The following is a 72,089-nucleotide window of genomic DNA, read 5'->3' as shown; positions in this document are numbered from 1 at the left end:
TTGAGGATATCTCTTGCATGCAGAAGGAATTCATTCCTTAAGGATTGCGCAATTATTTCTAAGTTTGGTGAGTTGAGTGAGAGGTGAATTCACACAAGTGGCAGCTAGAGGACCCAGGAGAAACTACGCAACGAAATAGGAGGCTTGCAGGACTGAAGGAAGGCATATCTTGTGTCTATTTAGTCTATGAGTAGTATTAAGGGGTTGTACTGAGAGCTAGATAGCTTGTGAGATAAAGCTTTGTGTAATCCAAAGATATTTCCACTTGTATGATAATACAAATAACGAGGTTTTTAGCTGAGGTTTTCCCCAGAGTATTCTTCTGTGTTCATGTGTGATTGATTTCTCATCCTCTGTTATATGTGTTCTATTTGGTGTTGCTCAAAATCGATTAAGCTTCCGCAGGTTTGTTTGTAGAAGTAGATCAAGTATTTTGCTTTAGTATATTGCATTATCAAGTGATTTACAGTGAGAAATTCTACATGGTATCGGAGCCAAGTTGATCAAAGTGGAGAACAATATACAAAGAAGGGATAAGTTCAAAGTTTGAAGTTCCTGATTATAAAAATCGAATTCTTATCACATTTCAGATTTCACCAATGGAATTCAACGGTTTGAGACTCGAGTATGCCCTGGAGGGCAGCTCGAATTATATAGCCTCGAAGGATCGCATGGAAGCAGTATTAGAGGACAACGATTTGAAGGAATTCATTGATCAAGAAGTCCCCAAGCCAGTAGCAGCTAATGCCCAAGAATTGGTGGAATGGAAGAAATTTGTGGCTAGAGCAAGGAGGATCCTTCTGGAGGGAGTTCGAGACCACATTGTCTCAAGTCTCCATGGGAAGGAAACATTGTTTTCAATGAGGAAAACATTGAAGGATCTATATTAGAATAACAACGATCAAAGGAAGATGGCGTTGAAAGACAAGCTTTGGAAAATCAAGTGCGAAAAGGGCGACACGATCTCTACATATCTAAAAAAGCTCACCACCTGCAGGGATGAGCTTGGAAGTGTAGGAATCATGACAACCGATGATGACATGGTGAGTCTTGCTCTCCTCGATCTTCCTGAGAGTTGGCATAGCTACCAAGACTCAGTAAATAGAAGAGAGAAACTGCCAGATTGGGAATGACTGTGGTCAGATCTGATGCAGGAGGAGATAAGGGGAAGCACCAGAGATAGTTCTTCATAAAAGCATGATGATGAAGAAAATCTAGCCTTAGCGAGTAAGGCAAGGAAAGGGAAAGGGAAGGCTTCCCATTCCAGATCGAGTTCTTCCCATGGTGGGAAGAAGATTGACAAATTGAAAGTGTGATGCTTTCATTGTCATGAGGTGGGCCATTATGCTACAAATTTTCCTCAGAAGAAATCCAAGAAGGGATCCTTGAAAGGATCAAATGGTGAGGCACTGGCCTCACAGTTCGAATTGGATTTCACCCTCATCGCATGCATGGTTTCATTGATGGTGGGTTGTGTTTGGTACTTGGACAGTGGAGGCTCATTCCACATGACCGATGACAAGATTTTATTCAGTACGTTGGAGGAGAAGAACCTTCAGATGTGCATAGAGATGGGCAATGATGGAAAGTACCGTGTTTCAGGTGAAGGCACGGATGTGTTTTAGAGGGAGCATGAAGCTCCTCTCACCCTGACTGATGTAAAGTATGTGCCTGGTCTGAAGAAGAGCTTGGTATCTGTCGCTATGTTGGAAGACAAAGGCTATGATGTAGTCTTTAGTAAAGGAAAGGCATTCTCGAGGCATGTCAGCGCTGGACAGACCAAGAGGATTGGGATTCGAGTAAAGAATCTCTACAAGCTGGAGGTAGATGACTGTGCTACATTGAGTTCCAAAGCAGAGTTGGTGCAAAGCCAAGATATTGGCGAGCTATGGCATAGAATATTGGGCCACTTGCACCATGGGGCCTTGAAGATCATGCAGCAGATTTCTACTGGACTTCCCAAGGGTAAACTGGAGCAAGTGGATACATGCAAAGGTTGTACCTTGGGTAAGTATGCAAAATATTCCTTTCAGGATCGAGACAGTCGAGCTGGAGCAATCTTGGAGCGAGTTCATATAGATGTGTGTGGACCATTCTCGATAGCCTCCACCGCTAAACAAAGGTACTATGTTATTTTTATTGATGATTTTTCTCGTAGATGTTGGATCTACTTCATGCAGAAGAAGGATCAAACCTTCTCAAGGTTTTGTGAGTTCAAAGCCTTGGTTGAGAAAGAATCTGGAAAGAAAATAAGGGCCTTGTGAAGCGACAATGGTGGAGAGTATGTCTCTCAACAGTTTAAGGACTTCTATGCAGCAGAAGGAATTAAACGGGAGTTGACGGAACCCCATAACCCACAGCAGAATGGGGTGGCTGAAAGAAAGAACAAAACGATTGTGGGAGCATATTGGGAAATGCTGCATGACCAAGTCCTACCACTTCATGTGTGTACTGAGGCATGCAATACAACAGTATACTTGCAGAATAGAAGCCCGCATCATATACTGGGAATGAAGACACCAGAGGAGGATTTTTAGGGGAAGAGACTAGATGTGAGTCACTTTAGGATCTTTGGCTCATCGATATTTTTCCATGTGACCAAAGATGCCCGGAAGAAGCTAGAGCCAACAGTTGAGTTGAGGATACTTGTGGGGTACATTGATACACCCCACAACTATTGGGTGTTCTTGCCTACTAGTCAGAGGACAGTGGTACGCAGTGATCTGAAGTTCGATGAGTAGAAGGCCATGCAAGTTTCCCTTGAGAGGGAGCTCAAGTTGCATGTAGAGGAGGAACTTTTGGTTCATAAGGAAGAGGAGCCTTAGACTGATGTAGTGCAGCTGCATGCAGAGGATCTAGGAGTGAAGACATCCACTCATGCAGAGTCTTCTAGAGATGGGCGGAAATGCTCAAGGGAAGCTAACAGCTTGATGATGGATGTGAGAGAGAATGTGGGACAACCATCTTCTTAGTGCAGATAGAGGAGGTCACCTGAGCGGTACAATGGTTACATGGCCCTGGTTGGGGAATGTATAGAGACCGAACCATCTTCCTTTGAGGAAGCAGTGCAGCAGCCAGTCTGGGTTGATGTTATGGTGGAGGAGTATGACTCCATAGTTTGGAACAGTGTTTGGGATGTTGTTCTAAGACTGGAGGACAAGTCAGTGGTGAGTTCCCGATGGATTGACAAGGTAAAGCAAGTAGCTGATGGTAGTGTTGAGAAACATAAGGCAAGGTTTGTTGCCCGTGGTTTCTCACAGGTCGAGGGGATCGACTATGATGAGACTTTTTCTCCTGTGGCAAGGTACTCATCTATCAGATCAATGTTGAAACTATTAGCATAGATGGGTTAGAAGATCCATCAGATGGATGTTAAGACTACGTTCCTCAATGACAAGATTGAGGAAGAGGTGTACATAGAGCAGCCAGAAGGATTTGAGACCCTCAATTGTGATTCGCATGTGTGCCGACTCAAGAGAGCTTTGTACAGGTTGATGCAAGCACCTCGTGCTTGGTACACCAAGATCGACAGCTATTTCATTGGGTTGGGCTTCACAAAGAGTGAAGTGGATGTGAACCTATACCACATCATGGTAGAAGGTAAGCCATTGATCATTTTTCTTTATGTTGATGATCTGATATTGATAGGTGATGATCATTTGATCAATTCTTGCAAGGAGGACCTTACAAGAGAGTTCGAGATGAAAGACATGGGTCTCATGCACTACTTTCTAGGCATGGAAGTGTGGCAAAAGGATGGGGAAGTGTTTGTGTCTCAAGGAAAGTATGCCAATGAGATACTCAAGAGATTCCACATGGATAAGTGCAAGCCCATGCAAACTCCTCTAGCAGGTAACTGGAGGAAGGAGGATGCTACTTCAGGTGAGGTAGTAGCTGCTACTGTTTATCGGCATCTTGTGGGTTCATTGATGTATTTAGTGAAAACACGACCAGATTTGTGCTTTGCGGTGAACGAGCTGAGTCAAGCTATGGTTCAGCCTACCAAGCTGTTTTGGAAGGCAGCGAAGCATGTGCTGAGATACCTTAGAGGCACATCTCAGTATGGATTATGGTATAGACGCACAGAGGGACTGAAGCTTCAGGGATTCACAGATGTAGGTTGGGCAGGGAGTCCATCAGATCGGAAGAGCACTTCAGGAGGAATTTTGAACCTTGGTTCAACTACAGTTTCTTGGTATAGCAGGAAATAAAGGTCAATTGCACTTAGCTCAGCAGAGGCTGAATACATGGCTGCCAGTCAAGCAGCATGTGAGGCCATTTGGATGTGAAAAATTCTAATTGGATTATTTGATCAGAGGATGGATCCAACTGTGATCTATTGCGATAATCAAAGTTGTATCAAACTCTCTGAGAATCCAGTATTTCATGATAGGTCCAAGCACATCGATATCCAATATCATCATCTTTGAGACTATGTGGTGAAGAGGATCATGATGTTGCTGTATGTTTCGACCGAGGAGAAAAATGCAAATATTTTGGCTAAGGCAATGTCAAAATGCAAATTTGAGTTCCATAGAGACAGGATTGGGGTGACAGATAATCCCTTTCTTGTTGAGAGGGAGCGTTGAAAATAGCAACAAGAAATGCTAAAAACAGAAGTGCTAAAAATAACATTCCTATAAATAGCATTTCAGGATACATTCCAATTCTAGTTAGTCCCTGAACTAAAATTGAGAATTAAAATTCGAATTTGATCTTAGCAGCTGTTTGAAAAATAATTAATTAATTCATCTTGAGTTAATTAGTTGGAGAAAATCAAACATGAAGTCTATGTGAAGACATGCAACAATTATCCCTTTGATTAAGGAAGTTATCCCTTAATTAAGGAGATCAGGATGAGTTGTAATTATTTAGCTCAGTTAACTGATTTAAGTCTAGTTAGATTAGTTCCAACAGTTTGTGGAACTGATTTTGAGTTTAGTTAGTTAATGCATGCATGCATGTAACTAGTGTACTTTAGATAACTGAATATTCTCTCATAAATAACTCATGCATGTCAGTTCAATCAGAGACCCAGTTGAGATCAGAGGATGGGACAGCGTAATATCAGTTGCAAGAATATTCCCTTGAGGATATCTCTTGCATGTAGAAGGAATTTATTCCTTGAGGATTGTGCGGTTATTTTTGAGTTTGGTGAGTTGAGTGAGAGGTGAATTCACACAAGTGGCAGACAGAGGACCCAGGAGAAACTGCAGAAGGAAAAAGGAGGCTTGGAGGACTGAAGGAAGGCATATGTTGTGTCTATTCAGTCTATGAGCAGTATTGAGGGATTGTATTGAGAGCTGGATAGCTTGTGAGCTAAAGCTTTGTGTAATCCAGAGATATTTCCACTTGTATGATAATACGGATAGTGGGGTTTTTAGCTGAGGCTTTCCCCAGAGTATCCTTTTGTGTTCATGTGTGATTGATTTCTCATTCTCTGTTATATATGTTCTATTTGATCTTGCTCAAAATCGATTAAGCTTCTGAAAGTTTGTTTTTAGAAGTAGATCAAGTATTTTTCTTTAGTATATTGCATTATTAGGTGATCTACAGTGAGAAATTCTACATGGAAAAGAGGGGAAAGGCAGTTGCATCTGAAAAATCAGAAATGATCCTTGTGTTATCTGACACTACATGCAGCAAAAATGGAGGAACCTCAACATGGGAGGCCATGTATGATTTATTAGAAGAGGAGAAGCCAAGACCTCTGGTAACAAAGGCCACAACCAATGGTCATGTTTCCTTCAACGCCTCCTTCTTCCAGACAACATGCTCATTTCTACATCGCATAGCTGCAAGGCCTAAGATAATTCCATATACATATATGGTTAAGTGGATAATTGATCACGTGGATGTCTTGGACAGAGAATTCAAGAAGAAAAGGTAGGAGGTTATGGGATCTTTTTCACCAGACAACCTGCACTTATGTATAATCTACCAGAGCCACATAATCTCTACAATAAAGAATTCCTTGAGAAATTTACTAAGGAGAATGAAGACCCAGCAGATGTCACATGGACCTAGAAAGAAAATGAAGGTAAGATAAAAAAGGATAAAACTGGTATGTATTCTACAACATTTACCTCTCGCCCTCATAGTTTTGCAGCAGCCATGCTATGTAGAATGTTTGGCAAGCCCGATAGTACCAAATTTTCCCCAGAATGGCTACCATTAATAGATGCAGCCATAAATGCAACAATAATGAATTGGGCCCAATTTTTTTTTGATAATTTGGTGAAAGCCATAATGGAGTATAGGAGAAAGAGGAGTATCTCTTCAAGGGTTTACCCTCCATTTTTCATGAGTGCCTATGTAATGGACACTATCTGTTTTGGCTCCAAATTTCTTATCATGGGATGGAAGTATATTGTGCAAGACCCACTTCCTATCCATATATATCATAAGAGTATGTCGGAGTCTCAGTTTCACCCCCATTTTTACAAAATTTGTCAAGGAGTTATGCTGCCTATTCATAAACAAGTCTACAACAGAAATGCCCCTAGGTTTTCTAGAGAAGCTGAAGTAGATATCCTACCTATAGCCAGATGGTTTAGGGAGGAGACATTTACATATATAAGAGTATTTGGGAGAATTGCTTCACCACATGTCCTCGACAAGTTAATGGGTAGGGAGATAGCCCACAAAATAGCAGGGAAGGGTGGGCTGAGCAAAGGATTGAAGGAATAGATGTGGAGTACTGAAGAAGGTATATTTTTATTGATTATTTTGTCATCTTTTCTCTGGAACTCGTAACCTCTTTGCATCATGAACTAGGTAGATAATAAGAAATCATGAAAAAATCTATAGGATTTATACGCAACACGAAAACACTAATAATTTCTATTTCTTATGCAGGAAAAGGGAAAAATGAAAGATTGCCATTCCAAAGAAAAAGACAGGGCCAAGTTAACTGCTGTCCCTTTGGCGGGGAACCAGATGCAAACAAGGTGATCTAAATTAAAACATATCAGCCAAGGAAAGGAAAAGGAGATATCGACTCGGCGCAAGAAAACAAACAGATAACTGAGAATTAACAGTTTGACGAATCCCTCAGGATCCTTTGATCTTGAGGGATCGCTACCTTAACTATTTTTGCATCCTTGATATCTCCGCTTTAGTTGTTATAAAAAGGGGCAACACTGCTAGCCCGGGTGAGGATCTGCTATTATTTTTTCTATGTAACATTTCTCTGTATTTGAGACTTTGATCATCGACTCTCGTTGAGGAGTGATCCGCTGTAACTCTGTTTTGAAGCTTTAATATAAATCTGGTTGTTGTTCCATCTTTGATCCTGGAATAATCTCAAGCGGTGTGTCCCTGGAGTCTAAGGGCCCGGCCCTGGTGGAACACTTGCTCTTGTACCATTATATTTAGTTCGTGTGTGGTTTTCATTATCAGCTTTTTTCGGTAATCTATTGTGTTTTATTATTTTACATCACGGTTCTATGATATTTGATCTATGATTCAATTGAGCAATATCGTTCTCTGTGACAGGAATGTCGTATTGTTCATTATGACTTTGTAACACATTGTTTCTCCTTTAATCATTGATATAACGCTGCTAGCCCTTATACAATGCTATTGTTGTTCAATTACGGAGTACCCGTGTTGTAACATTCATAAATTGGTATTAGTGCATTCATCTATGGTTTACACTTAATTGCGATTGTTGTTCAATTGACACTGCTGTTCCATTACAAATTACAATCGTTATTCTTTATAACTAAAGACTAATATTTCTAGTATCGAAATCAGATTACTATTTTTCTCAATACTAAGGTGTGCCGTGTGTGTTATTTATCTTAGTTTATTGTGCATTTACATTTGGCTCTAAGTGCTGTTCTATATTTCATTACTAATCAGTTGCCATTCTATTTCCATGTGTTATCCGATTTATTCTTAGAGTAAAGATTGCCATCTGATTTCTGTAGGATACGCTTGCTGCACTTGTTTCTGTAGATTAAGGTGTTGCTATTTATAAGAACTGGTTGCTGTTACATTTTCCTAGTTGTCGTTCCATTTCTTAGTTGCTGTTCCATTTCCTAGTTGCTGTTCCATTTCCTTTTATTTGTGTTATCATTGCTTTAGTGTGCAGAACGATCTGAGACTGTAGTGAGCGTTGACATCTGTTGTCTAGTTCCTAGGTTGATGGTCTATTTATCTTCAGTTACATCAGTTTACAGAGGGATGAGTTACTGTTACTGGACCCTTGACTGATAAATTGCTTAGTTTTCTGAATGCATGATTTAGGTTTTAAAGTGCTTTGCTGTAAGTAGATCTTGTTTTAAGCATCCGTTTACTCTTGTATTTTGAGCACTGTACTACTAGCATTACTTTGACAAATGACAACCTCAAACTGAGTACACTCTTTGAAACAACAAATCGTTCCTGGATTGACAAGTTAATGTGAGGTAATTAGAGGTGAAAAAGACCCTTTTTACGGCTCGACATTTTGGCACTGTTGCCGGGGAAGAGTGTAACCATTTGTCTCTTTTCAGAGTAGTGTAAGATCCTGTTAGGAAAGGATTGGGTTTTAAAAACGGAAGGTAAGAACTTGTGTGTGTAGTATGTAATAGCCTTGCTCCCTTGCCCGCTTTCTTGCAGATTTATTGCTATTCTATTTGGGTAGAACCTAGTAGTTGATTTGTGTGCATGACTAAGTAGAAAAAGCCTGAAAAGAACCCTAAACCTCTACCCAAGCCTGATAAAGCTAAGGGGCCGGTGACCCTTGGCCAATCGACCTTTATAGACGAAATCCTTAAGAAAGTAGAATCTCAGCCTTCAGTAGGACCTAGAAAAGTTACTTCTAGACAGCCTACTAGTTCCCTTCAGGCCACAGGATCACCATCTGTAGCCTTTGCTGAGGTGCATAGTCAAACCGAAGAGCAAGATTTTCAAGAAATTGAAAATTCTAGCCCAAAACCAATACAAGAAGGGAACCTTAGCAACCTCTGTGAAGGAAGAGGAGAAACCGGAGAGGTTGAAGAACCAAGATCTCCCCTTGGGATAATTCAGCCATTAAGCAGTCTAGATAAGGGAAGTGCTGCAAAAATCATTTATAACAAAATTCAAGAACCTGAATCCCCCCAGACGTTAGGCACTCTCATTATCCCAGATAAAGGAAGTGTTGTCAAGACCATTCTTGTTAGAGCCATTCCCCCTCGACAACCTAGGAATACCCTCCTAGATATCCCAGAAGGTTATTGGCATATATTTGACCAAATGGCCCAAAACCAGCCAAACACCCAAACCTCTACACTGCAATACCCCATTGTGGATACTGCAGCTAATGCACCTATGAAAGAAATTCCTCTTCAGCACATCCCTACATTCCATGGCCTTACATCAGAAGATCCAGATGCATTCCTGTTTGAATTTGATGTGCTGTGTAGAGGATATGACTATACCACCGATCCCCAGAAACTGAAATTATTTCCCTCTACATTAAAAGGGGCTGCTTTAAGATGGTTTATGGGATTGGGTGGTGGTGTTCTAAATAATTGGGATCAAACGAAAGAATCTTTTCTAAAAAATACCAAGATTATTGTAGGTCTAGAGAGTTAAAAGATGAAATATTTTAGATAGTAGCTAGACCAAATGAAACATTAGAAGAGTATGTTGAACGTTTCTAGTATAATATTCAAAGATCTCCTTATGCATCATTACCCTTACTTGATAATGTGTTAAAAACAACATTAATTAGGGGAATGAAGGAACAATGGATTGAAACACTGAATATTATGGGAAAAGGAGATATTTATCAGGAAAATTTTGCTGACATTATTAATCTATGTATCAGGAGCTCGAGAGGTAGCACAAGACTAAAACCAGCAGAACATGATCGGTTTGCAAGAGATAACAGAATTTCGGCAGAAGGAGTAACTCGTGCAGAAATTGGAAATTTATTAGAAAATTTTAAAACTAACATATTGGGGACACTGACAACACAACTTGATATTATGCAGGCCAAACAAAAGCAAGCAGAGGCAGAATAAAATTTGGCAATCTTCTATCCTCGATGCAGAAAGAAACATAGCCATAAGGAGTGTCCATTAGATGCAGTCCAAGTTTGCGCCATCTATACAAAAGACCATTCTACAAAGAGCTGCTGCTCACTTCCTGGATTGAAAGCAGTATACAAGGAAGCAGAAGAAGAACCAGAACCAGTGTATCTACTCAATCAATGCTGTCAATGGCAGCCATGACAATCAGGTATGTTTTCAGACCCAGGTTCTTCTTTTCAGCCTCCACAATATCATGTTCAACAATATAATACAATGTGGCAAAATCAACCTCCCTTCCCAAATTGGTCACAATAATCATTTCCTTCATCATCTCCATGGCCAAATCAAGCAAACCAACCCAATTGCCCAAATTTTCCCTATACCCCACCATATTGGCAAAACGACATATATCCAGCACAATGGACCCCTCCTACCTCACAGAGTCAAGCCTGGCAGACAAACTGGCAAAGACCGATGAATCAGCCAGTAGGAACCATCCCACTCCCTCAACCTACACTGCCAGCCTTACAACAAAACCCCCAGTTTAATTTAAGACCGCAACTCCCAGCCCAACCTAACCCTAATCCGAATAACATACCTGTCCAATCTATTCAAATAGTGGAAACACCAGAAATAGGAACCGATCTAAGGGAGTGTAATGACCTTCAATTAAGATCTGGGCGTATCATCGAAATAGAGGGAGATAAAACAACTCAAGTTGAAAATTAGTTACCTACAGAACAACTGCTACAAGAAGAGGACGTGACCAGACAACAAATTCATGACCCAACAACCACATCCTCTCCCCCATTCCCAGAGTGATTAATTATACCTTGACATATACAACACCCTAATTTTGATATTCTGGGAGAACTAAAAAATCTATACATAAAAATCCCATTCCTCCAAGCCATTCAAGACATCCACATATGTGTAAGGACTATCAAAGAATTATGTATAAAGAAACCAAGGAGGAAAATAACAAATAACCCAAAAGTCCAAGTAGTTGGCACTCTATCCGACTTATTATCAGGAAAAAAAACACCTGTTAAATACGAAGACCCAAGAAATCCAATAGTAACCGTACAAATCTATGGTCAAACCTTCTCAAATGCCTTAGTTGATCTAGGAGCTGCAATTAATATCTTAACAACCACCACTTGCCAAAACCTGGGCATTACATCAGTAGAACCAACCTCTACTTTACTAGAACTGGCTGACCGATCTGTGGTTAGGCCAGATGGCACAGTACATGATGTCATGGTATCCGTTGACTCCTGGGAGTATCTGGCCGATTTTCTGATAATAAACCCCAAAAATCGACTTGATGGACATCCATTGATTTTAGGCAAACCTTGGCTTGCAACTGCCGATGCTTATATTGGCTGCCGACAAGGCAATATGACCATAACTAGAGGGGCAGATATCAAGAACCTAGCTTTATATCCTCCAGCACAGCCAAGTGTCACAATAATAAAAACTAACAAGCATCTTGTATCATACCTCACTGAAAATATTAGATCTCCATTAACCATAGAAGAGGCCCTTGATTTCAAAGACCAAACAGAAGATGATGCCATTAATAATTTTATTAGCCAAGCTAAACCCAGATCCCACATACAATGTCACATGATAGAAGCAGCATTTGATAATGAATTAGAAGAATATCCTCTTAAAGATACACACGATCAAACAATACCTACTACCTCTGTTTCAAATAGTAAAATTGTAGAAATTGAGCCAGGAAAGACTTTAAACATCAATACCAACCTGACTTCGAAAAAAGAAAAGAAGCTCATCCAACTATTGAGGAAATATACAGAAGCATTTGCATGGGACTACCCTGATATGAAAGGAATTGATCCCCAATTATGTACACACCACATTTACATAGAAAAGGATGCGAGACCTGTTCAGCAACCACAAAGGAGACTTAATCCTCATCTAAAATATGTTGTAAAAGTTGAACTTCAAAAGCTTTTAGATGTCAACTTCATCTACCCTATCTCCGATAGTAAATGGGTCTCTCCACTTGTTGTGGTACCAAAGAAGAATGGAAAGTGGAGGATTTGTGTAGATTATAGAGAGCTAAATAAAGCAACACAAAAAGAGCACTTTCCCCTTCCATTCATTGACCAAGTATTAGACACTTTGGTAGGGAAGAAATTATTTTCTTTCTTAGACAGCCTCAGTGGATACAATCAGATTCAGATTGCCCCTGAAGACCAAGACAAATCCACTTTTACTTGTCCTTGGGGAACATTTTCCTATAGAGTTCTACCTTTTGGCTTATGCAATGCTCCTGCCACATTTCAAAGGGCGATCCTCAGCATATTTTCAGACTTAATAAATGAAGGGCTTGAAGTATACATGAATGAATTTACACCATACGGAGATGATTTTGACCCAGCATTGGACACACTGGAAAAAGTCCTGCAGCACTGCATTGCCACCAGGATTTGTTTGAGCCATGAAAATGCTATATGATGATGACTAAAGGACTTATTCTAGGCCATTATATCTCAACAGCTGGCATATAGGTAGACCCAACCAAAATTCAAATAATTTTGCTAATTCCCACTCCTACCACTCAAACAGAGGTACGCAGTTTTCCTGGATTCTCTAGTTATTATAGAAGGTTTATAGAACATTTTTCGCATATTGCTGCACCTCTATATGCATTGACAGGTAATGTTGACTTTCTTTGGATAGAAAAATGTGACCGTGCTTTTCAGGATCTGAAGAAGCTTATGTCCACAGCCCCAATCCTTTGAGGACCAAATTGGGACCTGCCATTCAAAATTTCATCAGATGCCTCAGATACAGAGATTGGAGCAGTCCTTGGGTAGGAAGAAGATAAAAAGCCATATGCAATTTATTATATTAGCAAGAATTTATCCCCTGCTGAATTGAATTATACTGTTACTAAAAAGGAATTTCTAGCTATAATACATGTTGTTAATAAGTTCAGGCATTACATTACTAGATATCCTATTATCTTGTATACAGATCACTCTGCCATAAAATATTTGGAAAATAAACCAATTACAAATGGTAGAATAACTAGATGGCTGATTTTATTGCAGGAATTTGATATTACAATCAAGGACAGACCTGGAAAAGAAAATCCTGTAGCTGACTTTCTCTCGCGAATGCCAAAACTAGTGGATGCAGCAATAGTTGAAGATCAATTTCCAGATGAGCATTTGTTTGTTGTCACTGTTAAAACACCATGGTATGCTGATGTTGCGAATTACTTAGTAGTAGGTAAATTACCAAAACATCTGACCCCCAATGAACGAAAACAGATTGTCCAACGAAGTGCTCGATTTTCTTGGATTGGGGGCTACCTGTTCCATACAGGGGCAGATATGCACATCAGGAGATGCATCCGCGAGGATGAAATTTTTGACATTTTGAAAGCTTGTCATGACGGACCATGTGGTGGACATTTCGCCGATTGGAGAACTAGACATAAGGTGCTGCAAACAGGGTATTATTGGCCCACAATCTTCAAAGATGCAAAGAAGTTCGTTCAAGCTTGTGACAGTTGCCAAAGAGCAGGACGCCCTGGTTAGTTTGACGAAATGCCCCTGAATCCACAGCTAGTTATTGAACCATTCGAGCGATGGGCCCTCGATTTTGTTGGTCCAATTAACCCATCCTCGAACCAGAAAACATATATTTTGGTAGCAACAGAATATGTCACCAAATGGGTTGAAGCAGAGGCACTACTGAGAGCTACAAAGGATTCTGTCATACAGTTCCTATTTCACATATTCGTGCGATATGGGCTTCCAAGAGACATAATTACAGACGGTGGACCATAGTTTGCTGGTAACAAGATTGCTGCAACACTTAAAAACTATCATATCTAGCACAAAATCACCACTCCATACCACCCACAGGCAAATGGTCAAGTAGAAAGCAACAATAAAATAATAGAAGCAATCTTAACAAAAACCATTGCGTCACATAGATACGATTGGGCTGCAAGACTACCAGAAGCCTTGTGGGCCTACAGAACAACATGGAGAAGCACTACCAGCTATTCACCATACCAATTGGTGTTTGGAAAGCAACCCATTTTTCCCATAGAATTCGAAATCCAAACACTACGAACAACACAAGAAGTCGGCCTAGATCTAAACGAGGCATAGATTAATAGATTACAGTAGATCAATGAGCTAGATGAAATTAGGCTCTTTTCCCTCCAACACACTGCATTGATCCAACAGTAGCGAGCTAAATGGCATGACGCTCTCATTAAAAATAAAGTCTTCCGCGAGGGAGATTGGGTGCTCTTATACGATTCCAGGTTTCAAGATTTTCTCGGGAAGCTTCAGACTCGCTGGCTGGGGCCATATGAAATCCAGAAGGTACATGATAATGGCACCCTTACTCTAGTCACTATTGACGGATCTAGACATACCTTTAAAGTAAATGGCCACCGAGTTCGATTATACCGCAAACCACTTACTCGGGAATCCTTCTACCAGCAACTCCGCGAAGATTCCGATATGCAAATTTTACAGGAGGAAGAGAAATCTTCCTCACCTGTGATTCATTAAGTGATTCACCTGTTTTTACACTTTGTACATAATTTCTTTGTTTTGTTAAATCATTCTCTGTACATATTTTTGTATTTGCACTTTGCTGTTCCTTTTCGAAGCAACAACAATTCCATCATTTTTGTTGTTCCTTTTTTTTCAAAAGAACAACACTTGCATTTTTTTCTGCTGTTCCTTTTTCAGAGGAAACAACATTGTCGTTTTTGCTGTTCCTTTTTCCGAAAGAACAACATTTGTGTGCACTTTTGTTTTTCTTCTGTTCCTTTTCCAAAGGAACAACACTTTCGTTTTGTTGTTCCTTTTTCGAAGGAACAACACTTTTTACTTTAATCGTTCCCTTTTTCACTTTCATTTTGTTGTTCCTTTTCCAAAAGAACGACGCTTGCATCTTTGCTGTTCCTTTTCCAAAATAATGGCACTTCCGTCTTTGCTGTTTCTTTTCCAAAAGAATGACACTTACGTCTTTGCTGTTCCTTTTCCAAAAGAACGGCACTTGCGTCTTTGCTGTTCCTTTTCCAAAAGAAAGACACTCACGTCTTTGCTGTTCCTTTTCCAAACGAATGGCACTCGTGTTTTCTGTTGTTTCTTTTTCAAAAGAACAACATTTTTGTGATTTCACTGTTCCTTTTCTAAAGAAACGACACTTTTGGTTTTTGTTGTTCCTTTTCCAAAGGAACGGCATTTTCGGTTTTTGCTATTCCTTTTCCAAAGGAGCAACACTTTTAGTTTCTACTGTTCATTTTCCAAAGGAACAACATTTGCGTTTTCTGCTGTTCCTTTTCCAAAGGAACAACACTTTCGGTTTTTGCTGTTCCTTTTTCAAAGGAACAACACTTGTAATTTTTTTTCCCTTCCTTTTTCAAATGATAACATTCTCATATTCCTTTTACTTATGCTTGTTCTCCTTGTTCTTCCAATGTAAAGAGACCTGCTGTTCCTCCTGTTTCAGGTCTTTTAGAGCACAACTATAAACTTATGCAATGGCTACAAAGCTAGAGCATACTGAAATCAACAAATTATATAAAATCGCTACTTTTACAAGAAATCATTGTGAATTGATAGGATGAAAGAGGAAAGGACAAAATTATCCATCACTTTTGCTGTCATTGTACTACTAATACTGATATGATTGGTTATCTTTATCATGCTGGTTCTTTTTAAATTCCCATAATCTTCTTTGATCATTATTAAGGAATAAGAACAAAGGGTCTATATTTTCTATTGAGATGTTAAGACTTCTTCCACCATTCCTACTCTTAAGGAGTGTTGAACCACCCTTTGTGTATAAATAGGAAAATACTTTATTAAATAGAAAAAGAAGAAAACTATTTATATGACTTGTTATATGAATTTTCAAATGCAGGATAGGGGGTCTCATCAGGAGCCAGCCTACCATGATCATAAGGAAGAAAGTGAAGTGGCATTCCCACTATGGCCACCACACCAGGGATATGATCCAAGAGGCACATCAGAAAAACAAAGAGCCCTTGGAACAGGAGGTCTCATTATGAGCCGGCCTGCCCACCTTTCACTCCTTCCCGGTGAATGGAATTATGGTTTAACTGGTTACCATGCCAGCATAATGACCTCCATTTTGACATTGTACAACACTTCCTAAGCATACACAAAGGATCATGGTTCCATGTGTGAAACAAACAAATTTGTCAAGGTTATGGACACCTGTCAGCAGTAGAGCTCTGTTAATGGTATTGAAGTCACATTCTTTATACACCAATAGCAATCATTAACACCCTTTTCTGTCTTATACCTTTGTAATTCGTCAAATAAGATTATGTATATCACTTCCCCGAACCATTAAACACATGAAAAATCTATCATAACCAATCACGACGGAAAAGTCGATAATGACCGCATTAGACTAGTTGTGCACGTCAGTTGTCCTATTGGTGGGCTCCAGTATTGCAGCAATAATGCTGCAACTCCTGGGACTCCCGTATTTACTTTTATCAACCCGGTAGTTCGTAACAAACTTGGAAGCGATGGTGCTGTATGCACAAGTACTAGCTCTTGCCGCAACTGTCACTTGGTCAGCTGGCACAAGTTCGCTAGGGGCTTAAGCCAACTTCTATGAGCTCTTAGAAGAAGATTTTTAACTGATGGATGAAAGCTAACTCAAAGGAAGCTAATCTACTTGCGGAAAGAAACTGAAAGCCAAAAAGTAACGCAAACCCTAGCAAACCCTAATTCTACGAGCTAGTCCTATTGATGCAAAGGAGAGAATGCAAACTACTGGAAGGGATGCCATTACTTCTATGAAGGTAAAATACATGTGTCTAGACTACCTCTACCTGAAGAAAACATCTTTTTGTATTTTTGAATAAGTTATTAGAATTATCATGCATGTGCTTTTAACTGTTTGTGACTGTGCAGAGGTGGATTGGCGAGAGGAAATGCTTGGAAGAGGTCGGGAAGGTTCAGAGAGGGCCTAAGGGGTCCCTAACACCCTTCCAGAGAGTTTCACAGAGTTTGGCTATCAAGAAACCTCATTCGTGAGCTTCTACAGGAAGTCTACAGGGGTTCTACAGGATGTTTCAGGAATTTCTACAGGATGTTCAGAAATTTCTACAGGATGTTTTAAAATTGGATTTTGGACGATGGGTGAGTGAGGGAAGATGCATGAATGGATATGGAGGTAGGATAGGGGTCTGAAGTGGCCCAGGGACTGGAGGATGGAGTGGTGAGAAGGTGTAGATAGCTAAGTTGGCTCAAAGAAGGCTTAACCAATGATGTACAAAAACTAGAGTTATGTGAGCAAATGTGGCAATCGTGAGGTAAGGATTCTAAGTAGAGGGTGGAGTGGATGGTGCTGATGGAGAATAAGCAGATGAAAGAGTGGTACAGGTGCTATGCAATTCGTTTTTCCAATCTGAACCAACAAAGACTTGTAAATTCAAAGACCTAGTTACGTTGACCTAATTTGCTAGCTGTCAGTAAAGAGAATGAACAAAAGTGTTGTTAACGGGAAAAGTGTCTATTCAAAACGACCCTATCCCACTAAGGTGTGACAGTGATGTTATTCCGATTAAAATAAATTTTAGACGCTTTGAAACAACTTGTTTTTTCAGTTTTTAAGAGTCGAGAAAAAACAAAAGATGACTCTAGTCTCCTTCGATTTTTAATGAGCCTGAAGTGACAAGTGCTCAGATGGACCTTTTCCATTAAGGAGTCTGAAAAGGAACGAAAGGGACTGCTCTAGAGATCTAGGTAGAGGGAGTACCAAACCAATCGCAAAACTGCAGAATACTTTTTACGGTACGGCAGTCAATTTTCCCGAATGCTGTGTTCGGTGCATTGCGATCAGCAGGGCGGCCGACACGGCTTCCTATGGATAAAAGGTTTTAAGCCTATAGGGGTCTCCCAATATATACTCAACGGTACGTGGGAGCACAATTCCGTACTGGCACTTATCGTCTCAAAGTGGAGGAATCACCCAACCATCAGTGAGGACAACAGTTACCAGGCTTTACGACGCCGGAATACGTCTCTAGCCTAGACCTCTAAATGTTGTGCGTTAAGTTTCAAAGCGTTGTTAAGTTCATTGAATTTATTTTAAGTTGATCTTTCTTATGAAGTTTGCCTTTTGGGTTCACCACGAGATGTATATTTAATTCCTAAAATGCAATCTAAAGATGATAAGCAAGCTTTTATCTCTTTTCAGCAATGAAAATCCTAGCTACAAGGGGAAAAGAAAGACACAATCTTTTCACAAAGAGCAAAGAGCACACTGTAAATGCACTTTCCTAAATCAAGCCAAACAGACTGTCAATATGCAAATGCACATGTGCATGTATTTGTTTTTCACTTTCTTAATATTGATGCCTAAAAAGAAAGTTGATGTACAAATCTGAATTTGCTTTCAAGTGACCAACACAAACAAGCTTCTTTTCGAAATCAAAAGGTAGAGATGATTACGACACTTTATGATTTTGAAATAAATACTCGTTTCGACACTAGAAAGTCACAAATTCAAACCAAAGGCAAAAGTAAAAGCATAATCGACTGTCAACAGCAAATAAACTTTCTCCTATGATCAAAATCGACACTTGCGACAGATCTAAATCAAAGGACGACAGTATGACTATTCTACTTTTGCAATGGAAAACTGTAAATGACGTAACAAACACACAAAAAACATATACAGTTCTTTTGTACAAAGGAGGTGGAATTACTGCAAGGAAAAGGGGTTTTTAAACAGACACATACACTGATCACAGGCTGCAAAAAACAGAGACAAAACTGGAAAGAATGAAGCACAAGAACCTCAGCTGCACAGGGCTAGGCTGATCAGCGCACCTGTTACACAGAGAAACTGCATTGCAACACAGGTAGCCCTCTCGGGAAGTGCGTTGAAGTGCAGAACCTCTTCACAGAGCCTGCGCTGGGGCACAAACGAGAATTCTATCCGGGTTTTGGGTCACGGTTTGTAGTTTAATCTATGGTTTTTGGCCGAGTAAAAGCAATCAGTAATGCACAATCAGAGGGTAGATTTAAAGAAGGTCTAAGAGCTATCACAAAGGGCAATAAGATCATTTGTGAATCAGCTGTTCAAATCATAAACAGATCCAGTGAATGGATTGAAGTAGCAGATGTCTACTTTGCATTTGTTAATGGCAAATGCAGTTCGATTGCTACTTCTAAGTTTATGAAACAAAAAACAAGAGAAACAAAAACAAACTAATTAGACAATCGTCCCCAGTGGAGTTGCCATTTTGTTAATGGGAAAAGTGTCTATTCAGAATGACCCTATCCCACTAAGGTGTGACAGTGACCTAAGAAACAAACAGAGAAAAGTACTTTTGTATTCTTCTTTATGAACTATAAACAAAGAGGAATAGGATGAACCAACCTGTGTCTTGCGCTAGTCCTTTGATCCAATCTCTCTCCTCTTTGACAGCTTCCAACTACCTGCTCCCTTACTTGCCCGACTTCACCAAATACCTGCAATATCACAGAAGAAGGAAACTATACAAAGACATGGGTTTATATTCATAAAAAGCTTAGGATAAGATTTAAGCTAAACATACAAATGTAACAGACATCAATGATACACAAGCATGTAGGAGAAACTCAAATAGTTTTATTGATATAACAAGAAGATCCAGGAGGAGTTACAACCGATGATTCCTGATCCAGCATCAACCTCCCAGCAAAGAAGCCCCTCTTCACCTCCAACAAAGCATAAATCACCCAATACTCTGATATCTATCTCAAAACCAACAACAATTCTTTGCAATGTACAAAATTCCAGCCTCTGGATCTCTGGGATGAGGGATCCATATATAGATGTATGCAAGGAGGATGAGTCAGCTTATGATTTGACTAGTGGCTTCTCTCTGTCAGTTCTTGCTTCCACTTGGAGACTGAGAGCCTCTTACTCATCCTTGGTCGAACTTAGTGAGGCAAGTGTCATTGGAGAAGATTCTGGAAGCTTCCATTGTCTTTCCACCTCGCGGAATGGCACTGCCATTTGTCATTTCCCGCTCAACGCACCCTGGTAGTGCATTTAGGTGCGTTGCAACGCACTTAGTTAGTGTATTTGGGTGCTATGCAACGCAGCTAGCCAGTGGAGCAGCTCAAATGATCCTGATTTGACTGATTCTGAGCAGTTTCTGGTGGAGAACTTCTGGGAGAAGCTGTAATTTGTTGACCTTGTTCCTTTGGGGGTCGGAACAACACTTTTAGGGACTTAGGATCCTTTGGTTTATGAACATTTCATGCTTAGAGCTGTAAGGCACAAAAATGTCTATAACAAGTGTGACCTGCAATGAAACCATGTATTTTAACTCATGCAACTAAGCAAATGAAAGTCTGAACTTGTAGCCAACTTCTACACATGAAGATCAAACACTAGTGATTGCATGGCAAAGCAAAATTAGTGTTTTTGTGGGCAGCAAAGTCATCCTAGTCACAACTCCTGATCCCACCGAGGGAGAGGTGAAACCACAGATGTTTGTTGGCCCTTTTTCTTGAAGCTTTTTCTGTTAACAACCTATCAACTAAATCTGAGCATGAAAAGCTATTTTACTCATCAAAAACAACCTAAATAATAAAACAAGGTTTAAATCTAAATAATAGATTTTATTCTAAGAATGCAGCAAAGACACATGAAAGTAAACAAAGGAGGTACTGGGCACTTGAGATGGGCCCAACCCCAAGGCTACAGCCTCCTAAGAGAGATTTAGAGCTGGTACAAAGCTGGATTCATCTTTATTGAGCAAGAAATGTTACATTCCAAAAACTGTCCACAAGGAGAACTTGAAAATGTGCTGAAAGCAAAGCTAATCTATTGCCTAAAAAAAGAACTACAAAATGACTACAAAATGAATACAAAAAATGACTAACTGAAATGAGGCCCTAAGCCCTCTTATTTATACAAATTGAGGACCCCAACAGTCCTCCTAAAATTTAGGGACTCGGCTGCCCAAAACTTGCCGTTATCAGCAGTCCTACTTGACTTGCTTGGCTGCCCTTGTGATAATTGATTTGGTGGCCCTTGAACGCCAAGTTGATGGTGGAGAATTCGAGGTAAGGGCCCATAAATGAAGGGGACACCTTCCTACAAATTCTCTCCCTTGTTCTCCCACGAATTTGGCTGCCAAGTGCTCATTAAAACCTTCAATTTTGTCTCCAAATTGACCAAAAAGGCTACACAAAGCACACATTAGACTTGTTGGCATAATGACTAACCCAATTCACTCTATTAGCATAAATATAGTAAAAAACATGCAATAAACTAATGAGAATGGTGGATTAAGTCAAATTAGGAGGTTGAATGAGCCCATATAATTATCCATTTTTGGGGCTCATCATCACCCCCTACTGGAAGTGTTACTAATCCTCTGAGAAACCAATCTATCTCATCATCTTTGATGGCCCTGGTGGCCTCCCTGTCATGCTAAGCTTCTGAAGTGATGTCCTCTTCTCGGTCATGAAATCATGCTTTTCTCTCTGCTTCTTCCCACTGCCTGCTCCTTTTCGTAGAGAATTCTCAGCTTTGGTATGTTTGTGCAAGTATATTCAATCAGATGGTGGCAATGGTGGTGAAAAGAGATGAAACCAGTGGAGGATGGAAGAAAAGAGTGGTTGCATGCCTCCTCAACAGAATTCAAGCTTCAAATCCCTCTCCATAATCGATTCTGGCCTGCCCAAAGGCTCTACAGGATGTTTATGGTAGAAATACAGAACTTCCTGTAGAAAGTCCTGTAGCTTCCTGTAGAAGGTTGAACCATGACTAGAATGTGTCCGAACCCTGAAAAATGAGTGTTCATGGAGGGGATGGATGTGAGGATGCCTAGGAACTTGGTAGGGACCCTTCTGCTTGTGTTGGGAGGCCCCCTTTCCGCATTGTGTCCCTGCAACCTGCAACAATTTCCAGGGATTAAACTTGTTTTTTTTCTCTCTGTTTCTTCCTTCTTTTTCTTTCTTGCTTTTCCTCTTGCTTTTCCTGTGGCTTTTCCTGTGATGGTTTGCCCTAGGTTTTCTTTCCCTTAGCTTCCTTACCCTTAGTTTTCTTCTCTGCCTCAATATCTTGCTTCCTCACGCTCTGTTTTGGCTTGTGCACTGATCAGAATGGGAATTCTGTATATGGTTTCCTCCCCAGAACGTGGAGGATAGTATCCCTCAAGTGTTTGTTCTTTGCAAACCATTCAACCAGTCCTGTCATGTTTTTCACTCTATCGAGTCTTGCCATAGAAAAGATAATGGGCTTTTTACGGTCATTCAAAATACACATGTGTTCAGCTATATGTTCAGGTTTGAACAAGAGTTCCTCAATTGAACCATGTAAAGCAGTAAGACGATGTTGCTTCTTTGTATAAGGGAAATAAATCTGCATGTCTACTCTAGGAGAAACAATGTTGAATTTGGGATCAAAAACATCAATTCCATGAACCACATGATAAAGACCAAGGAAGGGTGAAAGCAGTGTGGCTCTCATACTGTCCAACAATATCCTTGCTTCCAGCAATCTCTTGATATGTGCTAGTGATAATAAAATCTGCATGATTCATTGCAATTAGATCTGCAGTAAACTGGCAAGAGAAATGTATTTTTCTTCATATTTTTTCCAGTATATGTCTGAATCTGGGTAGTTGGTCTTCTCCACAGCATGGGCTATGTTGCACTGAGTGATTCCTTGTCTATGTGAAATCAGAGATGCAACTAAATTTCCATCACTGTAATTGCCAATGATCAGATCAAGTTGACCTTTTAGCTCTGCCATTACTTCATTTAATACATCCTCTGAAAATCTTTCCAAGTAAGGCCACACATCAAATCGAGAAACCCATTTCTGCAGAACTCCTTTTTCTATTCTAAAGGGTACCCGGAGTATCCTTGAATGTTGTGTTCCACCAATTCTTTCAATTTGTTGATTGCATGTTGTACCATAAGCCTCAAGAATCAACCGAGTCACCATAATAATTTCAGGTTTAATGTCCAATCCTTGATGTTTTATTCTCAGCAACATTTCATTCTCCAATGCACGAACTTGATCAAGTATATACACAACCTGTCCACTAGTATCTGGAATTCCTAAAACATTTTCTTGGCCAAAATAACCCTGAGGTGAAAGAATCACAACATTAAAGACCATAGGAATCCTTCCTAGAAATGTTTCTAAAGTTGATGGATCAGGGGCCTGCAGAGTCTCCAAGAGCAAATGAATCATATCCAAGACATGTTCTGCATTGTCTCCCCATCCTTTTTCCAATCCCATTTCTTGTAATTTGTATTCAAACTCTGTATGTGGTGTATTCTTGGGGAACTTTTTAAGATATTCCTCTGCCTTTACCAAGACTGAGCATAGCTTGGACAAACTTTGTATTCTCTCATTCAGCATCAGCTTCTAGCCTCTGTAGCTGTGTGCTCGAAGGAAATCCAACAAGGGTTGCATGCTTTCTCTATCATGGAATAATCTTGAGGACAAATGCTGATTGAGAAATTGAACTCCACTACCAATGGAAGATGGCCGTGTTGGGCGAGGAAAAGATTCATTGAAGGGCTCAAGGTCTAGCTTCAATGCATATTTATCCTTGACACTTTCATCCACAAGGTGCTCCTTGAATTCCAAATATTCAGCCACAGAAAGCTGTTCAGCAGCAAGTTCATCAACATTGACACGGACATAATCCCACACACCAGGCCTTGGCCATACTGCAAGAACAATCCATGGTGGAAGAATGATGGCCTCCTGTGTGGACCTTAACACATCTCCAAATAGCCCATCTTTGAGCGTTTGAAGTTCATCATTCTCTCCCAGTACCTCTGTTAGTCCATCTAATAAATGATGAGGCTGCAAAATCTTCTTCCCTTGTGATACATATCTCTCTTCAGGCTCCAAATTTGATGAAGAAAAACTCGGGCTTTTCTGCTCTAGAAGGCTTTGCTGTACTTTCCTGTAGAACGTCTTCCTGTAGAAATGCCTGTAGAGCGCCCCTGTGCCTCTGAGCGAGCCTGATACGTAGCAGAATCTCGAAGACAGGTAGAAAAACTCAGTGGAGGACGATAGGTTAACCGATTGTGCACACTTCAGTTGAGGATGTGGAAAGTGCAGATGAACAGCAGTTCGTGAGTTTCAGCCGAGCCATCTTTAATTGCTGCGTGATTTGTGGTGAGGTGGCAAAAACATGTGCTGGCCATGCAGACAGAAGTGCTGTCACGAATCATCATGTTTCCTACCTGTGATCACTCCATCAATCACGTTGAAGGTCAAACAGTCACCATTACTTGTTTCCCAATTTCCTCCTGAGATGGCTGAGCGCACGTGTCTTATTCACCCACCGAGCACTGTTGAACTGGATGAGGGTGGCCAGTTAGCTGGCCACCGATTGTTTTAATCCCAACCATCTCATTGCTCATGCTGTTTCCGAATTACATTCATGCAATCAGAGGAATGAGTTTTAGTCACGTACCTGAAGTCAAATGGTTGCTGTGAGGTGCTTTTTGCTGCTGCATGCTCATATTCTGCTGCTGCATGCCTGGATCCTTTGTGCTATAAGCTCTTTTCTGTCTGATGTGTGGTTATTTTGCTTGTGCAGGTATCCTCTAGCTGGATCTAAGCTGCAGGAGTTCGTTTCCACGTTCAGATCTGCACCCTCAAGCTGCTGCTGCTGAATTTTCACAGGACCAAAACTTGTTTTCACCATTGCTCCCGAACGATAGATCAGATCGATCTGAAACTTTCTGAGCATGTTCCTATCATCATGATGCACCTCCCATAGCAAAATTGAGATCAATGGATGCACATATTTTGAGAAAAATGGAAAATGGCTAAAGATTTCAGAGATCAATTTCTCGGAAACCGTGCATCAGAATTGGCTGAAACTACTTGGGTAGGTTACTGTCACCCACATGCATCTCCCCATGAAACAAGTTTTGAAACGGATGCACAGATATGGAGAAAATGCAAAAATGGCTGAAGGTGATGAAGGCTGATTTCTTGGAAACCGTGCACCGGAATTGGATGAAACTACTCAGGCATGTTGCCATCACCCCTATACAATTCCCCATAAAACGGTTTTTCAAATGGATGCATGGTTTTCAAGTTAGGGCAAAAAAATAATTCTGTTCTATGTATTTTTTTCTTCAAAGCATTCTGCAAGTTTTTGCATGGTGAAAAAGAATGAGCTTGAGCTGTGATGCAGGCATGGAGATGATGGAGGAGGAGTTTGAATATTGCAGGAGGACTTCTGAACCCTTGAGGAAGCTACCATGTTCGCCAAACTACTTGTTTTAATCCATTTTTAACTTCTTGTAATTTCTATAGGAACTTCCTGTAGAAAACACAGTTTTGAGGAAAGAAGCACAATGACATGGAAAAAATGATGGAAAAGGGTGAGGGATGGAAAAATGGATGTGTACAGGCCTCATGGACATATTCCCAGCCTTCGGGTCCTCTTCGGAGATCAATTTGGCTTTTTTGTAAGCTTCCTGTAGAAGACACAGAACTTCCTGTAGAAAACACAGTTTTCATAAAAGAAGCACAATGAGGTGGAAAAAATGATGGAAAAGGGTGAGGAATGGAAAAATGGATGCTTGCAGGCATAACCAATAGCTTCCAGGCTTTAGATTCCCTTCCAAAATCGAATCTGGCTCGCTTGAAGGTTCTACAGGATGTTTCCTGTAGAAATACAGAACTTCCTGTAGAAGGCACAAAAATTCCTTTGTCTTTGTTTTGAGTGATCCTCCTGACCTGCAATGTCCTTCTTGCAACCTGAAATTATCCAATGGAAATTAGGTTTATTTTTATTTCTCTTTTTCTCCTTTTTTTTTGAAAACAACTAGGGCGCCTCATGGAGGTTTTCACCCTAATTGCCTGCCCTGGGCGCCTCCAAGGGAGGTTTTCACCCAGAGATCTTATTCTCTTTTCTCTTTTTTCCCAACCCATTGACCACCTCATGGAGGTTTTCAATCAATGAGCCAATCTAAGGCACCTCTGAGGAGGTTTTCACCTTATATTTTTATTTTTCTTCTTATTTTCATTTTTTTCTTTTTTCTACCCTACCCTACTTGAAAAACAAAATCATTTTCAAGTATAAGAATACTTCCAATGGAGCCATGTGCACATCGAGATTAGAGACAAGATGATGTGAAGGCTCGAAATGCATGCTTTGACAGGTATCCGGATTCCAGAGACCAAATGATCTGACTTTGAAGGGATCAAACATAGCTGAGGAAGAGAGTACCGCTGCAACTTAGTGACCGTCTGAAACCATATCTCAATATAGCTTTGATATCCTTGGTCCTTTTGCTGATCTGGATCATTCTTCATGTCACCTTCTATCATGACCTTCTCATCTTCCTCTTTTTGCTGATCTTTCTCTTGAGTACATGGAGGATTTGATGGTAACCATGAGGGAACTCTCTCGATCTCTGATTCTGATCTCTTCTCTTCATCAAGTGCAGCCCATGGTTCTTTGATCTCCTCTTTTGAATCTTCTTTTGCCGGATGTGGTCCTTCAATGCTTTCAATATAGTCTCTTTTTTGCAATACTCTTCCTGAGCTATGGTGAAGATCATTGAGCTCAAGAGGAGTCATTTGGACATGTTGTGTCCCAGCATTGCAATTGTGTTGAGCTACTCCAATGGACAGGTTTGGAAATGGTGGTATGGGTAGCTGAGTGGGGGCGTAGATTTGAGATGGATGTGGATGGGGTTGTGGTTGGGCAGGCATTTGGGGTTGCCTTGGTGGAGCAGGAGGCGATGGTTGTGGACGAGCAGGTGGTGGAGGAAAAGAAGCGAGAGGAATGTTGTATTGGGGCCTCCACCCCTGGGGAGGTGCATTCCACTGAGGCTGTGGCTGAGCATAAGAGTGAAACGAATGAGCAGCTGGTTGGGCATAATATGGATCTATGAAGGAACAAGGAGGAGGTGTGAACCAGGAAGGATGAGCAGGGGGACCCCAAGAAGGCATGAAAGTGGCTTGATAGGGGTCATAATAGGTCTCGGATGTCCCTTGCAGTTCCTGCTAATAAGATCTAGGTTCATGTGGCCTCCTTTGGTTCATATAGTAGAGTGATTCAGTGGCTCCTTTTGCCCTCTGATATGCAGCTTTGATTCCAGGCAAGGAAGGGCACTGATTCGTAGGATGGTATTCTTCACAGACGAAACACACTTCAAGGGGGTGCATTGGACATTCGTCCCTAGGATTCTTTCTAGTGCACCTAGGACAAAAGATGGCCAAATCCCTCTTGGCTTCCTCTTGCTTCTTTTGGATCCACAGGGTATCCAATTGCATGGCAAGAAACTGCCTCATATCACTCATGAAAAATTCCATCTGATCTTCGAATTCATCTTTGGACAAGGTGCTGCTCCCAACATTTCTGCTTGTAGCCATTTTCTCCAGAGGAATGGTTTCTTCTTCTTCTTCCCTTGAGGTTCTTCAAATATGTCTTGCTGTCCACCTAAGGGTTCTTTAATCACAGCCATTGAAGAATAGAGAATGTTAGCTGTGTGAAGCAGTGGGGGTGTTGTGCAATCATTTTTCTAACTTATCTCTACTCCTACAAGGCATGAAATGGAATCTTTTTGGTTGATTTTTGTTTTTTTCTACTTCTACCTGCAAAACTGAAATAGATTGAACTGCAACTAACTATCTTGCTAAAATGAAAATGCGGAATTGAAATGAAACCAGGAAAGGACTAATCTATTTTGCTCAAATGAAATTGCAGGAATGAAATGCTAGTCTACGCTTGCGGAATTGAAATGCTAATCTACGCTTGCAAAAATGAAATTGCGGAATTGAAATGCTAATCTATGAAAGCAGGAAATGCTAATCTACTTTTGCATAAACGAAATTGCATAATGGAAATGAAATAAACTACTTAGCAGAAGATTGTAGTGGAAAATAGAAGAAAAGCGGAAATCACCAATACTTTGACGCTTCCCCGGCAACGGCGCCAAAAATATGGTGGGCTCCAGTATTGCAGCAATAATGCTGCAACTCCTAGGACTCCCGTCTTTACTTTTATCAACCCGGTAGTTCGTAACAAACTTGGAAGCGACGGTGTTGTATGCATAAGTACTAGCTCTTGCCGCAGCTGTCACTTGGTCAGCTGGCACAAGTCCATTAGGGGCTTAAGCCAACTTCTATGATCTCTTAGAAGAAGCTTTTTAACTGATGGATGAAAGCTAACTCAAAGGAAGCTAATCTACTCGCGGAAAGAAACTGAAAGCCAAAAAGTAACGCAAACCCTAGCAAACCCTAATTCTACCAGCTAGTCCTACTGATGCAAAGGAGAGAATGAAAACTACTAGAAGGGATTCCATTACTTCTATGAAGGTAAAATACATGTGTCTAGACTACCTCTACCTGAAGAAAACATCTTTTTGTATTTTTGAATAAGTTATTAGAATTATCATGCATGTGCTTTTAACTATTTGTGACTGTGCAGAGGTGGATTGGCGAGAGGAAATGCTTGGAAGAGGTCGGGAAGGTTCAGAGAGGGCCTAAGGGGTCCCTAACACCCTTCCAGAGAGTTTCACAGAGTTTGGCTATCAAGAAACCTCATTCGTGAGCTTCTACAAGAAGTCTGCAGGGGTTCTACAGGATGTTTCAGGAATTTCTACAGGATGTTCAGAAACTTCTACAGGATGTTTTAAAAATTGGATTTTGGACGATGGGTGAGTGAGGGAAGATGCATGAATGGATATGGAGGTAGGATAGGGGTCTGAAGTGGCCCAGGGACTGGTGGATGGAGTGGTGAGAAGGTGTAGATAGCTAAGTTGGCTCAAAGAAGGCTTAACCAATGATGTACAAAAACTAGGGTTATGTGAGCAAATGTGGCAATCGTGAGGTAAGGATTCTAAGTAGAGGGTGGAGTGGATGGTGCTGATGGAGAATAAGCAGATGAAGGAGTGGTACAGGTGCTCTGCAATTCCTTTTTCCAATCTGAACCAACAAAGACTTGTAAATTCAAAGACCTAGTTACGTTGACCTAATTTGCTAGCTGTCAGTAAAGAGAATGAACAGAAGTGTGACCTGCAACGAAACCATGTATTTTAACTCATGCAACTAAGCAAACGAAAGTCTGAACTTGTAACCAACTTCTACACATGAAGATCAAACACTAGTGATTGCATGGCAAAGCAAAATCAGTGTTTTTGTGGGCAGCAAAGTCATCCTAGTCACAGCTCCTGATCCCACTGAGGGAGAGGTGAAACCACAGATGTTTGTTGGCCCTTTTTCTTGAAACTTTTTCTGTTAACAACCTATCAACTAAATCTGAGCATGAAAAGCTATTTTACTCATAAAAAACAACCTAAATAATAAAACAATGTTTAAATCTAAATAACTGATTTTATTCTAAGAATGCAGCAAAGACACATGAAAGTAAACAAAGGAGGTACTGGGCACTTGAGATGGGCCCAACCCCAAGAGCTACAGCCTCCTAAGAGAGATTTAGAGCTAGTGCAAAGCTGGATTCATCTTTATTGAGCAAGAAATGTTACATTCCAAAAACTGTCCACAAGGAGAACTTGAAAATGTGCTGAAAGCAAAGCTAATCTACTGCCTAAAAGTCGAACTACAAAATGACTACAAAATGAATACAAAAAATTACTAACTGAAATGAGGCCCTAAGCCCTCTTATTTATACAAATTGAGGACCCCAACAGTCCTCCTAAAATTTAGGGACTCGGCTGCCCAAAACTTGCAGTTAACAGCAGTCCTACTTGACTTGCTTGGCTGCCCTTGTGATAATTGATTTGGTGGCCCTTGAACTCTGAGCTGATGGTGGAGAATTCGAGGTAAGGGCCCATAAATGAAGGGGACACCTTCCTACAAATCCTCTCCCTTGTTCTCCCACGAATTTGGCTGCCAAGTGCTCATTAAAACCTTCAATTTTGTCTCCAAATTGACCAAAAAGGCTACACAAAGCACACATTAGACTTGTTGGCATAATGACTAACCCAATTCACTCTATTAGCATAAATATAATAAAAAACATGCAATAAACTAATGAGAATGGTGGATTAAGTCAAATTAGGAGGTTGAATGAGCCCATATAATTATCCATTTTTGGGGCTCATCACCTATCCTCCCGGCCTTGCATCATATCACAACATTCTCTTATTTGTTAAGCGATCCTATTATACGCCTCGATTTCGGCAACCTTCTCCTTTTGTAAACATGGCATGTTCGCATACGCTGTTCCTTTATGACTCTGTACCATGGCAGATCGGCACGCCGCTCCCTCATTTGACGGCTGAGGACGGCCTATCACATTGCAGGGGGGAGGCTGACCTCATAATTTGTTGGCATACGTGTCAGACTATTATTCGGCAAACTTTTACTTGGGAATAGCAAGGCTTAACGGTATATTGTTTTTCAATTTGCATGCCTTGCTATTCCTAAGCTATTTTTGTATTATACTCTACAACAATTAGTAAGATTTGAACGAGCCTTGTTGTTTCGTTATTTTCTCTGTGTTTCTAACAGTTTGAACAGCTTGCTGTTCCATTGCTGTCTCTGCGTTTTTACAGTGAGCTAAAGCATGGGAGGAAGGTCAATTCAAAGAGAACCACAGGTATTGATAGTTTCTGACACTGCATGGGAAATCCTGGCAAGGGCAGGATGGTTAGTCTATCTTAATCGTTTACAGGAATCCAACGAGACCGTAGCAATAGAATTCTTGTAGAACTTGCAAGAATATCACTCCACAGTAAGGGGAAGACACATAGCAATCACCGATGACATAATTGCAGAAGTCTCGGGACTGCCAGCCACTGGACCTGTGTGGACTCTAAAGAAGGAGAGACTGCGAAAGATTATAAAAATCTTCTGAGATGAAGGCCAGAACCTGACAGTCAAAGGAAAGGGAATTCTACCAGCAGCATTAGGAGAGTCATGGGCAGACTAGAGCTACATCACCTGTGAAGGCAGGAAAGACGTGGTAAGACCATGACACCTTAAACTCTTAGCCATATTAAAAAAGAAATGCTCTGTGAACTTACCTGCATTTTTAAATTCATTACTTCATGATGTTGCCCGAAGCATGAAAAAGTCACAACATGTAGAATCGGTAGTAAGTCACCATGGGCTGATACGGCTGATAGTTAGCCACAGTCTTGCTCAGCAACAGAGCAGCTGGGAAGAGCTAATTGCCATAATAGATGGGGGACTGACTTTGCCAGCCCCGAAACGCAAACATGCTACTAGTACACTGGATAGACCATCGAAACGGAGAAAATCAGTTAGATTGGCACATATTAGAGGGAGGTTGGAAAATCTCCAAAGGAATACCATCCAACCCGTGGAGATAGATGATTCCGGGGACGAGCAAACCTCGTAATTGGAAGGAGGAGAGAATGAGAAAGAATTGGAAGGAAATGAGGAAGAAGAAATAGAGGAAGAGACCAAGCAGCTTGGGAAGGCGGAGGCAGAGACATAACAACGTGAAGAAAGCCCATTGCAAAATCCATTGCAAGAGGACGAATTGGCCCAAATTCTAGCCAATATGGGCGAATATGCCCAACCTCTCAGCCCGCTAGGTCTCTATATTGAAGAAGATTCAAAGGAGCATTCTGCTCGGGAAAAAAATGCACCCAAAGAATTGCGTGATGAGGAATAAAACGAAGAGAATCATTCTGTCCATGATGTAAGTATGACAGGAGAGAAAAGTGATGAAGATACAGAAGAGGAACAATTTGTTCCCAACCAGAGTGCACCAAAAGAATTTCATGGAGAAGAAGGAGTGGAAAAAGAAGTTACCCAGGAAATAATAGAGCCAGCTAGGGTTTCTACTCCTGAGAAACCCGAACAGAAAAACGAATGAGCACCCCAAGAAGAAAACCAGGGAATTGGCTAAGATAACAGTCCAGGCCCAAGTAAACAGACAACTATTCCTTCTAAGAAAATAGAAGAAATTAGAAGATTACAAAAATAACAGCAAAGATTACTGAATGTGATGGCTCGACTTCGACAACAAATCAGGGTTTTGAAAATTAGAAAGAGAGTAAAAAGGACTTCGGGGGTAAGACATGCAACCACTCCGGCAAGACCCCTCAAGAAAAAGGTAAGGAGGACTCAAGTCCAGCCTACCATTCACAACCAAAAGGAACAGCATTCAGCTGTTACCCATGTTGAAGTACAAATAGATGATATGTCAGCCTGTGACAAAGAAGTTCAGATAGAGGCACAACCCTCTGAAGAATTATGAACCATGAACACAAGACAATGCAATAAGAAGATTCAAGTGAATCTTCTGCTTACCACTACCATGTGGGACAGTGATCCGATGACAGTAACCCTATGAGAGGGTTTGGTACAAGCTCAGAAAGTAGTAGAAAAATTCACAGAACAAATAGTTTCTCGAGAAAAAGTATGAAGAATTACAACAACAGCTAAGGAATGTCAATTTATCCGAAATCCAAGCCTTTTAAAGATGGCGAAAGGATGAAGAAAAAGTCACAAAGGTAACTCATAGGTTAGATGTAGTTATCAAGCAAATGGATACCTTATGCTCTTTGTACACTGACATCCTAGCATGTAGAGCCCCTGCTAAGAATTATGCCTTGTTTTTAATGGAACGATATTTGCAATTGAAAATTAAGGTTATCAAAGTAGGAGCCCCTATACAAATTAATACTATTGATCATTTTATAAATTGTTGTAATCACTATGGAGTAAAGGTTCAAAGATTATTGTGTGAATTCTCACTGCATAACCTTGTTTTAGGTCAAGAGACAGAGCAGAACCCTGGCCCTTTCGTTGGGGATATCCAACTGCAGGCATTTATTTCGTTTGGGGTTAATCAAATTAAATGGCTTAAAGCCTATAATGCCTTCCAAAGACAAGAAAATGGATTAGATTTATGGGTAAAAGATGAGCCTAGAAATCCAGTGCAGTTATGGAGGAAACATAGGAATCTCATGAGGACTCCAGGTGTGATTGAAGCATTAGGACCCATTCATATAGCAATCAATCAACAAGGAATAGAATACTTTTTCACTATTAAAGACCTTGCCATTGATGCTGCTAAATTTCGATATCAGATTTCTAATCCGAATATTCAACTCAGGGAACCATTTAATTATGAGAACTTTAAATTAGCTGCCGATTGCTTGAACCTCTATGGCGAAATTATCTTGAGGGCAGGGCCATCTTGGTTAGGATATGGGTTTCGGAGTCCGATTATTTGGTACCCTGTACCTAGATACCAAGCTCTGTATGAGATGCCTAAGGGTCAGACAGGCCATCTTTTTGAACACCTAGTTAAGCATCATGGCTGTAGACCACCACATGAGATCCCATCTCCAACCTACTCTCTCACTGCCTTACATGTCAACTACAATGTTTTCATGAGGGCATGAAAAAGGGTAAGCAGGGTGGTGTGTGGAGTATTGAAGAAGGTATGCTTTTATTGATTATTTTGTCATGTTTTCTTTAGAACTCGTAACCTCTTTGCATCATGAACTAGGTAGATAATAAGAAATCATGTCAAAATTTATAGGATTTATACGCAACACGAAAACACTAATAATTGCTATTTCTTATGCAGGAAAAGGGAAAAACGAAAGATTTCCGTTCCAAAGAAAAAGACAGGGCCAAGTTAACTGCTGTCCCTTTGGCGGGGAACCATATGCAAACAAGGCGATATAAATTAAAACATATCAGCCAAGGAAAGGAAAATGAGATATCGACTCAGCGTAAGAAAACAAACGGATAATTGGGAATTAATAGTTTGGCGAATCCCTCAGGATCCTTTGATCTTGAGGGATCGCTACCTTAACTATTTTTGCATCCTTGATATCTCCGCTTTAGCCGTTATAAAAAGGGGCAACACTGCTAGCCTGGGCGAGGATCTGCTGTTATTTTTTCTATGTAACTTTTCTCTGTATTTGAGACTTTGATCATCGACTCTCGTCGAGGAGTGATCCACTGTAACTCTGTTTTGATGCTTTAATATAAATCTGGTTGTTGTTCCATCTTTGATCCTAGAATAATCTCAAGCGGTGTGTCCCTGGAGGCTAAGGGCCCGGCCCTGGTGGAACACTTGCTCCTGTACCATTATCTTTAGTTCGTGTGTGGTTTTCATTATCAGCTTTGTTCGGTAATCTGTTGTGTTTTATTATTTTACATCACGGTTCTATGATATTTGATCTATGATTCAACTGAGCAATATCGTTCTCTGTGACAGGAATGTCGTATTGTTCATTATGACTTTGTAACACATTGTTGTTCCTTTAATCATTGATATAACGCTGCTAGCCCTTATAGAATGCTATTGCTGTTCAATTACAGAGTACCCGTGTTGTAACATTCATAAATTGGTATTACTGCATTCATCTATGGTTTACACTTAATTGCGATTGCTGTTCAATTGACACTGTTGTTCCATTACGAATTACAATCGTTATTCTTTATAACTAAAGATTAATATTTGTAGTATCGAAATCAGATTACTATTTTTCTCAATACTAAGGCGTGCCGTGTGTGTTATTTATCTTAGTTTATTGTGCATTTACATTTGGCTCTAAGTGTTGTTCTATATTTCATTACTAATCAGTTGCCGTTCTATTTCCGTGTGCTATCCGATTTATTCTTAGAGTAAAGATTACCATCTGATTTCTGTAGGATACGCTTGCTGCACTTGTTTCTGTAGATTAAGGTGTTGTTGTTTATAAGAACTGGTTGCTGTTACATTTTCCTAGTTGTCGTTCCATTTCTTAGTTGCTATTCCATTTCCTAGTTGTTGTTCCATTTCTTGTTATTTGCATTATCATTGCTTTGGTGTGCAGAACAATCTGAGACTGTAGCGAGCGTTGACATTTGTTGTCTAGTTCCCAGGTTGATGATCTGTTTATCTTCAGTTACATCAGTTTACAGAGGGATGAGTTACTGTTACTGGACCCTTGACTGATAAATTGCTTAGTTTTCTGAATGCATGATTTAGGTTTTAAAGTGCTTTGCTGTAAGTAGATCTTGTTTTAAGCATCCGTTTACTCTTGTGTTTTGAGCACTGTACTACTAGCATTACTCTGACAAATGACAGCCTCAAGCTGAGTACACTCTTTGAAACAAAAAATCGTTCCTAGATTGACAAGTTAATGTGAGGTAATTAGAGGTGAAAAAGACCATTTTTACAGCTCGACAACAGAAAAAGGCCATTTGGCCTACATTTCCATTGCAATGTGGTGCGTTTGCATTGCACGATTTTGGACATGCATGTAAGGAAGCAGAGATTATGAAATCTCTGAAATTGACTACATTCCCAGGAAGATAGTATGACCCAAATGGCACCGCCAAAGACTTCACTACTATGGTGAAAGTCAAACCATTTACCCATGAGGAATATGCCTTCAATGACCTCTTCCTACAAAAGGAAACATTTTCAGAAGTGACACATATGGCATCACTACTTTTTTCCCCAGATGATCTTGAAGCCTTCTGTGAATATAGGGAGAGGAGATTATTAAAGGTCCCATTAGACTTGCTACAGATTGAACCAATAAGGGAGCCAACTCCCAGTGTAAGCTTAGAGGAAATCTCCAGAGAAAATTCCAAAGAAAATTCTGAAGTAGAGTCCTAGGAGAAGTCTACTTGTGAGTCAGAGCAGTCATAACTATAGTCTCAAAATGGGGGCGATAAAAATAGAGTCCTAAAGGGACACAGCTAGAACCACAGAGAAAGCAGCTGAGCAAACCTTGACAAAGAAACATACTGAAATTCACTCTACTTCCACTCAATCGGCGAAACCCCCAGTTGTTGATTTAGAAAAAGAATGGGAGAATTTTAATAAGAAGCTCCATACAGAGGAACAAACATCTGAGATATAGACTCCACAACACAAATCAACTCAAGAAATTATAGTGGAGAAAACTGTAGGCACTTAGGATGTGGAGCTCATTCCTGCCACCCCCACTTCTGAAATTATTTTGAGAATTGAGGAAATTCCTCCATTAGATGTGTTTTATAGCCCTACCCACAAAGCTGTCATCAAAAGGCAGAGGAAGAAAATAAAGTTAGATGCTGCAACTATTACCACTCCCGACAATGAACCAATGGACATTGTTTGGAAAGATTCACCCATGGACCCATCTGAGAACCTTACGAGATTGTCACAATTTGTAGGAGCCTATGCTATGACAACTATTGATAAAGTGATAGAGGTCCAAATGTTGTTGAGAGAAAAGGAACAAAAGATCATGCTATTGGAACAACAATTAGAGCAAGAAAAATCTAACCAACAAGCAGAGTTACAAATAGCCAAGCTTCAGCAGGAGTTTGAACAGATGCAAATACAACATCAAGCCAGCCTAGTAGAAAAAGATGTGCGGATTCAAGCTATGACAGAGAAGTATAAAGACAGTCCGCAAATCGATCAGTTCGTAAAAGAATCACTCAGCCTTAACTCCCAACTAATGCAACAAAAGGAAGTTCTATGCCAAAAAATCTCTCAAATAAGTCCTTTTTGTGATATCAGTGATAAGTTAACAAGCCAAGTCATTGAAATGAGACTTGAGAATGACGAAGTCAATCAAAGGATTTCTGAATTTATCACCTGGAAAGAATCAAAAGATGGGAGGAAGGCTGATTTGCCAAAACTAGAGGAATTACATAAAGAAATTTTATTTGCAGATTGGGATTCTTGGCTCAAGCAAGTAGAAAGGGAAATGATGGTCACAACACCAGCAACAAACAACATCATTGAACCCATTAACGAAAATCTACATGGCGCCAACTTGGTTGCAGAATCTATACTAGGATTTCTTCCAAATGCTAATCAACTATAGAAGTAATGGAGATAGGCAACAAAGGAAAGGGAGGAGGTGATCAGATAAATGAACAAGCTAAACTGGGAAGCATATTGGAAATTCTTAGTCAAACCATACAAGCATTGGATGACCTCGTGATGCCTAAATACCTCCACACAAAAAATGGTGCCAACATTGACGGATGCTATATTTACTGGACAGTTGAAATCTACGATCGACTAACCGACACAACTGAAACCAATGGCAAATTTCTGCGATCTTAAGGATCGAATTCAAAGGAGTTAGTCACTTTGTTTTATTTTAATTTTAGTTTTATTTAGCATAATTTGAGGAAGGTCATTTAAAGATGCTCAGCTATTTTTATAATAATCTATTTTAGGACCTATAGTTTTAATATTTAAACACCTTTCATGCATTTAGAGAGGGGTCCAAAATTTTTATCAGAAACATTTTTCAAAACATGCAATTTTGTACCTTTGAGGAGGTTCTAGTGGAATGAATGGAACAAGATCTATTTTATTTTGAATATTTGGCATGCTCTACTGAAATTGCACTTTTGCACTCTTAGATGATGTTGGATTGATTCAAATTAGGTCAATATTGCTGAAACACATGAGTAGAACTTATCATATATGGTACTTTTATCTTGCAATTCTATTTTATTTATGTATCAGGCAATAACTTGTCTTCAATTGTTTTATGTATGAAAGTTTGAATTTCGGTTAGCATTATTGCACTTTTGTATGGTGTTGGCTTTAATTTTATGTTGAATATATGAACGATTCTATATGCGATATATCTTTCACAATCGTTTTGGCTAACTATTTATCCAAAATGATTATTTTTAAATTATTTCACTTCTTATTGCAGTTGAATGATCTTTATTACCAATTGCTATAGGACATTATTGTAGATCGCATACTTTACTTTATTCCCGGGCATAGTTATAGTTTAATAGTGTTCAAACTAGGATATATGCATGTGTTTAAATAGTTTAGATTAGATTACACTTAGCTTAATCATTCCCCTGTTACATCATATATCACCCCATCAACACTATCAAAATCTCTTTTGGGAAACTGGTCCCATTATCCCCAGTCGGAGCCACTACACCAAATGGAAAAGGAGCTGCCAACCAAGGTCTGGACCAGGTGGTTTTCCCCCATGTTGTAGCAACGATTTTCGAGGCTTCAATGTTTTGGCGCTAGAAGGAGGGCATAACTATGAATGGCAAGTAAATTCAAACCAACAGGCGATTCTAAGAGTAAAACTCCCTCACCTTGACCTCCAACTTCTTGATCACATTCCAAATATCTGAATCCTAAGCGAGGAGTTGTAAAGACACCCTTAGAATCCACAACCAAAATTCCAAAGAAGCCAGATCGTTCTTCTTATATAGAAACCTCTGAAGTCCAATATTTGATTCAGAAGTTGCAGGGGATTTCGATATCTCAAGAATAATTTGAGTTATCCCAAGATAACGTTACTTCTTAGTTTCCCTCATCTTAAATATTGACTAGAGCACAGAGTGAAAAGTTTGGGATCCCCCCATTTGAATTCAATCTACCAAGCCATAAGAGAGTTAAGAAGACACCATCATAATCCCATAGTGAGGTTCTATCATCATCACCTCAATCATCCTCATTCATTCCATCCATCTCATCACAAGATCAATCACCCACCTCACAACTCTAGATCATGATTTACACAGGTACTGGAGCACAAGCCTCCTCTACCCAATCACATTCAACCACTGGAACATCATCCTCTACGCAGACACCAACGATGGCTCAAAACCCTCCAAGGCCATGGAAAAATCTAGGAGCTATACAGATGGTAGGGCCTTTACATCAATTGCCATCCCATCCCAAAAAGTGGCTACCAAAGTTCAATCCTAATAATGGCCTGCCAACAGAGGATCACATAAATAATTTTATGTTGTACATTCACCTAAATGAAGTAGTAGAAGAAGATGTAGTTGTAATATTATTCCCTTATACCTTACAAGGATCAACAAGATCATGGTACTCTTCATTACCATCAGGTTCTATTAATAGTTAGGATGCCTTTCAAGAGTAGTTCCTAACCAAATTTGGAGATGACAGATCCATGGCTACCCTTCTTAATGATCTCTCCAATTTGAAATCCAAACCTAAAGAATTGATCAAAGACTTCAATTTTGGTTTCAACAAGTTATTGAATAAAATACCAACGACATCCAAGCCCAATGATGAAATCCAAAATGAATGGTACATTTTTGCTCTCCCTTCAAATGCAACTATTTGCATCGATAGAGCTGCCAAACAAACTTTGGAAGAAAACATGAAAGAATCAATAGCTGTAGAAAAATGAATTCTAGCCTTAGATAATAAAAATGCTTTAGAAGAACGAAAATTCAAGAAAGTGACTTTTAGGGATGAATCCAAGAAAAAACCACGTAAAGATCCTTTTGATCTTGAAGGTTTACAAAAAGTCCTTAAAACCATGTCTAATGAAATGGTTGATATCAAGAAACAAGTAGCAAAGACTTCCTCAAAGAAATCTTTTAGACCATATAAAAGGAATCCCTCCACTGATCCTAAGTCTCCAAGAACTATATCAAATACTAAATCAGATATGGAGGAAGATGAAGTCTCAACAACTAAAGAACAAATAGATGATGAAGAAGTGGTCGAATTACAATGAATGTGGGATTTTATCCTTCCCAATGAAGATACACAAGAAGCACTACCTATTGCAACCTGGAGTAGAAGCCCTGTTGATTTACCACAAACAAATCCAAAGAAAAAGGTATCAACTTCGTCTCCCAAGGACAAAACAACAAGTAAGAAATATCCATCTAAATCTACCCAAACCACTCCTCTTCAATCAAATTCTTCACCTCCAGCTAAAACCCTGATAGTATCCAATGAAATGGAATATAACATTGTGGATGATATGAAAAAGACTAGGGAAAACATTACTTTTCATGAGCTTAGCAAGTTGAAACATCAATAGAAGTTGCTGCTCAAAGAACTCAAAGAAGTCCCTACTTTGCCTCTTCCTACTGTTGTAGTCTCACAAGCTACCTAAGAAATGGGAAGGCCCCCTAACACTTCACTAGACATAATCGATCCTACCGATATTTCTGTAATGGAGGATGATCTAAACCCCATACTCCTCCATTTCGGTTGACTTTTGAAATTTTCAACAAAAATCTACACCATTGTTTAGTTGACTTTAGAGCTTCATCTAATATTTTACCAAGAACAATTTGTATGGAATTGAATGTTTAGCCTCAAAAATTTGTTGTGCGCATTGTGAAGTTAGATTGAACCCAAGTCGAAGTTATAGGGAACTTAATCAAGTTACCATAAGACTTTCATCAAACCCTAAAGTGTGTCAAGTCATTGACATTCTTGTAGCTGATATTCCCAAGTTCTACGACTTAATCCTTAGTAGAGACTGGTCAGAAAAGCTCCATGGTTATTTTGCAACTGACTGGTCTCACATGTGGCTTCCCTATAATGGAAAGCCAAATCAAATAAGGGTTGATCATGAAAACATCAAAAGTATATTATTACAGAACTAGAAGGAGAGAATGAACCAATCACGTATAGCAGCAACGTCATCGGAAACTACTCAGTCGAATCATTTCTAGGAAATTTCAATGCAAATACCTCACATTTCTTGGAAAATTATGTTATATCGCAAGTTGAAAACTTTTCCCAAACAGATAGTTCTAAGTGTATAAATTTTGTAGATAAAACTGTAGTTAGCTCTTTATTTTGGAAATTATTTTTTGACGGATCTAAATCAAATGGTGGAGCAGGAGCACGATGCATATTAGTTAGCCCAGAAGGGGAAAAACTATGTTAACATGAAGACTTGAATTTAATTTCAAAAACAATACTGCTGAATATGAATCATTAGTTCAAGGTCAGTATAAAGCCATCGGCCTTAACATCAAACACCTTCAAGTGTTCGGAGATTCAGAAATTGTGATAAAACATGTAAGAATTATTATACATTGTTTTTCTGGACATTTGAAACATTATCAATCGTTAGTCCAAGACCTTACTTCTCACTTTACAACGTTTAATATTTCCCCTATCCCAAGGCTCCAAAATGCAAGCGCCAATATTTTGGCTAATGTGGCCTCCAAGCTCATTCCACTAGGAGATTACAGTCCTGATTACTTTTCTATTGAATTGATTTTTAGGCCTTCTATTCCTGACAATGTCACCAATTGGCGAGTCTTTAATAAGGATTCAAATATCATAAGTTTTTTGACATCAGAAGGTTCTTATGATGACTAGATAATTGATGAAGATCAACATGACAACCATCTTAAGCAAGAAGAAACTATGAATGATATACCTAAGTCTGGGGTTAAGCTGGAAGATTTATATGACATTAAGGATAGATTCAAAATACCCACCAACTCAAAACTTCAGAGTTCAACTTTGAGGTTTGAATTAGTTAATCTTGGAAATGACCTTAAATGTCAAAATATCAATCTAGGACTTAGTCTTACATTAGATGAAAAATCAACCTTCATACATTTGTTGAAGAAATATAAGAATGTCTTTGCTTGGAACTATGAAGATCTTAAAACAAACGACACTTTTATAATTTCAACATATTATCCCCATGACATCTGATGAAAAACATGTGCAATAAAAATTAAGGAAGATTCATCCCAATTTAGAAAATCAGATTAAATCTGAATTGAATAAACTGCTGAAAGCCAAGATTATTTTCCCTGTCAGACATTCTAGGTGGGTCTCCAGCCTTGTCCCAGTCAGAAAAAAAAAATCGTGATATTCGAATATGTATAGACTTCTGCAATCTCAACAAATCTTGTCAGAAGGGCGACTTTCCGTTGCCTCCTATGGAACAGATATTGTAATCAGTTGTAGGCTCAGAACTAATGTCTTTCCTAGATGGATTTTCAGGTTATAATCAGATTCTAGTACATCTAGATGGCTGGCTAAAGACTACATTTAGAACCAAATGGGGCACCTACGCTTATCAGAAGATGTCATTTGGATTAATCAATGTTGGTGCAACGTTTCAAAGAGCCATGGACATAGATTTCAAAGGTTTGGTAAACAAATCAGTGGTAATCTATTTAGATGATATAACTGTATACTCCAAAAAGCGTAGTAATCATCTGAAAGATTTAAAACAAATCTTTGAACGTTGTTAGAGTTACAAAATTTCTCTTAATCCCAAGAAATATTTCTTTTCATTAAGTGAAGGAAGACTCCTTGTGTTGTGTTAGGCCCCTATACTACTAGTGTAACCCCTTATTATTATCAGTACAACCCCCTTATTCTATTGGTGTACCCATGTAGTCCCCATATTGTTATTATTGTACCTCATAGAAGCCCACTATTGTTATTATTGTGCCCTTACATTGTTATTGTTATGTCGGCTCTGATTATATTATGACCCCTTAGACTCCTATATATAGAAAGGATGTCTTGTCATTTGTATCATCCAAGAATTGTTCATTTGTGTAATGTAAAGGAGGTTTCCCCCTCGAAGAGGCTTATTTCTAAGGCATTGATCTATCGTTTCTATCTTTTTGTAAGATGGTTTCATAACATTTGGTACCAGAGCTGTGGATGCTAGGGTTTTGCTGCTCCAAACAGGTCATTGTGGAATTTTCGCTATAATTTATTTATTTTTAATATTTTACGACATTTCAGAAGCAAAAAAAAAACCCATTTGAGAAGAAATTGTGCAGAACTTCAAATCCGAATTTTAGATATTTTTCTTGCTATATTTTCGAAGATATGATCTGAGGAAGTTAGGGTTTTGGCAAGCTCTAGAATTTCATCTAAAACAGGTCATCGTGGAAGTTGCACTATACCATTTTTAGAAGCTAAAAAAAAATCCATTTGAGAAGAAATTGGTCTAAACCTCGGCTCCGAATTTCAAATCCTGTCTTGCTATATTTGGGAGATATAATCTAAGGAAGTTAGGGTTTTTCCAGAACCTTGAATTACATTCCAAATAGGCCACCTTGGGAAAATTGTCATAACGTTCTCTCTGAGCATTAGATTGAATTTTTGTAAGAAGTTACAGAAAGAGGATGGACTTTAGTTTTTTGGATACCAGTTTCAGAAGCTAAGGTTGAAACAGTGACCCGCGACACATCGTACAAGTTCGCTCTACTGAACAAGTCTATAATTAGGCCATTGCGGGGATTGGGAATAAATATTTCTCCAGGAATCCAATTGTGATTAGACGTGCGGATTTAGAAGGATGACTCAAAGGGCTATTACAGGCAGAAATTTCAGAACTTAAAGATTTGAAACTACAGAGTTGCAATCGTTCAAAGATCAAGCTCCTAAAGTCAAGAAAAGGTGATATGAGGAAGATTGATGGCAAGGACCTAGTAAATTGGATACTACAAATGGAGCAATATTTTGATCTACATGAGGTGCAACTATTACAAATGGTACATATTGCATCTTCATATTTAGAACCCGATCAATTTTTATGGTATAAAGGGCTTTGATCTCGTAAACCACTTGTTATGTGGTTAGTTTTCACGGAGGAAATGATAGCACATTATGAGGATACAAAGAGAAACACCTTCTTTAGCCAATTGATAAATCTCAAACAAAAGTGTTCAATGGTAGAGCACATTGAGGACTTTCAAAAATTGAATATAAGGGTAAATGATATTCCAGAGAAGCAAAGGATTGATGTCTTCATAGGTACTTTAAAGGATAACATTCAACATGAGGTTCATCTTTGGGAACCTGATTCATTGGAGAAGGCATTCAGGTGGGCAAGAAAAATTGAAAGCGAAATTATGGAAACAAGGAATCCCATCACTCATGACTATAATTATGGAAGTGTTTTTTCTCCTAGCCTTCCACAACCTACAAGGTTTACAACACAACAATTGGAAGAAAAAAGAGAAAAAGGGATTTGTTACAATTGTGATAGAAAATGCACTAAAGGTCATAAGTGTGCTGAGAAGAAATTATTTTACATAGATTATTAAAAAGGAGGAAGAAAAGGATCAAGAAACATCAAAATAAGAGGATATACACCAGGAACCAATCCCAGAGAAAGAAGAAATGAATCCGACCATATCTTGTAAAGCATTGGCAAGAATTACCACTCCTCAAACTCTCAAGATAGAAGGACATATCGAGAAGAAGAAGGTTCAAGAAGTGAAAGATCACATCGAGAAAGAAGAAATGAATCCAACCATATCTTGTAATGCATTGGCCAGAATTAGCACTCCTCAAACTATCAAAATAGAAGGACATATCAAGAAGAAAAATGTTCAAGAAGTGAAATATCACATCGAGCATCAAGAAATGAATCCAACCATATCTTGTACATCATTGGAAGAAATTACCACTCAAAATATCAAGATAGAAGGACATATCAAGAAGAAAAAGGTTCATGCAGTGAAATATCACATCGAGCATCAACAACAAGTTCTCCAACTTTTAAAGGATAACGCCACTTTGGTGCAGAATTGAATGAAACAACAGGTAGATCAATATCGTAGTGAAAAAAGTTTTAATGTAGGTGATTGGGTATTTTTACGGCTACCTCTCAAGCAAGCTATTTATGAGAAGGAAATGTTGGCAATAATACAAGCACTTAAGAAATGATGACTTTACCCAATGCGAAGACAATTCAAGGTAAAAATGGATCATGATAGTCTTAAATACTTTTTAGAACAAATATTAGCTTTAGAAGAATAGAAAAAATGGGTCACAAATATGTTGGGTTATGAATTTGACATCATCTACAGAAAAGGGAAGCAAAATTTTGTTGCAGATGCACTCTCCAGAAAGGATGAGGATGTGGAAGCATGGTTTGTGCTATTTCTATTATCCAACTAGATTGGATCAATGAAGCAAGGGATGAATGGAAGGAGGATGAAGAAGTGTGTCCACTCATTCAAAATTTGCAAAAGATCCCAATTCAAACAATATTTCTAGAAATTGAAGAGGAAGGAAAAATCATATTGGAACCTGGAGCAGTCACAAAAACAAGAACTCGACAACTATGAAATCGATCAATTTCAAAGTATCTCATCAAGTGGAAGAACTTACTCGCTGAAGATTCCACATGGGAGGACAAGAATTTTATACAGAAGCATCAAGAACTACTCAAGCATTGAGGACAACAATTTTTGAAGGAGAGGGACATGTTAGGCCCCTATACTACTAGTGTAACCCCTTATTGTTATTAGTACAACCCTATTATTTTATTGGTGTACCCATTTAGTCCCCATATTGTTATTATTGTGCCCCATAGAAGCCCACTATTATTATTATTGTGCCCTTACATTATTATTGTTATGTTGGATATGATTATATTATGACCCCTTAGACTCCTATATATAGAAAGGAGGTCTTGTCATTTGTATCATCCAAGAATTGTTCATTTGTGTAATGTAAAGGAGGTTTCCCCCTCGAAGAGGCTGATTTCTAAGGCATTGATCTATCTGTTGTATCTTTTTGTGAGATGATAACATGTTGGGCATGGAATCTCCCCCAAGGCATGTTTTGGGGCTTAAAGCCAGAGTTATGATCGAATCTTGTTGTAAAAGCTCCGCGGGCGCGGCGCGCGAAAGTATGATAGACTCAAAGGGTTGTACGCCTTATTTTTGTAATGTCAGCTAGATAGACCTACCAGACCATGGGATTGTATAAATAGAGCAAGGCTCTAAGTGTAAAAGAAGGATAAGAGGGAAGTAAGGAAAGTCTAAGTGATTGAGTCGCAAGGCGAAGTGTGTCTTTGGGTCATAGAGTAGGAGAAGGCTCTGCAGCTGAGGGCGCAGAGGCCTAATAGTTCGCAGTTGAGTGCGTGGACCCCTCCAACTGAGTGCATAGGGCGAAATTGAGTTTGCAACCAAGGAAGGAATTAATAAAGAGAAGTTTTGTTATAATTTTGTGTATCCGTTCTTGGGTTAATGAATGATTGATATAATTTGCAAACATACTGTTTATTTACTGTGCGCACCTGTATGAATGTTTTATATCGTTAAGTATACCTTAATGCACTCAAGTAGGCAAAGCTAATTAACTAACATTGGAATACCAGTAAGGTCTTGGGTACTAACGTAGAGCGCGACGTTCAACCCCTGGGTAGGGCTATGCAAAGGCAGTATAGTAGGCTGCAAAGTACAGGAAAGTGCACGGAGTAACCTGCGTACAGGTTCAAACCGCGAACCCGTTGAACTCATCAGACATCTCCAGGGTTTGGAAACCTGGTTCTAGTACCCTCCCATACTACTTTGGGTGAGACCTCAGTCCGCGCTCCGCGGACTGTTGCCAAAAGGGCCAGTAGTACCGGGATTTGTTTGGCTAAATGAACTCTGAACCTAGGTCAGGCCCCAAACAGCCAACAAATGGTTTCGTTGCCGTGACTGGGATCTGCATAGAGATGTCTGATGTCGTATCACTGGAATTTGACAAAGAAAGGAATTGAAGAGTGGTTGGACAGAAATATTCATGATTTTGCAGCACAGGAAAATAGGAATTTGCGATTATCGAAGGAAGAGTGGTTAGATTGCTACTTAGGTACCGAAATCCACGAAATTTTATTTGCATCCTTCCCTACTGAGTTGTACGAGTGGATCGCGAGCTAGCAGACAGTCAAGGAAGGTTCAGACTTGACAAACCTATTGTGTGGCCTCCAGAGTTGGTGTGTAGACTAGAAGCATCGGAAGATAAGATCGCGCGTGTTGTGGATCACTGGCTCGATCGAATTATCAGAGGATTTATCACAGAATTCGTGGTAGATACTTCAGTCAGCCATAACAAGGCAGAATGACGTTTCCTTAAAGGACCGCAAGGTAAGTATGTTAAATCTTCGAACACTTGGATTAAAATGATACTATGTGAAAAACAGGTTATGCGAATAAATTGACGTTTGGGGCTACACGGAGTGGGAGGATCTACAAAAACGACGATAGCAAAAAACTAGAAGCTAGCCCCTTGATTTCACCTCGACAAGAAAGCGAGGAAGAGCTCGCAAAGGTTTCACAAAGAAGTGCGATTAGTTTGATAAAGCAATGAATTCCGCGCATACCACTCCCACCTACACCACTGCCAGTTTCACCATCTTCATCTCTGTCTTTGCCCACCCCACCTCCACCACCACCACCACAATTTAATATGGAAAGTGCGATAAAGTTGTCGGTGTTCAAGGGAGTAGGGAATGAAGATCTAGACCAATTTTGGTTCATGGTAAAGGCTGTATGGGAAGTGTAGGGGGTCACGGATGAAAATATAAAGAAAGCAACGTTGGTTAGCGCTCTTCAGGATCGCGCATTGACTTCGTACATTAAGAATTCCAATGACAATCCGAATGTAGGGATCACAGATATTCAAGCTGTGATGAACAAAGAACTTAGCAGACCAAAATCAGAGACACAGTCGATCATAGGATTTGAGGAAATTGCGATGCTTCCAGGCGAGACCCCCTGGGAGCTTGATCAGAGACTGAAGTGTACAATTCATGAAGCCAATATGACCTTGATGGATGGGAAACACCACGCATGGTTTGTAGCATCGCTAACACTGCATCTAAGGAACACGTTGTCACAACAGAAGCTAACTACTCAAGTTGAAGCCTTGGAGATCGCGATGAGACTACACGAGACCCCGATACAAGACCCTAACCGAGTTGTTCAACAGATCCACGCGTAGTTGAAAAACTTGTGCCTTGAGATGCAGAGTTTGAAACAAGACAGGACAGCTCACCTAGAAGCACGTGAGGAGGTATGGTGCGTAAATTGTAAAGGCCAGGGACATGACAAGGACCATTGTCCAGTCTTTGTGAACTACCTGGTGGGAGGAGGACCAATGCCATTGAGACCGGAGGCACAAGTAAGACCCAGCGTGGTGCCTGCATTATGGTGTGTGATTTCTCAGATAGGAGGGAAGCATGCTACAGATAATTGCCATCTACTATAGAAGTACACGCAAAATTCCCAGCAGTTGTTCTGTAATTTTTGCAAGTCACTAGGCCACGATGAGCGAACCTGTAGAAGTTATGAATTGATGATGGACTGGAATCCTACCTACAGAGTTTAGCTCGAAACACGAGCCCTCGATCAAAATGCAGGTATGGCGCATATTGGATTTCAGGGACGTGGACAAGGCCGAGGTGGAATGGGACCAGGAAGAGGTCACGGATAACTGATATGTTACAGTTGGGAGGATCGAGACATTATGCCCGCGATTGTACAAATCCAACGAGACCATCATGCTTATGTTGTACTTAGTTTGATCATGAGACGGAGGACTGTCCCACGCTGATAGCAAGGTTGCGTGATAAAGGAGAACTCCAACCTCCCCCAACTCAGAACCTGCAAATGATGAGGTTTGAGTTGTGTGAGGAAGACCTGAATGTAAATATCGTGCTCCGAAGTGGTATCACGACAGGAGATAACAAAGGCAAGAAACCTGAAGAGAGCACTTGGGTTTGCAAGGCTCCAACAAAGGAACCATAATTTGATTTGGAGTGCGCTAAGGAGACATTCATGGAAGCTAAGAAGAGCTTCGCAGATGCCTCCCCTTCAGGAAGTAAAGACAAACTGGAACCGGAAATGGACCCATCCATGCTCACTACATTTTTGGAGACATGCATGAAACTGCTGCGCGACAACAAAGCTGTGAAGGGGCTGCAAGAACTCATTAGTAGATGTGTTGGAACCACGCCAGGAGAACCGCGTGTAGTCTAGAAGCTCGAGAAGCACACAACGCGAATAGGAAGAGATATGAGATTGATTGCGCAGATTGGGGAATATGAAATGGATCAAGTGATTTTGGATCTAGGATCAAACACGAACGCTCTGCCAAAGTAGACATGGGAGTGCATGGGTAGGCCTATGCTGCAATGGTCTCCTATTCAATTGCGAATGGTGAACTAGCAAAAGATCCTACCTATGGGAAGATTGCAGGGAATAACGACAGATATCCAAGGTGCGAGCGTGCTAGCAGATTTTGAAGTGATAGATATTGTTGATGACAATAATCCCTATCTCGTGCTACCAGGAATAGATTGGGCCACTGACATGAATGGAGTGATAAATATAAAGAAACACAAGATGATTTTTGAGAAGTCACTATGTGTAGTGGTACCTTTAGACCCTGCGGAAGGATCACACTACATAGAGCTAGTGCATGACTACGATAGTGATGATGATCTAGATTTTATCTACAAGATAATTGTGTAGGAGCAGGACTAGGTAAATCCAATTGCGGATGGTAGAATCTCATGGGAGCGCGAACGCTCCTGCACCTCAGATTCAAATGAGGAAATAGAATGATGGCAGAACCGGTTACGCGAGGTAACCACGCTCAAGTGTAACATGATGACAAGGTCGTTGCACTGCGTGGAAACAGAGGTAAGAGATCTACCTATGTATGACAGGTTGAGCGAGGTGGATGATTTCCTGAACAAGTTTGAAAAGGAAGTATCGGAACAGTAGTGTTTCAATGCTCTCAATTGGGTACTATGTGCTATGCCTGTAATATGGTGGGATACACACCAAAGAAGTTTTGAGGACTGGCACGAATGTATAAGGATGATGCACAAGTGGTTTGGAAAGCCTCAGATGTGGATGGAAGTTGAGTACGATGGATGAAACAGCCTGCACACCCACCTTTCCAGATGGGTACAGGCGTATGGTGCGCAACCTGCACGAAGACACACCATCCTTGCGATAGGAAACACAACTGCTAAGCAGGAGCGGAAAAGACTATGGCGCAAACGACCCCTTCAGTTGGGACTAGGAAGTATGGTAAGACCAAGCACGCAGAAGCATATTCACATAGAAAATTTTGACAAAGTACGTGAAGCAATGGACACGGTCCACCATATGAAATGAACTGACTGGGACCTTCGCATACCAGCAGTTCTTTGGGCTTGTAGGGCCATGTGAAAAACCCTGACCGCGTGGGAACTTTCAAAGTTGAAGTACGAAGCGAATGCTGTAATCCCCATGGAGCATGCAAAGCCTAGTCTGCGCATAGTAGCACCAGTAGATACGATGGTTCACGAAGCCCAGAAAGAAGGGATCACACAGCTGTAAGAAACAGAAAGCATGGGACTTGAGGAAGAAATCTAACAGGGAAAACTTAGACTCCACGAACTTGAAAAAGAAAGGGTACGGTTAAGGAAGAAAAGCGCTTTGATGGACACAGAAGTCAAGAAGATGGAGGACGAAATAAAGAAAAACTTTCTCGGCAAAAAGCCCAGAATGGTAAGATAGGGTGCATGAAATCACGATGATACGGTTAGGGCCTATTGCTGCGAATTGATCAATCTGATGCCTTGGCTTGGACCGCATATTGCTATGCATAATGACTAGGGTAGCACGTTGTAAGTAATAAAGTACACGATGCCGACCATAATAGTAAAATGTAGAGATTCTCTAAGCAACATGATGAATGATCGGATGAAACTTTTCATGGGTGGTGTGACCACCTGACTAGCCAAGGGAAGGACAGTCTTAGCATTCTAGGCAGTTGGAAGGGAGCGTGGGACTATAAACTATTCTGCCCGGGAGCTGCACGATATTGGAGATGTGCGCAGAAGCAGAGAGTCACTATTGAAGTTACTATTCGTGATAGGATGCTCGACTTGAGGCCAAATGGAGCAGGTGACAGGCATTTAAGACACGATTTATGGGAAAAATCTGGGAAAATCTGCCTCCAAGGGAGCATTAATGAACCAGATTTGGGGGGAACGGTCGAATTCAAATTCCAAAAGCGCTATAAAATACAAAGGGCTACCCAGCAAAAAATGCTTGGTCATTTGCAAATTGAGCGGTCGAGCAGAACCCTGATTGTTGAGAGCTAACCGTTGATTAAGCCCCTGAATTCGTGAGTGATAGATTGCTACAAATATACAATGGCAACAACTAAGGATGGTATGGAGATAGCAGAAGTTACTACCGAGGAGGCCGCGTAAGCCCTAACTGTAGGGGATGTTCCAGAAGGTTCCGGGATTGTGGCAGAAATCTCGAAATCACCGCGCACGCCAAGACCCAAGAAGGACAAACAAGAAATGGCTCTCATATGCGTGTCCCTGCGGAACCCACTGTGTAGCAAACTATTGATGGAGGAGAAGGGGAAAGTTGTCATTATAGAAATATATGAAGAAGAAGAAGATCTGCAGGCTCTGATCATTGCAGAAGAAGAGGATGAAGGCATGGAGGTAGATACTCAACCTCCACACTCTGCGACAAAATTGCCCGCCTATGTCCCCCCATGAAAAGGGAAGGCTTAAGTGCCCAAGGACCTAGATGAGACCAAGAGATTTCTCTAGACCCCGCTCCTCCTAGATGGCATTATGTTTGAAGGCACACACTTGGGCTGCGTGCTCAGCCTGAATTCGAAAATTGGGACCCTGCTGACTATGAGAAGTTCCCTTACCTTGAGACTAGAAATCTCATGAAGCAGAAAACCGCGGGTGGGGGGTGACATCATTAGAGCTGCGAAAGTGGTTGCACGGAGTGGAAAAGGCCGAGCTACTGAACCTACTCTGGGTGCCGCATTTCCACCGCACCCCAATAACCATTTTCATCATTAGGCATCTGCTCTGCCTGGTGCATGATGGGTGTTTATAGTTGGAGGAGCCCATCCCATCACAGAAAACTTGATTCATCGCGCCTCCTGACTTTCATACAAAGGAGAGTACCCCGCAGCCATATCAGAAGGGAAGGGCAGTGATATGGCCATCACGGAGGACATGAAGAAAAAGTACAAGCTAGAAAAGAAGAAGAGGGGCTACACCATCTTCAACATCAAGGACAAAGCAGTACACGTGGCAACCCAAATCATGGCAGGAAAAGTTATGCGCAAGTGCCGCATAAATGAGGTACCTGCGCCGGTGGTTGCACTGGTCGAGCAGTGCATGGAAGGGGTCCAGTTCAACTGGTATGAATTCCTCTGTATGAAATTCTTAGAGAATTGCTGTGGAGCCCAGGAACAGGGAAAAATGTTTCACTATGCATGGCTATTGCTGTCCATAGTACTCATAGCTGGGGAATTGCCAGAGGATAGTCAATTCCCCATAATTGAGAGAGATTTACTGGAGGCTGTGAAGTACGCTTTGCTCTGGGCCACGAAGGATGCTCAAAGGATACGCGACAGAAAGATCTTTTCGGTGTTCATGGAGATGAACCTCAGAATGTGGATCAACTGTAAGTCACATTTGTCACCCATGGTTTACAACAGCCTGTAGAGTTTTGCAGAATTTAAGGCAGACATGCATAACATATATATCAAGGTGCACAACGACTCGACTAAATAGTGGACAAAGCTACTCTTTGTAGCCACTGGTGATGCCATTTTCAATGTCCTGAAGGCATGGCCGCTGGAGTGGCGCGCCCTAGACATCGCAAAGATTGAGAAGTCGGTGGCGCAATGTAAGAAAGACGAAGCCAAGCTGCGCCTCACACAATTGGCCGAAGAACAAAGGAAGGATGCAGTGGTAGTAGAAGTGTGGGTAGCGTGAGATGCAACACAGAAAGCAGGCAAGCAGGAGAAGGCTGCAGTAGTAGTAGCAACATAGGAGGCAGCTGCGAAGGTGGGCAAGGACCAAACAACACAGGGGCAGGAAGCAAAGGAAGCAGAGACCAAAGACGTCGACGCACCTAAAGCGCCAACACCCAACCGAGTGGGTAGGGGTGCATAAGAAGAGCAAGGAATCAAAATTGTCTATTGAACCGATCACCCTAACCGAGGGTGATCTACATGACATCAGTGAGATAGTGCACAATGTCACCTCTAAGGCTCTCCAAGATTTCATGCAGGAGAACCAGATTGTGTTGGGGGCCCTTAGAGTGCAGCTACAGGAATTACAGGTGTGCCCTCCTTAGGTTGGTACCCTCTCGACTAGCCTCGCAGTCGGCTCAATGGCAGCAGAGCAGATGTTGCGCGCATAGATGATGAACACCATAGTGCTGCTGGAAGGAGCGCTAGTGCCCTCAAATGAGGCCGATAGGCCTTCGGTTAGTGCGCTGAAAGGTCTTGGTATCAATCTAGTTGCACTCCTGCGCGAGACCTTATATGTGCTATAGGATGGGATAACTGTAGTGAGGAGAGCTAGGGAGAGTTGCGCGCTCCAATTCCTTAGTGAGCAGAAAATAAATATCAAATAACTAAGCCTACAACGCGACGAAATGGTGTCGCAGAATCAACAACTGGTACAGGTGATAGATGACACTTGCCAAAGCGTCTCGGAGCTAGCCATCCCAGCAGACATACCAGCAGAGGCACGGATCCACAGGTTAGTAGCAGGGGTCTGCAAGGCAAGGAAGAAATGACAAAGGTTTAGTTGGAGCTGAACCTTCAGATCGCCGAGTTGCGGTTAAAGGTGCAGCCATCCACTCCCCAGGAGGTCAGAGAACATCGCACTAGCACTATCACAGTGGGATTGGAGGAAATCAGAGGTGCAGTGCGAGACTATACCAACATGTTGGAAGAATCACTTGAGGCCCTCACAACTTTGCAGGAGGACCCCAATATCCAGCGCTTAGAGACAGAGGCACGAAAACTCCAACAACAGTATGACAGTGTCTGAGGAACTGTGCAGACGATGGTCCTCACTCAGAGGCTTTCACGGATGCAGTAGGCTAAAGCACCGAAGGAGCACGTGGATGTGGCATGACATAGGGAATCACTCCTAAAAGTGCACATCCAGCCCTGGATCGACGAGGCCTTCACCATCACAATAGACATCGAAGGCAAGCTCACAAACATGCAGGGGATGCACACATTGATGCAGAGAAACACTCCCGACACAGAGGCCTAGGAACAACGTATGTAGCAGATCCATCAAGCAATAGCTCAGTGCATTACTGACCTCCACGCAGTTCGAGAATAGTTGGCGAGACTCCGCACAAAGATTGTTGCACCGATAGAATGACTCAAGGGCGAGTCACGATGTTTGTATTGGGGCCCTGTTGGGCATGGAATCCCCCCCAAGGCATGTTTTGGGGCTCAAAGCCCAAGTTTTGACTGAATCTTGTTGTAAAAGCTCTACGCATTGCAGGCGCGGGGCGCAAAAGTATGATAGAGTCACAGGGTTGTCTGCCCTAGTTTTGTAATGTAATGTCGGCTGGATAGACCTACCCATAGTCTGCTGACCATGGGAATGTATAAATAGAGTGAGGCTCTAAGTGTTAAAGAAAGATAAGAGGTAGGTAAGGAAAGTCTAAGTGATTGAATCGCAAGGTGAAGTGTGTCTTTGGGTCGTAGAGTAGGAGAAGGCTCTGCAACTGAATGCATAGAGGCCTAGTAGTCTGCAGCTGAGTGCGCGGACCCCTATAGCTGAGTGCGTATGGTGAAGTTGAGTCTGTAACCGAGGAAGGAATTAATAAAGAGAAGTTTTGTTATAATTCTATGTATCCGTTCTTGGGTTAATGAATGATTGATATAATTTTCAAATATGCTATTTATTTATTGCGCGCACCTGTATGAATGGTTTATATTGTTAAGTATACCTTAATGCACTCAAGGTTTTTGTAGAATGTTAGCAGGAGTATACAAGGCAAGTCTTAGTGATACTGAATCCAGATATGTTGATATCATCTTTTATTTAAGAAATGGGTATACCTCTACACAACTAAGTTACCAAAGAAAATGGGCTTTGAGGCTAAAATCTAGATAATACCAAATCATCAAAAAAAATTTATTTAGAATAAATTATTATTCTGTTTTGCTTAGATGTCTTGAAAAATATGAGGCATAAAAGGTTTTGCAGGAACACCATGATGGACCAACTAGTGGACATTTTGGAAGGGACACAACTGCACATAAAATCCTGCATGTTGGCTATTATTGGCCAGCCTTATTTAAGGATACACACAATTATGTAATGAAATGTAAAGTTTTTCAAACAGCTGCTGGAAGATAGAGGAAACCCACATTTCCATTGCAACCAATCAACATTGAACAACCATTTGAACAATGGGGACTAGACATAATCGCTGAGATCATTCCTCACTCCTCTAAGCAGCACCAATACATCCTTACAACAACTGATTACTTCACAAAATGGGTGAAATAAATTCCTCTTAAGGTAGCCAATTTTGAAAACATCATTGAATTCATCGATCAGTTTATTATTACCAGATTTGGTTTGCCATCTTCCCTTATGTTTGATAATGCATCTTATTTTTCAGGCAATGCTATGACATAATTTTCTCTTAAAAGAGGTTTTAAACTTAAATAATCTGCTAACTATTATCCTCAAGGAAATGGCTTAGCCGAATCTACAAACAAAAATCTCATAAGGATTATTAAACAAACCATTGATCAAAGTGAGAAAAACTGGCATAAGTCTTTAATATTTTCTCTATAGCTAGATCGAATAACACAAAAGGCCTCCATAGGCACTTCTCCTTTTAATTTGGTCTATGTGTTGGGAGCGGGATCCCCCAACGGCAGTTTTGTGGCTAAAAGCCCATGTTTAAGTCAAATTTTGTAATATAATTGTAAATACTCTGCATTTTGTGGTCGTGGAGCACGAAGGTGTTATGTGTCAAAAAGGGTAGTCTGCCCTTAGTTTTGTAAAGTAAAGTCGGCTGTAAGAGACCTACCCATGGTCCACGGACCATGGGATTGTATAAAAAGAGCTAAGCTATAAGTAGTTTAGGCATCGAAAAATATAATGACATATCATGTAACAGAGTGATAGCTCTAAAGATGAAGTCTAAGTCTTGGGTCGTTGTGTAGATAGAGGCTCTACAACTGAGTGCATAGAGGCCTAGCGTAGAAGTTCACAGCTGAGTGCGCGGATCCCTGCAACTGTGTGCGCAGGGTGGACAGAGTCTATAAACACTTGGGAGATATTAATAAAAAGAGTTATTCTGCAATTTCTGTGTCTTTGTTCTGTTGATGGGTTTGGATCTATTATGTATGAATTTCCTTTATTATGCTTATATGATGCATGAATGAATGCAATTACATTGAATAATTAAATTTAATTACGTATATCTCATTACGCAGTGATAACTTTAAGTATTTGAAAAAATAATCAAATCACTTAGGATAATTAAGGAATCTGCATGACATGCTACCATAGTAGCACGAAAATACCTGAGCCACAGGTTGGGGCTATGCGAAGGTCGATCGTATGCTTTCACAAAGGTATTGAAGGCCGGAATAGAGGGTTTGTCTTACAAGCCCTAGAGAGAGACCGCCTATGCAAAGGTAGGAATAGAAGAAATAAAACGACATCACAACCATCTCAAGGTGCGGAAACTTGGTTCCAGCATCCCCCCATACTGCTTCAGGTGAGACTTCGGCCCGCGCTCCACGGGATGATGTCAAAAGGGCCAGTAGTATAGGGATTTGTTTTTCTAATTAACGCTGAACCTAGGTTAGGCACCCTCAAGCCAACAAATGGTTCTGTTGCCGGGACCAGAATCTGCATAAGAGATGTGTGATGTCGTATCACTGGAATCCAACTAAGAAGGAGATTAGAGACTGGTTGGATAGAAATATCCACGAATTCACAGCACAAGAGAATAGAAACCCTTGACTAACAAAGGAACAATGGTTGGATAGATACCTATATACAGAGATCCACGAGATATTTTTCTTCTCCTTCCCTATTGAGCTATATGAGTGGATTGTGAAGCTAGTAGATAGCCAAGGAAGGTGGAAACTTGACGGTCCTAATGTTTGGACCTCGGAGCTAGTGCAAAGGTTGGAAGCATCGGAGGATAAGATCACCGTGCTGTCACTCATTGGCTCGATCATGTCATAGGAGGATTTGTGACTGAATTCGCGTTCGACACCTCAGTCAGCTACAATGATGCAGAGTGACACTTTTTCAAAGGACTGCAAGGTAAGTACATAAAATCTTTGAATACCTGGATTAAAATGATATTGTGCGAAAAATGGGTTATGCAGCTACCTTGATGTTCGGGACTATGCGAAGCAAAAAATGTACAGGAATGAAGGAAAAAAGGGTCCGAAGTATAGTCCCTTGATTTCACCTCTGTGAGGTGACGAAGAAGGGATAGCGAAGGTTTCTCCGCGAAGGGATATTTAGTTAATAAGACAAGGATTCCCGTGAATACCACCTCCGCCCACACCACCTCCGACTTCACCACCCTCACCTCCAACTCCACCCATACCACCTCCACCTCCATCACAATTCAGTATAGCAAATACAATGAAGTTGCATTTGTTCAAAGGCTTGGGAAATGAGGACCCGGACCAATTCTGGTTCATTGTGAGGGTTGTATGGGAAGCTCAAGGTGTTACAGATGATCATATAAAGAAGGCGACACTGGTTAGTGCTCTGCAAGATCGCGTGCTAACCTAGTATATTAAGTACTCTAACGATAACCCGAATGCTGGAGTAGTAGACATCTAGGCAGCACTGAATAGGGAATTTAGTAGGCCTAAATTTGAGGCACAGTCGATTGTGGGATTCAAAGAGATCGCAATGAAACCAGGTGAGACACCTTGGGAACTAGATCAGAGGCTGAAATGTACAATCCGCGAAGCCAACATGAATTTGACAGATGGACAACATCGCGAGTGGTTTGTGGCTTCACTACTACCACACTTAAGGAGTGCGTTGTTGCAGCAAAAGATAACAACTTAGGCAGAGGCCTTGGAGATTTCCATGAGACTACATGAAACTCTGATGCAAGATCCTAATCTAGGAGTTCAGCAGATCCATGTGTAGTTGAAGAATCTGTGCCTTGAGATGCAAAGTTTGAAGCAGGACAAAATGGTTCGACTAGAGGTACATGAGGAGGTATGGTGCTTGAAATGCAAGAGTCAGGGTCATGACAAATACCATTTCCCGGTCTTTGCAAACTATATTGCAGGACGGGACCAATGCCTTTAAGGCTAGAAACTCAAGCAAGACCTAGCGCGGGGCCTGCATTATGGTGTATTATCTGTCAGATAGCCAGAAAACATGCCACAGATAACTCACTTGCTACAAAAGTTTGTACAGACACCACAATAGATGTTCTGCAACTTTTGTAGGTTGGTAGGGTAGGATGAGCATACTTGCAGGAGCTATGAACTAATGATGGATAGAACTCCTGCCTATAGGGTTCAGGCCAAAACAAAGCCCCTTGACCAGAGTGCAGGAATGGCGCGGACATGATTTTAGGGGTGCAGAAGAGGCCGAGGTGAAGGAGGACCTAGTACAGGATGAGGACGATTTATTTGCTACAATTGTGGAGGACCAGGACATTATGCCCGCGATTGCACTAATCCAACGCGTCTTTTGTGCAAGTATTGCACACTATTTGATCATGAAACACCAATTGAATTTCCTTAACACCACATGCTCTTCCATTTTTTCCTTGTTATTTTCTAATTCCTTGGTCACTCTGACCACGTATGGAGTGCATCCCTTTTTTATGCATCTTTTCACTTGCAATGCTGATATTTTCATGATAGTGATATGCTTCCTTATTCCCTGAAGTGTCATTTTCTCACCTTCATCATCAAGGCACTCCAATGAATTTATGTAGGAATCCACTTTGTTTCTATGGGTTACTATTGAATCGATGATGATTAGAATGTCATACAAGCCCAACAATAAGAGATTAAGGGCAGTTGTAGTGGGCATGCCACTAATCTCCATCGGGAACAATTCCACTGTGTCTATCACCCATCTTTTGGTTCCCATGGATAATTGGACCAACCAAAATTTCTCATGAGTTTTCCTTTGTAGAACACATCTCTCTACGACTTTCAAGCTCATATAACTAAAATTTGATCTTGGGTCAATCAAAATTGAAACAAGTTGGTTAACAACCATACCTTCCATATCAATTACTGAAGCTTGGTGATATTCTTCCCTTTTGTCCAATGAAGATTAATTAATGGCACATTTTGAGCCACATTATTCACCATTTCTACTTCTTCCACATTATAGAAGCTTTTGTTATTCTGTTGTTGGTGAGGAAAGTCCTTCAGCAGGTGATTCTCTCCACATGTCCAACACTGCAAAGGCCCTATTTTGAACCTCTCGACCTCTTCCTTTGTTACTTTCATAGGTCAATATCTATTGGTAGTAGTGATTTTTTATTGAAACCCACCCTTAGCAAGAGTGGTGAACTTCATGTTCCTCCCTTATTGCTTATATCATGAATATTTTGACCCTTTTCCCTTGAAACTAGCCTTTTTCTCTTCCTCCATTCTATTCGAAACTCAGCCTTGTGCTTGGACAAATCATAGTAGTACTTGGCCTTTCGGATGGTGTCCTCCAAGGTTCTTTTCACATCAAACTTAATTTTGTCTTTGTAAGCTTGTGGCACCTTGCTTAGGTACATCCGAATCTTCACATTCTTGTCTATGATGTATAACACATACCTCAACAATTCTATGAATTTGCTGGTATACTCATTAGCAGTAAGCTACCCTACCTTATTCTTATGGAATTCTTTAACCTTGTTTTCATAGAATGTCTTAGAAAGGTACTTCTCATATAGATATTTATCAAACATTCCCCATGGCAATTATTTCTCTTTTATTCCCTTGATATTTATCGAATACTCCCACCATATATTAGATTTTTCCTTCAAGATGAAAAAAAATACTCTAGCCTTCATATTTTTAGAGTAGTCATGGAATATAAAGTATTTCTTCATTCCCAATAGCTAGGATTTTTCCTTCACATCCTTCTTAATTTGTCCATCAAAGGTAGGGGTTTTTATTTCTTGACCTCCTCTAACATTAAGCTTTTCTCACTCCTCCTTTGGTAGTGGTACCCTCTAGTTGCTACACTTTCTAACTACTCATGGTTGTTTTCCCTTCTTTTTGGAGTGTTGAGTGTATGTCCTCTTCTCATTGTGTCTTCACTTTCCTATTTATGTCTCTTCTTTGATTTTTTTCCTTTTACCCTATTATTCTCCATTCTAAGTTTCCATATTTCTAATGGATTTTGTTTCAATTTGTGCCTATCTAGATAGCTGACACCAAGATCATGTTGATTTTTCCTTTAAAAATATGATAATCTATGAAAAATGACTACATTTACTTCTACTTTCTTTTCTTGAGCTCTAACAATCCTTTCATTCTCTTCCTTACAACTTCTTAATTCAACCCTTTGGCTTTTAAGGTTTTCTAACCAATTAAGGGAATTTTATTCTATCATCTTCCTAACTTAGTCCTCTTCCTAATTATGATGAGATCTATCCATGTTGTATTGTACCATTCTTGTAACAACCCCGAGTTGATTTTCCATGTAAATAAAATAAGTCCAAGGTCATGGGACAAGTATTCCAAGCTGAACGGTGGGTAAATAGTATAGTCAGCATCAATTTTGGTTTATTAATGGCTATGGAAATTGGAAATGTCATTATCAAAGGAAAAGAGGCAATAAGTGGCATTTAATTATGAGAAATAAAGGAAAATAAGAGAAAAGGGAGACCAAGAGACAAAAATATGCATGCAAGGGAAACTAGAAAGAAATTAGAGGATAATGAAAGAAAAGGAAAAAGGGAAGGAAGAGACTGGACATCAATGATAAAAAGGCTTCAGAGAAAAAATTAACAAATTTTGACAACTTTTGGCTCAACTCTTCTTCATTCTAGCTCTCTTACACTCTTGCACACTTAGAGAATTCTTGGAGCATCCTAGCATTCACTTGGACTTGGAGAGAAGCAAGCAAAGAACAAGCAAGGAATTCGTGGGCAGTGGGAAAAGAATGTTGGATCAATAGCTACAATAAGAGTACATTGCATGTAATAGGTTGCATGTGTGATTTTCTTGTTGATATTTGGATGCATGATACATGAATATGGCTCTCTGGTTATTTGTTGTCATTGGCATGGATATTTTCCTGGATTGACAGTGGTTTCATCCTTGTCTTTCCATTTCTTGGATAACCATGATGTAGTGGGTTCTCTCCTTGATTAGATTTGGATGGATGGTAGAATTGGATCTTCATTGAGGTGGTCTGGGGAAAATTCCCAAGGGTCAAGGGTGGAGATGGGATTTCTCCTAGAACTCTTGACGGATGTGTGGAGACAAGAAAATTACTCTGGAGTTGGTGAAGGAAGTTGGAGGCATCCAAGCTTGTTTGTTGTTAGTGATTTCTAGACTAGTTTAGGTGAAATAAATGTGGTTAAGGGATGAGGTGGTTTTGCCTCTATAATCTTTGTATGGTTCTATTTTGGTTTAACCCATATGATCCCACATTCATGCTTGTAATATGGCACAATGGTGGTTGAATGAAAGAGAGATTTGGTTTCGCCCAATCTATGGTTAGGTGGTACATGGAAGTCCTTGACTTAGTTTTCTTTTGCATATGTTAATATAAGATATTTTCTTAACGTGATTTATGAGAAATTGTCCTGGTTATTATGTTGATTTTATGGCTGGTCTGTCATGGATTCTATGTTGGTTATATGCTAGTTATATGCATGATTATATGATGTGATCTTGTTATGGAACTTGTTAAGTATTTGATAAGTAAATGAATGGTTTATGAATGCATGGGATAACATGTGTTGTTGAAGCTACCTTGAAAGGGCACTGAACCTCCTTGATAGTTCTCTTATGAATTTTAAAATATTATGATAAGATATGCATTCATGATTTGTAGCTTCAATGTTTACTATCTGTTTGATGAAATGTGTATCATGTATTAGGAATGTCTTGGTAAATATATTTCTTGAGTATTGGTTTTCTAGACTTGTTATCACTTGATACTTGACCCTGGAAATTTATGTGAAATTATGGGTAGTGGTCTGTAGGCCATCCTTGAAAAAGTGGCATAGATCTCGCCAACACATGCATAGAACTTGAATATTTAGGTCCTAATTTCATGCATGAAGGCTTATGGGTGCAATTATATCCTTGCAACATCATGCACAATGTGTTATGGGTGTTGTTGAAGTGTCAAGTTTGTTGAAATAAGTTCCATCTCATGGATTGATCACCAGGGGTGGTTGTTAGGCCGCTGAGTGATCTAGTGGCCTCGAGGGGTGGTAGTATGTGTTCCGGTTTGTAGGACCCACTTCCATAGTTGGAACTTAGAGGTTAGGTCATGTCATAGTAACATTTATCTCATGTTTACCTTGGATAGCTTTTAAAAGCAGGTAAATGTGGGATGGGGTGGTTACATAGTGGTATTAGAGCGAGGTTACAGCACTGGACCTCAGGGTACATGTAGATGGTTATGGTTATTATGTGTGCAGTTATTATATCTTTGTATTATTATCATACATGCATCATGATGTTGATATGTGTTGTTATTATTATATATATCGTGCTAATCTGGATTGCATTCCCTGAGATACACTAAGGTATGATTTTGATTATGTCCTCTATTTGGTTTATCTAATAGTGTATGTTTGTACGAAATAGAATATCAAAGATGAAGAGAAGAGTAGTGGAATACAATTCACATGGATCCCCTTATAGGATTTATGTGAAATTAGTGGAATAGGAAAGGTCAGTTGAGCATCAAGGATAAGAGTATTCTCCTGATCTAGAAAATACACTAAGGAGTCTGAGGGAAAAGATTATAAGTTGCAAGGAATATAATAACATGTTGATTGAGGGACAAGAAATACTTTCTAGAGCTCAATAAAAGAAATCTGAGGTTAATGCATTGATTCTTTAGAGCCTTAAAAATTTCCAGAAGTAGGAACGATCGAGGAATGATCATGGAGATTGAAAGGAGGAGAAGAAAAATAGGGCATACAGTACTAGGTCGTAGAGGAGACACATGATGGACAAAGATGATATAGTCATATGTGGAAGATTTTTGGATACACCTGATAGATGAGCTAGGACTCATGAATTTTATTCCAGCTCAGGTTCTGAGAGACATCATCATCATTACCACAAACATCCTTATAGGAGGAGTGAGAGGAGGTACTTTCTAGATGATTTTAAGAAAGAAAAGCCTCCTACTTTTGATGGGTAAGTGAAGAAATTATAAGATGCAGAAGCATGACTACTTAGGATAAAGAAGTTATTTAAATTGCATGATTATTTGGAGAACATGAAAGCCAAGATCATTATCTTCAGTCTCAAGGAGAAATCAGATATCTGGTGGGAATATGTTAAGCATGTTAGAGGCATCAGGGAAGAGGAGTTTCATTTCGCACGAGTTTAAAAGACTTTTCAGGAAGAAGTACTTGTCTGGGATATATAATGACAGGAAGGCCAAGGAATTCTATGGGCTAAGGATGGGTTCCATGACAGATGAATAGTACATGACCAAGTTTTTGGAGCTATTGAGGTATGTTCCCTACCTCAAGAATGAGAAAAAAAAGGTCCAAAGGTTTACCAATGGACTTCCATTAGCATTTAAAGACCAGATTGAGTATGACGAGCCTCAGTCATTGGAGGAAGTCATCAGGAAACTGAAGCATTGTTATGAGCAGTCTATGTGCAAGCTTGAGTTTATCTGTGATTGGAAAGGTAATGACAAGACTAAAGGAAAATATCATAAGAAGTGAGGAAGATCTCACAATGCAGGTGACAAGGAAAATGTGGGATCTCATAATAAATTCAATGCAGTTGAGAGAGGACATGTGTCTCAGCCTAAGGAGGAGCAAAATAAGGGAAATGGAAAGAAACAGTTGAGGTGTTGGACTTGTGGTGGAAAGCATCACAAGAGGGATTTTCCATCACATCAGAGTGACATGCCTCAGATATACAATTCTCAATAGGCACAGGCAGTTGGAGATGTTAGTCATAGTATTCCTCATATTTATGTAGCGGTGAATAATAGGCAGAAAGATCATCAGGCATCCATTATTGAGATGGAAGGTATGCTTTGTGATCAAGTATTTTCTATTTGGATTGATCCTAGATCGAAATATAGTTATATTAGTCCTTGCCTGGTGGATAAGTGTTGCTTGAATAAATATGTGCATGTAGAATCTTAATTGGTGTAGTTGGCTACATGAACCAAGAGAATAGTTCATCATTGGGTGATATCTTGTTCATTTGAGCTAGATGGTATGAATACATCAACACATATAAATGTTGTTCCTTTGGGTTCATATAGTATGTTACTAGGCATAGACTGGCTATTCATTCACAGGACCAAGGTAGAATTTTATGACAAGGCCATTGAGTGACTTGATGATAATGGGGAAGGAGAGTCTTGTCACGAAAGAAGAAGGCTACATCAATGACAATGGTTACAATTATGCATGAAAGGCACAGTCACATGAAGGGAATTTTATTGTTTGTTGTACATATTTATAGTGATAAAGGGAAAGAAGGATGATGAAGTCTTGAAAAGGTATCCTGTTTTGCAGCGGTTTTGGAATGTGTTTCCTACAAAGATTTTAGGTTATCACCTCACACGGAAGTGGAATTTTATATTGGGTTTATGTCAAGAACAATACCAATATGTAAGGAATGGTGCATGATGAGTACTCCAGAGTTGGTGGAACTGAAGTTACAACTTAAAGAGATGCTTGATAAGGGACACATAAGGCCAAGTGTGTCTCCTTGGGGTGCACCCATGTTGTCTGTAGCTGTAACAACTCTGGTTAAAAATCCATGTAAAAATATATAAGACCACGATCATGGGACACATATTCCAAGCTGAATGGTGGTAAAAACATCCTAGTGGGTGTTCATTTAGGTTATTATGGCTAAGGAAAATGGCAAAGAAAATGGCAAAGGATTTGGAAAGAAAAATTGGCATTTTTGGCACATTTATTTATGAAAATAAAGGAAATTAGGAGAAAATGAAGGTGAAAGGTCACAGGTTGCATGTGAGGAAGAAAATGAAGGAAAATAATGGAAAATGAAGAAAATAGTGGTCTTATTGATAAAAAATCTTATGAGGATCAGTTGTTAAGCTTTTGACAGGATTTGGTGGAACTCTCTTCTATTCTCTCTCTCTCTCTCTCGTACTCTTGGACACTTAGAGTTTCTTGGAGTAGTCTTGGAGGAATGTGGCGTACTTGGTGTTTTGGATCAAGAAGGAAAAGGAAGAGTAGGAAAGTTTAAGAGGACATCGAGATCAACAACTACAATGGGATTTTCTTGCATGTATCGAGTTGCATGTATGTTTTCCTCACTATTTTTTACGTGCATGGCACCTGCATGTGGTTTCTTGGTCATGAACTATCATTGGCATGAAGGATTACCTAGATTGACAATTGATTTTGCTATACTTTCCATTTCCTGGATAACCATGGTGTTGTGGGTTAATTTATTTGTTTTTATGGTTGGTTCTCATGTTTCCTTTAGCTTGGGTTGAGTTACTAGTTCTTGGAAGCCCTAGTTGGACAAACACTCTGGAAACCCTGTAACAACTTTGGTTGATTTACTAGTCTTGGAAGCCTTGGTTGGACAAATTCTCTTGAATTCCTTGGTGGTTTGAGTTACTAGTTCTAGAAGCTCTGGTTGGACAAATGCTCTGGAAGCCCGAGGACAATTGTGGGTTGAGTTACTAGTCCTAGAAGCCTTGGTTGGAACAAAATTATGCTCTGGAGACTTGGAAAGATTGGGCAGAGGCCAATCTAATGATGGTTGTGTGATGTTTGACTCTGAGGTGGAATCATTATTTGATGGGTTGAGGTGGTTTGGCCTTTGGAAGACCTTGATGGTTTTGGTTGATGTGTTTTATGAGATCCCACATTCATGCTTGGAATATGGCATGAGCATGACTGGATGAAGAGAGATTTGGCTTAGCCATGCCTATAGTTAGTGGTTCGTGGAAGTCCCATAACTGGTTGGCCTTTGCATTATTAATATGAGGTTATTTCTCCTTCTAATTTCATGAGTATTATATTGGTTTATATGTGGATGATATGGTTGTTGTTTCCTTGGTATTTCTATTGTTATTATGTTGGTTATGAACATGTATTATGACAGTGGCTATGCATGTCTCTCCTCATGTTTTCACTTGTAAATGGATGAACAATGTATCTGTGGCCTAATGGATGAAACTGAAGCTAATTTGTTTAGGAATCTTTGCTTCTTAGAATTTATTAGATGAGTATGAGACCCCTATTCTCAAATTTGTTGTTTAAGCTTGTAGATTACATATTTGTGACATGTTTGACAAAATGCCTATCATAGCTAGTAGGGGTCCAATCTAGTCCTTGTTGATGGTCTTGCAAATGCATCACGGTCATGTTGTGTAAATTCATTTCTGAAAGTGTCATTGAGTTCTAGGCAGTGACCTGGGATCTGTTCCTGAAAAAGTGGCACAAATCCTAGAGACGGAAACATAGGTCTGAGCAGAAAAGTCCTTGGATGCATGCATACCCATGCCATGGGAGCGTCCAGAGCCTCTTGGACGCATGCATTCCCATATCATGGGATCACTCAGGGGTTAATTGGTTTAAGAACTCAGTGGGACTCGGGGGCTGGTTACCTGAGAGGTTGGGATGGTTCCCGAGAGTCTTGTTGCTGAGGTGGAAGGTCTGTATGGTGTGTTTCCATCGATTCCACTTCCTTAAGGTGACTTAGGAGGTCGAATCATATCATAGTAACTTCTCGTCACATGTTTACCACAGTTGACCGATTACTTGGGTAGATGTGGGAGGAGGGGGTTATCGAGTGGAATCGGGGCGGGTTTTTTTCTCCTTGGGTGGTGTTTGGTTTCAATTCTCCTTGTGTGACATCTAATACTACAAAGTGTATAAGAGCATGGTTCACCCCTCAGACTGGATGGGTGGTGTGTTGGTCATGCATTCATGTCAGTTGCATATGTATTTCTTATGCTTGTAGTTCATGTGCTTGTTGCATTTGCATGGTGTTGATCATGGTTGTAGTGATGTAGCCATGTGAAGGTTGATGATGTTGTTTTTGGGATGCTTTAGTCATGAATGCATGTCAGTTGTATATGCATTTTTTAGGCATGTCAATGTCCATATGTTATTATGCATGCATTTCCATGGTTATATTTATGCATGTATAGTAGGTCAAACATGTATTGTGAGGCCATTGTATGCATTTTAGGTCATCATGATGCTAATGTGTTGGATGAGATAGTGCAAGAGATGTAGATCATCAAAGTGAAGTTGCAACATTGGACATCAAATCAAGAGCATGTCGTCATACACGTTTGTATGTTGGGCATGTAGGTATGTAGGGTAAGGATTGTTATATCATTTATGGTCATGTGTATTCCTTTCATTCTATTGATGGTATGGTTAAATACATGATAGATGCTAGTTGATGAGTGTAGACATATGCACATGTGTCAAAAAATCATGAATGATACTAACCTGCAGTTGTATGCATTGCTATTGTTGTTTTATGTTAGATAACTTGATGATTATGTTATATGTTGTTGATGAGTATGTTATAGGTTAACTTATTGTTGTAATATGTTAGTTAAATTGATTATTAGGGTTATAGCATTAATATCTTGATGTTATATGTATCATACTAAATTGGATTGGCCTATACAGATGGTTAGGATTATGACATTTAGGTATGAGCTAATATGTTGTGATATTATGTCATACTAATATAGACTAACTATGCATATATGATTATTATGTATGAATGATAATTGTCTATGAGTTTATGATGTGAATATGTTAGCTAGTGACTATTATGGATATCAAGACCTTATTTATTTTTTAGTTGATATTTTGTGAAGTTATATCGTGCTAACTAGATTGATTGTGCAAACAAGATACCCTCCCTTGAGATACATTAAGGTATGAGATTGCTTATGTCATCTACTTTGTGATTGAAAGTTTGATTATTTCATATATTTTGTGTTTGAGTGTTGGTGTCTATTATGTCATCTATTTGTTGTTGAATGTTTGATTAATCACATGATATGAGTATGTGTCTACAAGATTGCATCAAGAAATGATCTTATTTTAAGATGGTCATACTAACACGTATGTGTTGAGATAAATGACATGTACTTGAGTGTAATAGGTGATATTTGTAGTATTATGTCTTATGACTGTTAGTTGATTATGACATGGTTGTTAGACTTGGTAAAGGTTGATTTCAAATTTATAGATATGATGCCTTGATTTGTGGAACATGTGACTAACATGTGTGACCAGTTGTAAGGAAACATGCTCGGTATTAGCATGACAAGGTAACAATTGATTTGATTATATATACTTAACAACTGGGTGAAGTGTTAGCATATTGTAAGACTCAATTATATCAAGGTAAATGGTAAATGAAAAGGAATTGGGAAAGAATTACTTTGGCTATGTTTGGAAACCCTAATTCCAAATGAATGAGTGTTTTTGCATTGAATTTGTCTAAAATTATGTGGATATGTGTTATATTCATGGACATGTATTTGACAGGTATAAAAGTTGGTGTCTATTTATAGCTAGATATGTCAAGGGAATTGGAGTCCCTTGAAACATGGAACAAATGTGTTCGGTTACAAGGCAACTTGCTTGGCATAATAAGATAAGGTAACTGGTGTATTGTTATGTTTATTTATGCACTAACAATTATGTGTTTATAGGAGTATGATGCAAGGGATTGCATGGAAAAGGATATTTCCATGAAATCTTGGAGAAGGATCAGGTTGAGCTTTCCTTTGGAAGCACTGGGAACCATGGGGATTGAGTCATGGTGTTTGTTTCCAGTCTTGTGATTTTGGTATTTTGTGATTTGTTGCGCTTGATTTGTGGGTTTGTTTATGTCTAGTGTATGGACATAACACTTTGTTTTTCGTGTCGTGTTGTTATTGATTTTCATGGTTTTCTTTATGTTTGCTTCTTGTCTTTCCTTTTATGTTTTGAGTCTTGGGAATTGGCTGGGAAAGAGGAAAGTTAATGGAGCTCAGGAGAAGCTAAATGAAACCCAACAGGTAATGAAATACTTTGATGAAGCTCAGTGCATGTATAACGACAGCTGAAGGTGAGAGTATGACAACTAGTTGGATTGGTTGGGTCCATTGGTGTAAATGGATGATGGCAGGATAGTCATGAGAAAAGTAATCAAGAAAGATAAAGTAAAATGATTTAAGGCACCATATGCCTTGACTATGTTGGGAACTATTGTTCTCAATGTTGTGCATGTTGTGCACGGATAAAGGGAGTTCTATTAACCTTGGCCTTATGATATCTAGTAATTATGTTGTGCTCATGATTGATTTATGCCAATGTTTATATGCATATATGTATGTGTGTACGTTGTTATCTGACCAGGTCATCAAGGATCATGACTGTTTTATGTTGATGTTTATATGTATATATATATATATGTATGAATGTATGTACTTATTTGACAAATTGTCTAATGCTAATATTTATATGTATATACATGTATATATGTATGTATGTATGTATGTTGTTTCTTGACAGGGTCATTAGGAATCATTCTTGTGGAGGAATGATTACTTATGCAGGTGAATGACATGATGAGGTTTCCTGGTTTATGAGGAATCAAGTGGAAGAGTAGTCATGACAAATATATGAGGTCAGTATCATATGGTTATGAGTTGATATTATGTTATTATATTGTCTATGTTATGGACAGGCTATACCGAGGGATACACCAATGAAATGAAAGCAATGTGGTATGTGGGATGTTGGGATAAGCATGGATAAGACATTGGAAGCAAGATTGCTTGGTAGAGACAATGTGGTTTTGGATGTGTGGTATTATTGTTGTGCATATGTTGTATATGTTGTACATGTTGCATCTGTGATTTTGTGCACATGCGATGTAGTGTATATATACTGTGTGTACATGTTGTTTATGTAATGTTATGTACATGGTGGCACATATAGTGTTGTGTGAATATTGCATATGCCATGCTAGATATAGATGGTGCTATGTGTTGGCTCTCAAAATTACTATTCCCTTTACAACTTTTATCACTTCTTTCTCTTGTTTTTCCATAAAAGATAGATCCCCATCACTGATAAATGATAGATTTTGTCTCAAGGAAGACATTAAATGATTAACATGTTATACTTTTATGTTTTTTCTATTTGAAATAAGTTTGTGCAATTTAGCTACAAAATTTAGCTAACCATGTGTTTTGTAGCTACTTCCATGGTTGAACAGGTTATAGGTGTCAAACAAGGAAACCAACCACATGGGAATCTTTGGAATGGTCACGACATGGATCCTATTCTAGTCAACCAGCCTAAATTGACAAAGAAGCCAACTCAAGACCACAGTCAAAGGTGGAGTCAAACGAGGAAACCGAGGAGCAATAGGACTCTGTGTCCACTCTTTGTGGCTATTTAATAAATCCGACAACTTTTGTTTTAGCATTTACTTGAACTAGCCACCGGTGATAACAATTTCATGCAACTACCTTGCTGACTTAAAGTCACCTGTAGCTGATCACCCATTCATGCAGATCTGTCGTAATACATGGACCACTTGTAGCTAAACTCTCTCAGAAGACAGTTAGGATTTTTTCTTTAAATATCAGTTGTAAAGGATTGAGAAGGAGTTCGAATTTCTTCATGTGTTAAGCTCAGACTTACTACTCTGTAATTTTGAAACTTATTTTCCTGTTAATGATATGAAGCCATGTTTGACCAAGTGATCATTTGAAAGAGTATCTTTGGCTAGTTAGCAGCTCAACTCAATTAGTTTCAGAGGGCCCCTGCACTAAAAGAGGTTTTTCTGTTGTTATTTTATTTACTGTTCAGTTTAGTTTCATTATTTAATTTAGCAGCATTTGTAGTTTAGGTTGATTTCCTGTAGTTGTTTCATTTCAATTCTGCATGTAATTGTTTCCTTTGAATTTTGTTCAGTAGCATAATGATAGACTTCGATGGTGTAGTCTTGTTTTTTCTATCTATTTCATAAATGGAAACTTGTTTTGCTTTAACAGGGTAAGGTGGAAAAGTAACAAGATGTATTGTTGATTAGTTTACTTACTGATTGTTTCCTCTATTATTTACTTTCTAGTTCAGATTGCTAATACACTGTGTGGATAAATGTTTTTCTTGGTCACTATTTCAAGTTGATATATATCCTAGCCTAAATGGTTAAATATTCATTTCACACAAGGATTGTAATCACTTAGTTGCTCCCCGTATATTTGATTTAGTTCTTTAAATTGTGAAGTACATTAAGTTGTTTGTTTGCCATCTCAAGAAAGTTATCTTTCCAAAATTGGAGGCTTGGACAACTAAAAGTGCTTTAGTTAGTTTTGTTCTCTGTAATTATTTCAATTTTCCTTACAAATTCACCTCTTAATCTTTGACTTAGGAATAGAAGACAAGGTAGGATAGATACTCTATTTTTTTTTTTCTCCCTTCCTTTAACTTACACTTTGATTAGTTCACCTTTTAATTTAGATTCAGTTCCCTCATAATCCAGACTGTACATCATTAGGAATTAAGGAAACCCCCCAAAACAAAACAATATAAAAACATATACAAAACAACGAAGTAAGAAGGGTTACTTAGCACAAACAGTGCACTACACTTCATCAGCTTACGATACCCGGATTGATAATTTATGTAGAGAAATTTAGGACACTAAATTGACCAGACATTTTGGTGTCATTGCCGGGGAAGTGTAACTAGGTAGCCTTATCTCTTACATTAAAAAAAAAATGACATGCATAGAGAAAGAGACTCTAGGGGTAGATTTATAGCTAGGGACAGAAGTTCAATTCCTACAACACCACCTACTCCACCAAGAACAAGAAAAGACACAACTCCATCCCAAACTCATACTCCCAGCCATAAGACTCCTGGAATTCCAGGGGTAGAAATCCAATCAAAATGATCTCCTACTTCATCTACGAAGTCAATCCTAGGGGAGAAAAAATTTCGAATCTCCAACAACAGTAATAGCCCTTTTCACCTCCACATGAGAGCACATTGTAGTTGAAGAATTAGGAATACCTAGTGAGGAAGAAGAAGTAGAACCTCTCTCCCATATTCCATTAATAGAATAACCAAAGGAGGAGGAAGTAACCTTGTAGGTTGAACCCTATATTGAATTTGAAGAAACTATAATGGCAGAAGAAGAACAAGATGGAGAATTCTCACTGTTTAGAGGAGGGGGTAGAGGGAGAGGTAGAGGAAATAATGGAGGAGGTAGAGGAAATAATGGAGGAGGTAGAGGAAATAGGGAACTAGATCATTCTTTTGGATTCCCTATAGTGGATGAGGAAACAAATTCCACAATGAAAAATATCTCACCTTTTGTCCTCCAAAACTTCTATGGGTTGAAAAGTGAGGATCCTGAAACATTCTTATTTGAGGTTGAAGTCTTGTGTAGAACTTATGACTATCTAGAAGACTCTCAAAAACTTAAATTGTTTCCTTCAACACTGAAAGGAGCTGCTTTGAAATGGTTCATGGGGTTAGTCACTAAGTCCATTAGAACATGGTATGACA

At 39.8% G+C, this 72,089-nt stretch overlaps 1 pseudogene; it reads right to left on the bottom strand.

Annotated features, from left to right (window-relative positions):
- Positions 1-22,163: 22,163 nt before the first annotated feature.
- LOC149220790 (sucrose synthase 4 pseudogene) lies at positions 22,164-51,537 on the bottom strand (annotated as a pseudogene).
- Positions 51,538-72,089: the final 20,552 nt, after the last annotated feature.

This window comes from Pinus tabuliformis, chromosome Q (genome assembly GCF_031772625.1).
Source record: "Pinus tabuliformis cultivar Carrire ecotype Pingquan chromosome Q, CPIR1, whole genome shotgun sequence".
Classification (NCBI taxonomy): domain Eukaryota; kingdom Viridiplantae; phylum Streptophyta; class Pinopsida; order Pinales; family Pinaceae; genus Pinus; species Pinus tabuliformis.
Note: the sequence above shows the minus strand (reverse complement) of the source record. Positions and strands in the feature narration are given on the sequence as shown.